The sequence below is a fragment of the Pristis pectinata genome, chromosome 20 (genome assembly GCF_009764475.1).
Source record: "Pristis pectinata isolate sPriPec2 chromosome 20, sPriPec2.1.pri, whole genome shotgun sequence".
NCBI lineage: Eukaryota > Metazoa > Chordata > Chondrichthyes > Rhinopristiformes > Pristidae > Pristis > Pristis pectinata.
The window spans coordinates 17,033,207-17,105,295 of NC_067424.1; the positions used below are offsets into that span (position 1 = coordinate 17,033,207).

The 72,089-nt window shown below is 38.6% G+C and overlaps 1 protein-coding gene across 3 annotated transcripts; it reads right to left on the minus strand.

Moving 5' to 3' along the window:
* Positions 1-18,401: 18,401 nt before the first annotated feature.
* strip1 (striatin interacting protein 1) lies at positions 18,402-58,039 on the minus strand. 3 transcript variants are annotated; one of them, XM_052034784.1, is made up of 21 exons: positions 57,866-58,039; positions 55,077-55,146; positions 53,695-53,769; positions 52,763-52,897; positions 50,947-51,067; positions 48,214-48,282; positions 47,216-47,322; positions 44,827-44,954; positions 44,128-44,310; positions 43,552-43,772; positions 42,054-42,119; positions 41,301-41,364; positions 39,481-39,552; positions 38,149-38,223; positions 35,814-35,911; positions 35,174-35,300; positions 31,616-31,716; positions 30,050-30,116; positions 27,421-27,525; positions 23,063-23,267; positions 18,402-20,877 (listed from the first exon to the last, which is right to left on the minus strand). In XM_052034784.1, the coding sequence occupies exons 1-21, from the start codon at positions 58,022-58,024 to the stop codon at positions 20,780-20,782; spliced, it is 2,346 nt and encodes a 781-aa protein (XP_051890744.1). In that variant the 5' UTR covers positions 58,025-58,039; the 3' UTR covers positions 18,402-20,779. The 3 variants fall into 3 exon arrangements, with proteins under 3 accessions (XP_051890744.1, XP_051890743.1, XP_051890745.1); XM_052034783.1 differs by having other exon boundaries at positions 18,402-21,269; XM_052034785.1 differs by lacking the exons at positions 18,402-20,877; positions 23,063-23,267; positions 27,421-27,525; positions 30,050-30,116; positions 31,616-31,716 and adding an exon at positions 31,733-34,129.
* Positions 58,040-72,089: the final 14,050 nt, after the last annotated feature.

Genomic DNA, 72,089 nt, shown 5'->3' on the forward strand with positions numbered 1-72,089 from the left:
CACACACATTTCCTTACTGTCTCCACACAGCCCCCTCCCTTTCTCTGCAACTTGAAGCATGTTAGTTTCTATCTTTTCGTGGCTCATATGAAAGTCATTCAGCTGAAATATTAATTCTGTTTCTGTCTCCACAGACGCTGCCTGGCCTGTTGCATATTGCTAGAGTTTACTGTTTTAATTCAGATTTCAGGCATCTGAAATTTGTTACTACGAGGGTAGTTGTAGACTTCCTAATGATGGTGAATTGGGCAGGAGCATAACAGGTGGTATTTAATGCAGAGAAGTGGGGAAAAGTACATTTCATCTGGCCTATAATGGAAAGATGTTGCATTGTAAATGGTATGACTTTGAAAAAAAATTAAATATGCAATGGACCTTAGTGTCCAGTTATACAAATCAATAAAGATTGATTTCATAGAAATTACAATTTGCAACTCAAATGAAGTATTGTGGGCAGTGGGAAAGATGTAGAGAGCATAGAAAAGTATCGCGATATACCAGGAAGTTACCAGATGTAAGGGAGTTCACTCTGAGATAAAACTGTTTAGATTATCACTGTTCTGCTTGTGAAGTTTGTAGGTGACCTGGTAGAGGTTTTCAAGATGATGAAAGATTTTGATAGCAAAAAGCTATTCACTCTGAGAAACAGTCAATAACCAGATATCATAGATTTAAAATCACTGCAACAGATTTTGCAAAGGGATTGGGAGATTTTGTTGTTTTCATTTAATAAGCTGTCAGAATTAACAAACTGCCTGAAGATTATTCTTTGTGTAATTTTAAAAGGGGAGAAAGTTGCAGGGTTATGGAAAAGCAGGAATGGTGCTGGACTAATTACAACCACCCTTTCAGTGAGCTAGCTTTGACATAATGGGCCAATCATGCTCCTTCAAGTATCATGACTGGCCAGTCTGACTGAATTCTGTTTAGAAGTAACTGAAAGAGCAATGTTAACGTAGTAGACATAACACCTCAAGATTTTCAAAACGACTTTGATGTGGCGCCTCATTGTAGTCTCATGATTAATGTCAGAACTTGGAACTTAATGAGATAAGAAACGGAATGGATAGCAAACTTGCTACAAAACAGGCAGTAAGCCATAAAAGGTATCCATACCGGTGGAAGGCATTCCATAAAATCAGTTCACATGTTACATGCATAATTTTGACTCAGCAATAATAAGTATAGCTTTAACATTTGTAGAGATCACTGTATTGGTATATGGTTAACAGATAAATGTAATAAATATAAGAAGACATTAATAACTTTGAAGAATGGATGTGTAAATAACAAATTAACTTCAATGTAGATAATTGTGAGATGATTTTTTTTGTACGAGACCACATAGTTCTTTGTATACAAGTGCCTAAAAGAGATAGATGTACAAAGTGATCTGGAGTACAGATTAATAAATAACTAAAAATAACAATTTCTGTTAATAAAGAGTTAAAAATGAAATTAACATGCTTGTCTTTATTTCTAGATGAATGGAATTCAAACATGGCAAGACTATTTTAAATTTTTGCACAGTTTTAGTCTCCAAATTATTTCAGTACAAGTAGAGGCTCACACTTTCATGCACTAATATTTCAATTTGGTTTCTATTTCATGTTTTACTTTAAAAGCCAGCAAGAATAATGGTAAATAAAATACAATATGGTACTTTCAAAGCAGTTCACACTCAATTGGGACAAACCTAGCAACAGTTTCCCATGTTTAAGTAAGATAACAAGAGAAAATAGAAACCCCAGCATTTGAAACCAAGGATGGTGGTTCACATGTAGTTGCGACTCATCACTGTGACATAATCATTATGCAATTCCAACATTTTCTGATCTTATTTCAAAGAGTGAGTTCCTATAATGATCCCCAGTAAACCAAGACCTGGACAGTGTTGGACAGAGTTACATTTGGTAGCAGACTCCTTTACTACCTTATAAAGGACTATGAAGTGGCTAGAAAATAAGGTAGAATTCCACAGCTATAAAGATAATGTCAACATTTAGCAAGTTGGCTAAATTTACGATGACATAAACTGACAGGTAGCTTTGATCCTCCACTTAATGAAAACTCAGCTTTTGAAAGCAACCTGACTTCAATAATGGACTAGAAACAAAGCCGCAAAAGACTTTGAAACACATTCGAAACAAAACCACTTCTTGTGTGCACACTACCCCATAAAAATCAGAGGCAGTACTGGCAGTGGGCAAAGGTCAAACAATCTCCATAATTTGGTTCCTTTAGGGTCAATATTAAATCTCCTGTTTTCTGCTTTTTATATTTTTTAACTACTTTCTTTTAATCAATGCCACCTTGCTCTCAATTTCACAACCACAACCTAAACTAAAACAACTTGAGCACATTTTCAGTCTTCAAAGACTCAGTTCCATTAAACCAGTTATTTTTAGATACTAGGCAGGCTGATGAAGGCCATGATTTTGCAGATTAATGGCTTGTTCATCCATTACATTTATTTGAGATACATTGGATTTTACTGGGAGCCTGGGATTCATAACCAGATCACAGATCATGCTCACTGCTGCCTCTGGTGGTGAGCTGGAATGATTCTGTTATTGCACTTGCTTTTTGCTTCATACCGGTCTGGAAAGCAATCTTTGCAAAACTCAGAAACCACATGACATGCAGAGTTAGATCCAACAGCCTTTTCATGAAATCACAATTGACTTTATGTGTGCATACGTACCAAAGTAACACCTGATGTGTTATATGATAAATCTTCAGGAGTGTTCTGCTCTTGCCTCGTATGCACAGTAACTTGTACAATGTCGATAATTTGTCTGCTATGACACACAGTTTTAACTAATTTATACAAGAATTCCTGCTGTGGATTCAGTGGGCCAAAGGGTCTGTTCTCATGCTGTAGGACTCTATAACCTGAGTTACAGTGCAATAAATAGAAATACTCCCTTTTTACAAGTGGTCTATCACATACTGTATAACACTTATTCATACCCTGCCGTTCCATACAATGCATAATATGCACACATATTCTGCTGTTAAAACTAGGGGACTTCACAATGTGCATAAACAACCCACTACCACACATGACATACATACTGACATGCATAGTGTGGCATAAAATAAATATCCACTGTCACACAAGAATTACTTTAAAATCATGGGGTGGAATAGTTGTCACTCTTCAGTGTCATTATTTTCTTCTTATTACTTAGAGCAATATTTGTGACCTCCCTGACCTTAAGTCAACATCAGTTTCTTCAGGATGCTCAACTTCACTATCCTCTTTCTGTATTGTAAACACTGATACAAAGTAATCACAATATGTCCCCGACGACCTCCTATTTTCATTCATCCATCTTCAGGGGCCGTTATTGCTCCTGTCCATCTTTGCTTTCCTAATGACTCATTTAGATATTTTGTCATCTTTTGCTGTTTATTGTATCTCTCACAGCCACCTTACAAACATACAAATTAGAAGCAAGAATAAGTCATTTTGGCCCCTCGAGCCTGCTCTGCCTTTTTAAAAAATCACGGTTGATCTGATTGCATCCTCATCGCTGCATTCCAGTCCACCCACAGCAACCTTTTGCTTCCTTGCTTGTCAAGTATATATCTACTTCTGCCTTGGAGAAAGAGAGTTCCAAAAATTCATGACTTGCAGAAGAAAAATTCACCTCATCTCTGTCTTATATGGGTAACCCAAAATTTTTAAACAATGGCCCCTAGTTCTATATTCTACCATGAGGAATCCATCCTGTCAAGAGCCCTCAGGATCTTACTTTTCAAGTCATCTCTCCCTCTTCTAAACCCCAGTGGATACAAGTGTCCGAACTTTCCCAGTGTCTGAACCCCAAGTGTCTGAACTTTCCCAGTGTCATAATCCCAGTGTCTGAACTTCCTTCATAAGATTACCAACCTACTCCATGTAGTAATTGGGTAAGACTTCTCTAAACTGCTTCTAATGCATTGATGTCCTTCCTTAAAGAAAGAGATCTGTTCTGTCCAAAGTGCTCCAATGCCCTATATAACTGAAACATAGCCTCACTACTTCTGCAATCAATTCCCCTTGTAATAAATTACATAATTTTGTTAACTTTCCCAATTGTTGCTGTATCTGCATACAAGCCTTTTATGAATCATGAACTAGGACATTCAGATCTCTCTGCATCACAGCCCTTTGCAATATTTCACAATTTCGAAACCCTACTTCTTTAAATTTTTTCTGCCAAAATGGATAATTTCACACTTTCCCAAATTATACTCCATTTGCCAGATTGTTGCCAACTCATTTAACGTATCCATATCCTTTGTAGCTTTCTTGTATCCTCTTCACAACTTATTTTCCTTCCTATCTTTGTATCATTAGCAAATAGATAGAGCCTTTTTTCTCAGTGCAGGGAAATCTATAACTAGAAGGCACAGGTTTAAGGTGAGAAGGGAAAAATTTAAATGAGTAAGTTTTTCATACAAAGGGTGGTGGTTATCTGGAACAAGCTGTCAGAGGAGGTGGTAGAAGCAGCTATAATTACAATATATAAAAGGCACTTGGATGGGTACTTGAATGGGCAATGCATAGAGGGATACAGACCTAATGCAGGCAAATGGGATAAGCTGAAACAGGCATCACAGTTGGCATGGATGAGGTGGGCCAAAAGGGCTCATTTCTGTGCTAGATGATTCTAAATTTAGCAACTATATCTTTGAAGCACTCATCAAAATCATTTATATAAATTGCAAGAGTTGAGGCCCCAGTATTGATTCCTGCACCACACAATTTGGTACATCCTGACAACCAGAAAAAAAATCCATTTATGCCTGACCTTGTTTTCCAGTTCGACAGCCAATCTTCTTTCTATGCCAACACGTTACTTCCTGCACCATGAGTTTTTTATTATCCACAATAACCCTTCATGTAGCCACCTTATCAAATGCTTGCTGGAATTTAAATATAGTACATACTTCTTTAATTTTAAGTTGTCCTTTACTTCTTTCATCATCCATGACATGTTTTTGGCAAGTAGTGCTCTAACCCCTTAAGGGCAGAAATCAGTTCCACATCACATTAAATGGTATTATGAGCACCTCCCACTGACCTAATTTCACATTACTGTCAGATTTGTCCAGTTTACCATTCTGTCTCATAGCATGGAAGATGCCTGAATGAAATCTTGCTGTTTCTCCCTTTCAAACAGTTAATTGAATTCGACCACAATGTGACTAGTATTAGTTAAATGTTCCTACGTTATTAGAATAAATCTAGTCAATTGTGCATTACAAAATATGGCCTGCCCCCTTATGGTCCAAGGATTTATTGTTGCAGAAAGTTATGCAGATATTCCAGAAATTCACTACCTTTCAGTCCACTTATTCCAATCTAAGCAAGTTAAAATTCCTCATTTAAATTATCTAGCCTTCGTACAGATATGACTGGACCTTAGGGGAAAGTGCTAATTACAACATTATTAGGCAGGAGCAACACACAAAACGTTGGGGGAACTCAGCAAGTCAGGCAGCATCTGTGGAGGGAAATGGACAGTTGACGTTTCAGGTCAAGACCCTTCATCTGGACTGAGGAAGGGTCTCAGCCTGAAACATTGACTGTCCATTTCCCTCCATAGATGCTGCCTGACTTGCTGAGTTCTTCCAGCGTTTTGTGTGTTGCTCCAGACTCCAGCATCTGCGGTCTCTTGCGCTTTCGTTATCAGGCAGGAGCTAGGGAGAGTAGATTGGGAGAAGCCATTAATGGGCAAATTGACATTTGATCTGTGGGAGTCGTTTAAAGGCCAGCTGGTCAGAAATCAGGACTAGCATGTCCCTGTGAGGAAAAAGGTAAGGATAGCAAGGTTTGGGAACCTTGGATTATGAGAGATGTTACAAATTTAGTCAAAAAGAAAAAAAGGAAGCATACGTAAGGTTTAGGAAGCTGGCAATCAGGAGGGATAAAGGGGGCCATGAAATATCCTTGGCAAGTAGCATTAAGGAAAGTCTCAAGGCATTTTATACATACATTAAAAACAAAAGAGTAACTAGAGAAAGGGTAAGACCATCCATGAAGGGTATTTATGCCAGAGGAAGTAAAGAGAGGTGTCGAGTGTGTACTTTGCATCGGTATTTGCCAAGGAGAAGGACGTGCAAGAGAGTGAGATTAGAGAGGGGCATGCTGATATTCTAGGGCACGTTGATTACAAGGAGGTGGCGGTTTGGATCTCTTGAAGCACATTAAGGTTGATAAGTACCCGGGTCCTGATGGGATTATTGAGAGAAGCAAGAGAGGAAATTGCTGGGACCTTGACAGGGAGCTTTGTATCCTCGTTAGCCACAGGCAAGGTCCCAGAAGACTGGAGAACAGCCAGTGTTATTCCTTTGTATATGAAGGGCAATAGGGACAAACCAGAAAATTATAGGCCAGTGAGCCTTACACCAGTGGTAGGGAAGTTATTTGAGAATATTAGGGACAAAATCTATTCACATCTGGAATAGCATAGACTAATTAGGGATAGTTAGCACGGCTTTGTGCGGGGGAAGTCATGTCTTACAAACTTGATTGAGTTTTTTGAGGAGGTGATGAAATGATTGATGAGGGCAGGGTAGTGGATGTTGTATACATGGACTTTCATAAAACTTTTAACAAGGTCCCTCATGGTAGACTGATCCAGAACATTAAGGTACATGGGATCCATGCAGACTTGGTAGATTGGATTCAAAATTGCCTTGGCTGTAGAGGACAGAGGGTAGTGGTAGAGGAGTGTTATTCTGACTGTAGGTCTGTGGCCAGTGGTGTTCCACAGGGATCAGTGCTGGGACCTCTGATATACATAAATTATTTGGACAAAAATGTAGGTGGGCTGATTAATAAATTTGCTGGTGACACAAATATTGGCAGAGTTGTGGATAGTGAGGAACGCTGTCAAAGGACTAAGCAGGATATAGACAAGTTGGAAATATTGATGCAGAATGGCAGATGGAGTTCAATCCGGAGGTTTTGCACTTTGGGAAGGTATACATAAATGGCAGGACCCCTGGGAGCATTGATGTTCAGTGGGATCTTGGGATGCAAGTCCATAGCTCCCTGAAAGTGGCAACACAACAAGCTAGTTTGGCAAAGAAGGCATACAGCATAGTTGCTTTCATCTGCTGGGGCACTGTTGCAATTGGTCAGGTCACATTTGGAGTATTATGTGTAGTTCTGGTCACTGCATTACAGGATAGATGAGGTTCACCAGAACTAGATCACCAGGTCACCTGGACCAGAGAGTATTAGATATAAGGAAAGGTTGGACAACTTGGATTGGTTTCTCTGGAGTGTCAGAGGCTGAGGGAAGCATGTAAAATTATGAAGCATAGATAGGGTAGATAGTCAAAGACTTTTTCCTCGGGGTAGAAATGTCAAATACTAGAAGGCACAGATTAATGGGAGGGGGAAAGTTTAAAGGAAAGTTAAAAGGCAAATGTTTTTTACACACAGAGAGTGGTAGGTACCTGGAAAGTGCTGCCATATGTGATGGAAGCAGATACGATAGCAATGTTTAAGAGGCATTTAGACTGGCACATTAACAGTCAGAAAATGGAGGGATATAAACCTCATCAGACACAAGTACAGTTTAAAATGGAATCATGGTCAGCACAGATATTGTGGGCTGATAGGCCTGTTCCTGTGCTGAATTATTCTATGACTCCAGGTTGAGTCTTCACCTGCAATTCATTCAATTTGTTCTTTGTTTCAGTTACATAATGAAAGCTCATTGATACCACACATTCTAAGCTGGTGCTCCTGTGTCAATATCTCATAAGCATTGGTTTATGTCCTTTAGCTTCCTCTATATTTGTAAGGTCTAAGAGAGCAAAGCAGCATCAGAAACAGACAACAACAGCAATAAAAGAAAAGGTACATATCACAGAAAGAGCAGCAACCGCAGGTTACATGCCTGGGTAATTGAAGCCACAGGCACCAGTGGTGAAACACAAGAGATGAGAATTTTAATGTGCCAGATGCTATGCATCATATGATATAATATACTGCACATGACAGCCATAGAACAATGCAATTTATTCACTGATTTAGTCCTGTATCCTCAGTTATTCAGAAATAAGGCTTCTGCTTTCAGATTTCACATTAAACATTCTTCTTCTCCCCTTCTACAACTGCATCACCTAGTGGACAAAGTTAAGCAATGTAGCAATAAATGCTCACTATTGAGAAGGTATTTTGTTTTAATCATCCCAACTTTTACAAATATTTACACATTTTCCAACAATGATTTGAACAAGCAGATGTTTGTAAAAAATCAGCTACATATATATCACTAGCTTTTCTATATCTTAAATGAAGAGGCTTTAGATGAAGCGTTGAGAACACTATTAGGGATTTTCACTGAGGTTAAAAAATATTTGCAATACTGGCAAATTTCATCTTAGATGAACTGAATTAAAGGGGCATTGTTACATGTGGCAGGTGTGTTTGCACAATGCTTTAAAATTCCACCCTCTGTCTCTCTGACACACACCTCAAGACCTGTGACAACTTTCAAGGATGTTCTTTGTGGATTTTAGTCTTAGTTATTAAATGACATTTTCTCCTTTCCCTTCTTATGTATTGATGCATATTGAGATAGAAGGGCACATCAATAGTTGTTATCCAATACTTCCTTATTTTCTCCATTAACACTGCTTATTTTCAACACATTTCTCTCAAATCCCATGTTTCTGTTACTATTTGAAACATGTATGGCTGCAGTTTATTCACTAGCTTTTTTCCCCCAACATCGCTATCCCTTTCTTCAATTGCTGTAGTATTGTAATTTACTAATATTGTTCCTTTTCCTCTTTTCCTTCTTGCTCTATCCTTTGTAAAAACAAAAATCACAGGTGTCAGCAATGGCTTCCTCGTCAAAACCTTTGAGTTTACATGTTACATCCATTGCAGACATGGTATATATTTTCATCTCACTACCTACTTAGCTAATTTTAAATCTTCGACTTCTGATTTGCTAGGGTAAAAAGTTTCTCTCTACTTGCTCTAACAAAATTCTTCATAATATGGAACACTTCTATCAGGTCTCAGTCTAACCCCTATTGTAAGGAGAACCACCCCAACTTCTTCAACCTCCATACATTTCATTCTAATACAACTCTTCTATACCCTCTTCAAGCTATTGACATCTATCCTATGAGCAATGCCCAGAGTTAAACAATATTCTAACCATGTTGAGTGCACTGGAAATTGGTACAGGTCCCTCCTGGATTACAACAGGGTTCTGTTCCAGTGTACTGTGAGTAACTTGAAGTTTGCAAGTCAGAAGTGCAGCCATGCACCGAGTTCCCACATGGCAGAAGAGTCAGCCAGCAAATCCATCTTGCCAGTCTCTCAGATGCTCATTCATATGTACGGGCTGTACATAAGTTGGGCATTCATAAGCTCAGGAGGAACAGCATCAACATGGGAGACAAGAACACAACACTATGGAAATATCACTGAGAGTGAGGTCATTGCTAAACAGGTGATGGGGAAGCCAGCTGAGTGCAAGCATGGATGTGGATAATCCATTTTAGATGTACAGTATATGTTGTTGGAGGGTGGAAAATAGTACGGCAACCAGGACTGCACCTGGTTCAAAAGAGGAATAAGTGTCGCAGTAAAAAAACAGACCCTTCAGCCCATCGAGTCTGTATTGACCATCAAGCACCCCAAGTCTTAATTATAAATTAAATATAAATGATTAATTATATTACATAATACACATAAATTTAAAATTTATAAAAATAATAAATATAAATCATAAAAAATTTCACACTATTCATACACCAATTGCAGTTTAATGTCTCCACACTCCCACCAACTCTGCTTGGATTCTAGCACTGACCAACAAATTGGGATAATTTGAAGGTGCCAATCAACTTACCAACCAGTGCATCTTTGGGATGTAGTAGAAACTGGAACGTGCAGAGGAAATCTACATGGTGACAGGGAGAAGAACAAACTCCACACACAGCACCCAAGGTCAGGATTGAACCTGGTCACTGAAGCTGAGGCAGCAGGTCTCCTAACTGTAACACTGTGCAGCTCTAAAGTCCGGAGGTAACTAAGACACGAACAGGGCTTCTGCAACAGATAAACTGAACTAGGTATACAGAAACACATTTTCTCTCTATTCATTCTATCTAAACTCTTTATGATTCTAAATATCTTTTCAAATCTTTTGTTTTCTCTGACCTACAGGGAAGTTTCTCCAGTCTAATTAACTGTAATCCCTGGAACCATCAGCATACATCTCTACATACATTCTCTAAAGCCTTCAGTGTTGTGCCCAGAAAAATACACCAGATGAGGCTAAACCAATGTTTAGTTGTTACGGACTCAGTGAAAGTCCCTTTAAGATAGAGAGTGTGTGTGTATGTGTGTGGGGCGTGCTTACGTCAATAGAAGATAAAGGACGTAATGACGTTGTTGAAGAAGTCAGAAGAAGAAGAAGAAGAGAGAGAGAGAAGGGAGAGAGACACCAGCCTGCTTGTTTTCTCTATCGATGGATGAGAAACAATAACTGTGTTTGCCACTGAAATCCATGTATGGAAGTTGGAAGTAATCCGGTGGAGTTCACTTTGTTGCTGACCTGTAGAAGGAAACAGGTATTTGTGTGTGGACGACCACGGTTCGGATGCTTTTCGGGGTGAGGAAGTCACTACCGAGTAAACACTGAAGTGTCGTTTGGGTTCCATCGTGGAACATTTGGATTTCGTATGTACTCTCTCTATGTTTCTCTACATCTACATCTTATTTTCAGACAACGGTGGTTGTTGAAGAAGCCCTTGCTCATGTTTCACCTTATGGCTTGCGGAACTGAACTTAAAGAACCTTTCCGGAACTGGGAGTTTTGGACTTTGCCACACACACACACGAAGAGTTTAGTTTTGGGGTTAACGTTCGAGGTTTAACATTTTTGAATTCTAACATACTAACATTTTTACTTTTATTTTACGTATTATCATAAGTAGTGATTAATAAAATAGTTTTTAACACTGAATCATGCTCAGTGTGTTTCTTTTGTTGCTGGTTTGTGACAAAATTGGGGGCTCGTCCGGGATCCAATCCAAAGATTAACGAGTGTCATCTGGGATCATTCCCCAGATTGACAAGATTTGTTCGGGATTCAATCCAAATTCTTTTTAATTGGCTTGTGTGTGTGGAAACCAGCAGCAATGGATATTAAGGCATTTTTGGAGTCACCAACCCAAAAAGGATTGGAGGTGGCGAAAAAGGATGATTTGATAAAGATTGCTACAAGGCTAAACCTTACAGAAGTAAAGCAGTCTATGAGAAAGGCAGATATTCAGAGACTGATAGCTGGCCATTATGTGGAAAAGAAGGTGTTTGAGAAGGAAGTGTTAAAACAGTTTCCTGGCAGTGAAATAGCAATTTCTGAGGCACAGGTGCAGCTGGCAAAGATAGAGGCTGAACGAGAGCAAACCCAGTTAAAGATAGAGGCTGAACGAGAACAAACCCAGTTAAAGATAGAGGCTGAACGAGAGCAAAAGAGATTAGAGGCCGAACGAGAACAAAATAAATTAGAAGCTGAACGAGAGGAAAAGAGATTAGAGGCCGAACAAAAGAAATTAGAGACTGAACAAAAGCTAACTCAGATGAAGATAGAGGCTGATCTAGCAATGAAGCAGATGGAATTGAAGAGGATGGAGCTGGATAACGAGGAGAAAAAGAGGCAGCATGAGTTACAAATGAAGCGTAGGAGTTCGGAATCTGATTCTGATGATGGTTTTTCAGCCAGCAGGGAGGTTCGATTAGTCCCTCCGTTTGAAGAAGATCAGGTTGATCAGTATTTCCAACATTTTGAAAAGGTTGCTGTGAGTTCAAACTGGCCAAGGAAAGGATGGGCTCTTATGGTACAGAGTGTGATTAAAGGTAAAGCTCAAAAAGCTTATTCTGCTTTGTCTGTTGAGGATGCAGCTGATTATACCAAGGTAAAACAAGCTATTTTGAAGGCCTATGAATTGGTCCCTGAGGCTTATAGACAAAAATTCAGAGACTTGAGGAAATCTGCAGATCAGACTTATATGGAATTTGCCAATGGAAAGAGAATATGTTTTGAACGATGGTGCCTGGCTAAAAATGTAGATGGGGATTATGATAAATTGACAGAATTGATACTGGTGGAAGACTTTAAAAGATGTGTTCCAGCTGAATTAACAACATATTTAAATGAAAAGGCAGTGGAAACTTTACAAGAAACTGCTAGGTTGGCAGATGATTATGCTTTAACCCATAAATCCAAATGGGGACAACCTAAAACCTTTCAAAAGAGTTACAAAGACAATCCAGGTAAACCAGAGATTAAATTGGGAGGTAATCAAAAAGGAAAGGATGAAAAGAAGCCAGGGCTGGAGAAACCTGTTGAGCGTACTTGTTATTACTGTAGGAAACCTGGCCACGTGATATCTAATTGTGCCCTTTTGAAGAAAAAGAAGGAAGCTGGGCCCAATGCTTGCTTTCAGGCAATTAAAAATCAAAAAGGTTTAGGAGATGCTGTTAAAGACCAGTCCTTGCAAGAGGGAAAAGCGGAAAAGTTGGAGGAGGTGAGAAAGGAATTCCGTTCGTATGTATCAGAGGGTTTTGTTTCACTGAATGATGAGTCACCCCAGGTGCCAGTGAAAATTCTTAGAGATACTGGGGCTAGTCAATCTCTCTTGCTGGACAGTGTTTTAAATTTTGGTGAAGAAAGTGACACTGCTGAAGTAAATCTAGTACGAGGCATTACAGGTGAGACCATGTCTGTCCCTTTTCACAGGGTGATTTTAAAGTCAAAGTTCGTAGAAGGACCAGTCGAGATAGGGATAAGACCTAGTTTGCCAGTGGAAGGAGTTTCTTTGTTATTGGGAAATGACCTTGCAGATGGAGAAAGTGATCCTGTGGTACGGTTAACAACCAAACCAAGGATTGATGAGTCTGAGGATGATTCAGATGTTTACCCATCATGTGCGGTGACTCGAGCTAGAGCTAGAGAATTAGCCAAGACAGACAGTCCGGTGCAGTCTGATGTAGTTCCTTGTGACAGTCCTAAACAGGAAGAAAATTTTGATGCCTTATCTGAGACTTTTCTGTCTTCACTGGAGGATCAACATCCTTACAGTGAGCCTGAATTTAAAGATTTGTCTTTGTCGAGGAAGGATTTTATGGTGGAACAGACAAAGGACCCTGAGTTGACAGAATTGAAAGAAAAAGCTCTCTCATGTGAGGAGATTGAAAAGGTGCCAACTGGATACTATGTCAAAAATGGAGTGTTAATGAGGAAATGGAGACCTCCTCATGTTCCTGTTACTGAGGAATGGGAAGTTATTCATCAGGTTGTTGTTCCAAAAGTTTATAGGGATGAGATTTTAAACCTGGCCCATAGTATGCCTTTGGGTGGTCATTTTGGTGTGAATAAAACTGTAGGGAAGATCTTGAAACAATTCTATTGGCCTGGTTTGAGAAAAGATGTGGTGATGTTTTGTCGAACCTGCCACACATGTCAGATGGTAGGTAAACCAAATCAAAAACCCCCTGTGGCTCCTTTGAAACCAATTCCTGCTTTTGGTGAACCCTTTTCGAAGGTGATTGTGGACTGTGTTGGCCCATTACCAAAGTCTAAGACTGGAAATCAGTATTTGTTAACCATCATGTGTGCCACTTCTAGATTTCCAGAGGCAATACCCCTTAGAAATATTAAGGCCAAGACGGTGTCAAAGGCTCTTGTAAAATGTTTTACCTTGTTTGGTTTGCCAAAAGAAATCCAATCTGATCAAGGTAGTAATTTTATGTCAAAAATTTTTCAACAAATAGTCTATGAGCTGGGAGCAAAGCAGATTGTATCATCTGCATATCACCCAGAATCTCAAGGAGATCTGGAGAGATTTCATTCTACTCTCAAAAATATGCTGAAGACTTATTGCTTTGAAAACACCAAGGATTGGGACGAAGGTATCCATTTACTTTTGTTTGCCGTTAGAGAATCGATCCAGGAGTCAATCGGATTTAGTCCGTTTGAGCTTGTGTTTGGACATAGGGTGAGAGGACCTTTGGAGTTGTTAAGAGAGCAATGGGTTAATGAGGAAGTTCACTTGAGTCTGTTGGACTATGTCCAAAAATTTAAAACTCGGTTGGAGAGAGTCTGCCAGCTAGCGAGAGAGAATCTGAAAACAAGCCAGATAAGAATGAAGACATATTTTGATAGACGTGCTCGGCCTAGGACATTCGCAGTGGGGCAAAAGGTGTTGGTATTTTTCCCTAGCCAAAATAATCCCTTGCAAGCTCGTTTTTCTGGACCCTATGTTATTGAATCTCGAGTGACTGATCTAACATATATAATCAAAACACCAGATAGACGCAAGAAAACACAACTCTGTCATGTAAACATGCTAAAACCTTATTATGAGAGGGATTCAGTTGTGGCCTTGGTGGATGGTGTAAAGGTTGTTTCTAGAATGCCTGATGTTGATGTTGAGGAAGGCCAATTTAGACCAAATATTGTTCCATCGAAACTAAAAAACCAAAATATCCTGGAGAACCTTGAAACGAAGTTGGACCATTTACAAGTTTCACAAAAACAACAGATGAGAGAATTAATTTTAAAATTTAAAAATCTGTTCCCAGATGTTCCAAACAGAACATCGATAATTACCCATGATGTTGATGTTGGGGATGCAAAACCAATCAAACAACACCCATATCGAATGAATGTGGAAAAAAGTAAACTTGTTGATCAGGAAATCAAATACATGTTGGAAAATGATATTATTAGACATTCTACTTCAAATTGGAGTTCGCCCTGTGTTATTGTACCTAAACCTGATGGAACTGTTAGATTTTGCACAGATTACAGGAAAGTGAATGCTGTAACAAAGTCAGATGCTTACCCTATTCCTAGGGTGGATGATTGCATAGACAGAGTGGGAAAGGCAAAATTTCTTACAAAGATTGACCTATTAAAAGGGTACTGGTGTGTTCCATTAACAGATAGAGGAAGGGAAATTTCAGCCTTTGTAACCCCTTCTGGATTGTATGAATACAATGTTTTGCCATTTGGAATGAAAAATGCTCCGGCAACATTTCAAAGAATGATTAATTCAGTGATTCATGGGTTAAAACATACAGATGCCTACATTGACGACTTAGTGACTGGGAATGATACTTGGGAGGATCACATCTCTGCGTTAGAAAGGTTGTTTGAAAGACTTTCCAAGGCTAACCTTACAGTTAACTTGGCTAAAAGTGAATTTGGCCATGCCACTGTGACGTATCTTGGTTATGTTGTAGGTCAAGGCAAGCAAGCTCCTGTTCAGGCAAAAGTTCAAGCAATATCTGAGTTCCCTATTCCCACAGGTACGAGGACTGTTAGAAGATTTTTGGGAATGGTTGGATATTATCGAAAATTTTGTAAAAATTTTGCTGATATTGCTCTTCCCCTAACTAATCTTCTGAAGAAGGGAGTAAAGTTTGTTTGGACAGATTCTTGTCAAGAAGCATTTAAGAAGCTGAAAGCCATTTTATGCTACCATCCTGTGCTCAAATCACCTGACTTTGAAAAGCCATTTTCATTAGCAGTAGATGCCATTGATGAAGCTGCAGGAGCTGTGTTGTTGCAGAAGGGTGACCTTGATGATATTGACCATCCTGTAGCTTACTTTTCAAAGAAATTTAATGAGCATCAAAAGAATTATTCCACCATAGAGAAAGAATTACTGTCGCTTGTTTTAGCCTTGCAACATTTCAGTGTACATGTTTGCACCGCTCAGAAACCATTGACTGTGTATACAGATCATAACCCATTGGTGTTTCTGAGCCGAGTCAAAAACAAGAACAGAAGGCTATTAAACTGGAGTTTAATTTTGCAAGAGTTTGATCTCATGATAACTCACATTAAAGGCAAAGATAATGTGATTGCTGATTGTCTTTCCCGATGTTAAATGGGAAAGATGTATCTGTACTAATCTGATAGTCTGTAGTTGTGTAGCATGATAATTATTAACATTACTAACTGTATGCGCGGTTAAAATTTTCTTGGGAAAATTTTTTTTTAGGTGGGAGGTGTTACGGACTCAGTGAAAGTCCCTTTAAGATAGAGAGTGTGTGTGTATGTGTGTGGGGCGTGCTTACGTCAATAGAAGATAAAGGACGTAATGACGTTGTTGAAGAAGTCAGAAGAAGAAGAAGAAGAGAGAGAGAGAAGGGAGAGAGACACCAGCCTGCTTGTTTTCTCTATCGATGGATGAGAAACAATAACTGTGTTTGCCACTGAAATCCATGTATGGAAGTTGGAAGTAATCCGGTGGAGTTCACTTTGTTGCTGACCTGTAGAAGGAAACAGGTATTTGTGTGTGGACGACCACGGTTCGGATGCTTTTCGGGGTGAGGAAGTCACTACCGAGTAAACACTGAAGTGTCGTTTGGGTTCCATCGTGGAACATTTGGATTTCGTATGTACTCTCTCTATGTTTCTCTACATCTACATCTTATTTTCAGACAACGGTGGTTGTTGAAGAAGCCCTTGCTCATGTTTCACCTTATGGCTTGCGGAACTGAACTTAAAGAACCTTTCCGGAACTGGGAGTTTTGGACTTTGCCACACACACACACGAAGAGTTTAGTTTTGGGGTTAACGTTCGAGGTTTAACATTTTTGAATTCTAACATACTAACATTTTTACTTTTATTTTACGTATTATCATAAGTAGTGATTAATAAAATAGTTTTTAACACTGAATCATGCTCAGTGTGTTTCTTTTGTTGCTGGTTTGTGACATAGTAATGAAGTGATATAGCTGGATTTTAGCTAAACTTAAAATCAGAGGTCACTGTAAAGGAATTAACAAACACTTGGGGTCTGATTGACCCACTTTTCATCATGCATCATGTTTATGAACATCGTTCTCTCTCAAGAAAACCTATAAAAGCAAGAACCTGCGTTTGGAACCTTGGCACAGTAGTGTAGCGGTTAAGGTAACACTATTACAGCGCCAGCGACCCAGGTTCAATTCCAGCCACTGTCTGTAATGAGTTTGTACGCTCTCCCTGTGTCTACGTGGGTTTCCTCTGGGTGCTCCGGTTTCCTTTCACATTCCAGAGACATATGGGTTAGGAAGTTGTGGGCATGCTGTTGGCAATGGAAGTGTGGCAACACTTGCGGGCTGCCCCCAGACCACTCTATGCAAAAGATGCATTTCACTGTGTGTTTCGATGTACATGTGACTAATAAAGATATCTTATCTTAAGTCTTGGCACATGACAAGAGGCAGACATTGGTTTCTTTAACAGTAGTAATTTAAATCTACCTTCACATAGGACTTAAACAGGGAATGCAGCTTGTGAGATTTAATTGTGGATAGCTTGGTGCAGATTATGTCTAAATGGCAATACACTTGAAGGATCAGAGCAGGAGAAATATTCCAGGGCTTCAGTAAATACTTGAAATGCATAACAGGAAATATAAACTGTACTTCCAAAGGAGGTTGTCTTAAAACTTTGTTCTTGGTGAGAATGAGGTTTTGTATGTAGCCTTTTATTTCCTGATTTCAGATGAGTATCCAGTTATTACATGGGATACAGAGAAGAATATTCTTTTATTGCAGATGCAAAGAAAGGATTTTCAGTCATTGGCAGGATACTGAGAAAGACTGTACTTTTCTACCATGTATAGAATTTAAGCACAGAGGATCATACCTACAAATCAAGGCAACGACAAAAGAAAAGCAGTGAACTTTTACCCCAACTTTTATGATTTTTAATATTAACGAGTAAACTTACTGTGTTTCAAGAGCTGGAGATCTCCAAGCCGCACACCATCCTGACTTGGAAATGTATTGTCAGTTCTTCATTGTTGCAGAGTCTAAATTCTGCACCCCCTATCCTATAGCATTGTGGGATTGCCTTCACCAGAAGGATCTCAGTGGTTCAAGATGTGGCTTCATCACCACCCTCTTAAGGATCATTAGGGGTGGATAGTAATGCTGGCCTTACAAACAGTGCCCACATCTGAATAATGAATTTTAACAGAATCAACAACAACACTGGTTATTGGAAATGCAAGGGAATGTTTTGGTGCATAAATTGGATTGAAAGGAATGATGTTGATAGTGGGATTAATTGCGACAAAGGAAATATTCTGGTTAGGTGAGCTGGATTGGCTAAAGGACATCTGGTTGAAATTATTACTGTTTTTATTACCTACTGCAGAAAATACTTATGCCATTGTTATCATGATACTTTACTGGATATCTGCAACGCTCCAGCATCTTTGGTCAGAATGATCCCCTGTACAATCCCAAACTCAATAATTCCGTCTGAATGTCTTAGCATCTCCACATCTCATTCTTCTGAGGGTTTCCACAAAACCAGTCTCTTTGGCCAGGCTTTATGTCACAACTTTCAATAACATCTTCTCTGGGTTGATGTTCATTTTATTCCCATATACCTCACAAAGTCAAGACCATATTTTTCAAAACATGAACAGCCTATGTGAAAAGACAAAGTAAACAGAAAAAGATACAACTCCAATAAAAGAATTCAAAAACAAAATTTACAGAAATTACCTACTTTACTAACAGACATAAAACCTTGTGTTAAATATCCACATCTATATTAATACAGCACCGTAACAAGGAATACAGTGTGATTGCATTTTGTAGCAATGCTTAGACAGAAATGTCCTAACTCCAAGGAACCTTTTGTTACTATGATTAATATGCTTTGAAGGTCATGCTTGCTGTCTAAATTAACAGAACCTCCGTGGTCCAGCAGTCCATATTATGCATTTAGAAGGGAAAAAAGAGGTACTACTGGTGTCCCAATGTACAGAAGAGTAGCCCAGGATTATTGAAGGATTGGTGTGAGGAGCTGATTGAAAAAACAATTTTCAACTGCAATTTAAATATGTAGGTATACGACTAGCAAAGCTAGAGGTGGAAATGTGCAAAGATTAATCAGGCCCTTATTGAATGCTGGAAATGTGGAAAATATGAAAAAAGTGACAGATGAATGTTTCTTTCAATAGATGACTGATGTGCTGCACATTTCTAGCATTTGCACTGTTAGTTTCACTACTCTTTGATAAATAACAATCAAGTTATCTTAAGAAAATTTTACATTGCAAAACTAGAATGTTCTTATTAATTGAAAGCCACTAAGAGGCAGACAGAGTGCATCAGGGCAGTAATGTTGATAAACCATTTTCATAGTTTAGTGTATCATCCACAATGCTCAAGTTGCTAAAGAACAGATAAGTAACATTTCACCAATTTCACATCCATTTCACATCTAAATAACTCAAAACATACATGGTTGATTGAGGGTACATTCTCCAATATGGGAAGTGGCACAATTTTCTTTCTTTGCCCTGTAAACGTTAATCATAGCCTGCAATGTCTTAACCTAAAGGTTGAGGAACCTTTACAGATTCAAAATACGAGTCATAGTCTTCAATGATTTTTCAACATTATTGTCATGAGTTACTGTATCACACATTTCTAGGGTACAAGAATGAACTTGAGTCCCAATCTCCAAAACTAGCTTTGTGATAAAATCAAGTGAACCTTTGCACCACACATTAAATAATATATTCAGCAAATTGACAGAACTAATATTCAAATTAAAATATACATTTCAAAACAGTGATGTTTAACCTTTTAAAATGTTTGTCATGTAGCAGTAGGTAACAATCTTCAGTATGCTTAATATTGGCAAAAGGCCATTAAGAATCAGTATATATTCCAAATAAGCATGGGTTCTTTGCACTTGGATTGGAAGTTGCATATCGGTTGAATTTAGTCTAATAGGATTCTAAACAATGAAAGTGAATTGGGAACCATTGGAATTTCATAAAATGCAAATTAATGGCAAATAATTCAATCCATCAAATTCCTACACACGAGAGTGAAAAAGATGGACTAAGCTCACTGCAATTCTCCAAAACAATTTTGGTTTACTGGAATTCCATAAATTTTGGTACATTGGAATTCAATATTGTGGGATCCTTCGACTTGCACTCTTTGAATGTGCAATCATAATTTGGTCATGACCAATTGAGAATAGCAAAAAGACACTAAATCACACAACCAAACTTCAGTTCACAATGACCAAAATTTGCACCAGGGTCAAAAAATCTGCCTTTACATACATAATGATTAAATAGGAACAATTCAAAAAGTACACCAGATCACAATGCTACTAGTCCCTCAGTTGATTACATCCCACTAAACAGCTCTTTATGTTTAACGAGGAACCAAGGTGAAAAGTTACAGCCCATAATACATCTGAAACTAAAACAGGTTAAAAAAAAATAAAATGAATCAAAAAATTGATATCTTGAATAAATGAATTATTCCACAGTTTTAAGGTCCCGGGAGAAAGTAAAAATTTGTGATGGTCATCAAAACTGAGAGATGTGAGGAAACAAAATTTAAAAAAATCAATCAAGGACAGTTATATCAAAAAGCATTGCATTTGCATTCTTTGCCACCAAAAAGCATATTTTGGTCCATTCAGAAACAAAAACAAAATCAATTAACAGTAAAGGTTCATTTGAGAACCACTATAGTAATTTGACTCAAAACTTGCCATAGTAGTGGTAGCTAATAATTGGTTTCCCTTTATTGGCACCTTCAGGGTGAAATTCTTGCTCAAGTTTAGCAACCAAAGTAGACAAGAACAAAGCCGTTTCTTTCTGCTTTTCTCATTGCATCTACTTTCTTATCAGCATTAGTGGGCATGATCTTCTTCCAGGACCTTAACCATGTAACGTGAGAAGTGATTAAGGTGCTCAATCATCAGCCTCATCACAAGCTAAATGATGCCTTACCCAATATCCACAAAAGCATTTCCCAGCAGGTCCTTGTGGTATGGCACTTAGCCTCAAAACTATAAATAATAGATAGAAAGAAACTTAGCTAGAATTCCTGTCATAAATTAAACAGTATAATCTCTCTCACAGCCTGAAAAACCTAGCAACTTATTTATACACTGTTACAAACAATAGACTAATGTACAAAATAGAGCTGGAAATTACTGCAAAAGCTCCTCCCAGCTGATTGGCTTTGAGAAAACTTCTCTTTCAAGCCAAAGATCATAGTTCATTTGGAATTCTTCCGGCAATACCAACTGCTGCCCCAGGACACTCTGTAAACAGTTATCCACTGGGGCAAAATCAGGGTTGCTTGGGTTTTTGTCATATCTGCGGCTGTTAAACCGTTCAATGTTGGCTCTCAATGCACATTCCTCGGCTTGAAAGTCCCACGGACGGGCATCAAGATCTAAAAATAATATTTGTAAACATCAGCAAATTGTATTTAAAACATTTTTAGTTTAAATTAGATTTCCAACAGGTTGTCTGGTATGTCACTGATTTAGCGTGTGATGATGGAAAATCTATTCCAGAATACCAATTCCATCATATTCCTCAATGGGCTTACAGATTAAAAAAAATGTTTACTTGAATACCTACCTAGATTCAATCTTTAGTATTTCATCCAAATAATGCATTACATCTTCATACAGCAATAAAAAGATAGCCCAGATTCTGCATTTATCTAATTGAGCTGGAAACCCAATAAAACCCCCAGTTTCTAACCATTGTACAGCCCTCAGCCAGCCAGTTTCACCATCCAATTGATCCTTTTCAAATAAAAACTCTGTCCCCAGTGAAGATCTTAGTTTAATCTACCTAGTCAGATTTGGCTCGGTTAACACAGATGCAAATCAAAAGAAGATTGGTTCAAGCTCCACTCCAGGAATTTGAACTCGTATTCCACACTAATATTTCCAATGCCAGGTTAAGACTACCAAGGAAAATATGAAAGTACCCTCCAACACCAGCTGCACACGTCCTCCCAGATGGGGGAAGCTGCAAGCTAGAGAGTTAATGCCAAAACAGTATTGATGAATTATTGCAGTGCCATCCAGGGATTGCACACACTACAACCATGGCCCACTAGCACTGGACAGAGCTTCAGATGGTGCATGGATCACCTATTAAGCAGGCACTATTATGTAATGGAATATTCTCAACTTGCCTGAATGAATACATTTGCAACAACAATAAAATAAAGTTAAAAAAGGAAGAAAGTTAATAAATAAAATGGGGTTAGTGGTTAGTTCTTGATGGTTGGGACAGACTTGGTGGGCCAAAGGGCCTGTTTCTGTGCTGGATGACACTATGACAATATTCTAGAAACTCAACACTATACAAGATTCACCAGTCTGACTTAGACATCCATTCCCTCCATCACGTGTACATCTTGGCTGCAGCGTGTACTTTTTTCCATTCCAATGCCGAAATCAGGTACAAAAGAATACTATTACATCACTTCCAATTTCCCCTTCACGATACACACTATCCAATTGCAACACACACCCTCTGTTTGTAGCTGGGTCAAAATCCCAGAATCCTGGTCTGACAGCCAGATGTAAGGAATACTCTCAAATCTGAAATGCAGCAGCTCAAGGTGACAACTCATTAATGTCTTCTCATTAGGAAGATCCAATAAATACTGGTTTGCCCACATCCAAAGAACGAAAATATTAAAATAAAGGCATCACTCTGTCGTTTTGCGGTGGGCAGAATTGGAGTATTTCTTGCAGGTGTAATGCTGAACAGAACTAAACTATATTTTGGAGTTTAGATGATCTTCTTGCAAATCTAAATAGCACAGGTAGTCTCCCAGTATTTCAAAAACTATTATTCATCACTTATCTGTAACCATCAAAACAGAACTGCTATTTAAGAGATCTAGAGATGCACTCATAGGTTAATATATTTACTTGCAACATTGGTGACTGCACTTCAAAGTAATTAACTTCACACGAAGCACTGAAATATTGTGATATAACAAGGCATCCTGAGGAATCAGACGTTCCTTTTTAGCTCATATGTTTAAAACAATTCTCATCACTTTAGTCTGCCTTTATAGCAAGCTGATTTTGCATCTGTTCAGATGAAACAAAAATTATAAGCAGGTATTTGATCACCGTAGAGAAAATGTTAAAAACATTAAAATTTATATTTCCAATCTTGTGTGTTACAAAAATATAAATATTGGTCACATACCATTTCCATAAGCCCAGTCATCATTCAATCGATGGCGCACCTTTTGGTAAATCGCAGACATCGTCTTCATGTTGCTCTTCCGCCACTGGCGCCCCAGGTATTTGGTTTGCACCTTAAGTAGCTTCAGGACGTACAACTGCATCATGGCTTGTTTTACCTTGAGTGCTCGTTTCAGGATTGGGGCTGATTTAAAAACGACCAGCATCTAGAAAAATAAAAATTGGTCTCTTTCACTGAAGATAGCAGCTCCTAAAATATTCCTCCCTGGATAATGGTATTTTACAAATAATATTTAGTAATCTTGCCAACTGCAATTTGGTAAGCAGATGAATTCTCTAACAGATTTTTGGAGACTAGCAGCTATATTATCTTAAGAAATGTAATAAAATTGAACGTCCATGTGTCCTGCACACTGCTCAGTAAAGAAATAACCTAGAAATCTGAAATTTTGCATGCAAGTTAGAATTACCATGAGGATATGTATTATATTCTTAGTTTTTTTTCTAAAACCTCCATAGGAGGCCCTCCATAGCTGAAAGGAAGCCAATTCTAATTTTCCCCATTGTAAATTGGTGAGATTTTGTTCAGATCTATTTTTGAGGTACATCAGAGATTTTCTTTGAAGTTGGTTGTTTTGAAATTGGGTATATTGTCTCAATTCAAAATTATATCCATCATCACCATGGTGAAAAAGAATGGGATATTGCAGAGCAAATCAAGAAGAATGTGTGTACCCTGTGCATAGCTCAATAAAGAAACAACCTAGAAATCTGAAATTTTTGCAATGCAGTTGAGTTTAGCATAAGGATGTGCACTGCAACTTTAGTTTTTCTAAAACCCCTTTAGGAGGCCCTCCATAGGCCAAAGGGGCCCTAATTTTTAAGATAAGATTTTAAGATCTTAAAATCTTATCTTAAAAAGATATCTATTAGTCATATATACATCGAAACACACAGTGAAATGCATCCTTTTGCATAGAGTGTTCTGGGGGCAGCCCGCAAGTGTCGCCACATTTCCAGTGCCAACATAGCACGCTCACAACTTCCTAACCTGTACACCTTTTGGAAAGTGGGAGGAAACCAGAGCACCCGGAGGAAACCCACGCAGACATGGGGAGAACGTACAAACTCCTTACAGACAGTGGCCGGAATTGAACCCGGGTCGCTGGTGCTGTAAAGCGTTATGCTAACCGCTACACCACCTCATTGAAAATTGATGACATTTTTAAAGATTTATTTTGGAGGTACTAAATATTTGGGTAGACCTGACCCAAGTACTTTTTATCTACCTGAACCACAAAAAGAAACTGAAAATTTGTGCAATTAGTTTCTGTGAGAGACCAGCTACAATTTAAACCAGTTAGGTGAATATATCCGAGAGAAAGAACCAAGTTTAGTGAGATGCCAAAGAAATGTCTGAGATACTATTCCAAGGGCTGTTTACAATGACCAAAGAATCCTTTTTTTAAATGTTTCTGGTGGAAAAGCTTTCCTCATTACTCTACTTTTGGCTGATTGCTCTGGCCATGGCATCATCAGGTATTACTTCAACACTTCAGACCGGGGGTTGGGGGGGGGGGCGGGGGGTGGTGGTGGTTGGCGAGGTGGAGAAAATCTCCCATTCGGATGTTAAACTCCCTTTAAATTTCACAAATGTGGACAGTGTTACTCCAAAATGTAACCCTGGTCGAGAGACAGCAAAGGAAAAAAAAATTCTAAAAGATTGTAAACTTATTGTCTGGGGTGAATGTACAATGGATCACAAAACAGCCATGGAATGATTAAATCCATGTTGCAAGATTTTGTTAAATGCAACCTGTAATTCCAGGAGATACTAAAGGAGATGAATTGAAAGCACGTGCTAAGGCATCATATATTTGGAAAAATGTTAAAGCATTACACTTGAAGACCTATATGCGAACACTTTTGCCAGGTGATTCATCTGCAAGAGAGTTTACTTCAAATTTATTCAGATAGGCAATGGGGAAATTAAACATGACTCAACAGGAATGATTTTGATGAAAAAACTTGGGCCAAACTGTTACATCACTTCATGGTCTGATGCAAGCTGATATTACTCAACACTATTTGAATTACCAATGGTTATGTGAAACAACAATTTTAGCATCAAAAAATGATGCCATGCAGGACATTAATCAAAACTGTCTCTCAAGCCATCCCGGACAACCTGTACAATATAAATCTATTGACAATGCAACAAATATTAATGAGGTTGTACATTTTCTTGTTGGAATTTTAAACTCTCTGTGCCCTCACATAATCTTGAACTAAAAGCAGGAGCTCCAATCATGCTACTTAGGAATTTGGATCCACCAATCCTCTGCAATAGCACAAGATCATCAGCTCAAAAATTACTACCACGTGTAACTGAGACTACAATAATGACTGATAATGCTGTTGGGGAAAATGTCCTCATCCCTCAGATACCAAATATCTCACCTGATCTACCTTTTCAATTCAAGCAACTTCAGTTCTCCATTCAACTCAGATTTGCTATGAGCATTAACAAAGCGCAAGGACAATCAGTAAAAGTTATTGGCCTTAATCTTGAAACTCGATGCTTTTCCCATTGTCAGCTATATGTTGATTGCTCCAAGTTTTGAGATAAAATAATCTATACATTTTTACACTGACTTCAAAAGAAAGAAACAGTGTGTTCTGAAGCACTTCAATACTGAAATCAAGTTTTTATACAGTGTGCATATGTATATACCTAAAGAGAAATATAAATGTAATTTTTGCATATTTATTTTCAGTGTTTCTATTTTAAATTGGTAACTTTAGTTAGGCTATATAATTTTAACCCCCTAATTATATTATTCATGGAATAATTATATATCTAAGATAGATTTTATTAAATTACAAGGAGTGCTATAAAACCTGATTGCATGGAAATCAATGCAAACATGATTGCTTACATAATAACCCAAGCAATACAGGATATAGCAGCTAGTAATAAAGGAGATGGTAGATCTTCATAGCTAAAGTCTGTTGAAACATTATATCATCCCATTTACCAGTCAAACTTCCTTAAGATACAAACTTTTGAATGAAGTATTGTAGATTACAGAAGTTCTAAAAGGAGCATAACATTTAGGCTGTGGGCAAGCAAAGGGAATGTCAGAATCCCAAGGAAGTCATTTTCCTTTTCTTTTAAGATTTTAGCTTTCACACTTGACACTGAACTGAAGCCATTTAAATCTCACAACGTTAATGTGAAAGAATAAGTATAAGCTGAAAGTGGTGGCAGATGGAATTTAATCCAGACAGGATGGAAGGAGTCAAATGGTGGTAGTGGAGAGATGATTTCCAGATTGCAGGCCTGTGTCCAGTGGTGTGCCACAGGAATCGGTACTGGGTCCCCTGCTGTTTGTCATCTATACTAACGATTTGGATGAAAATGTAGTTGGCATGATCAGTAAATTTCCGGATGACACCATAATTGGTGGTCTAGTGAACAATAAGGAAAGCTGTCTCAGGTTACAACAGGATCTAGATCAACAGAGAAAGTGGGCAAAGGAATGGCAGGTGGAATTCAACTCAGGCAAACGTGAACTGATGCATTTTGGGAAATTAAACCAGGGCAGGACATACACAGTAAATGGCAGGGGGGTACAAATACATTGGTCCCTGAAAGTGGTGCCAAAGATAGACATGGAGGTGAGAAAGGTGTATTGCATGCTCGTCTTTATCAGTTCGGGCACTGAGTACAAGAATGAAAGGTTGTAATTATAAGGAGAGATTGGATAAGCTGGGTTTATTCTCACTGGAACCTAGGAGGTGGAGGGCGTTGACATTATGGAGGTTTATACAATCATGAGGGGCATAGACAGGACAGTCAGAATCTTTTTCCCAGGACAGAGCAGAACGAGAAGGCACAGATTTAAAGTGAGGGGAAAAATTTAAAGATCTGAGGGGTAAGTTTTTCTACACAGAGGTGGTGAATATTGGTAAGAAGCTGCCAGAGGAGGTAGTAGATCAGCTATGATTACAACTTTTAAAGGGTGTTTGGATAGGTACTTGGATATGAAAGACAAAGGGATATGGGCTTTCTGTGGGAAAATGGGATCAGTGCAGGTAGGCATCACAGTCAGTATGAACGAGGTGGGCCAAAAGGGCTCACTTCTGTGCTGTATGCTTCTATGATTCTATAAGTACATCAGCACCCGAAATGATGAGTAAACTATAAATATCTGAACTGGTTATTCATTTCAAGCATTCATGGTTTTGGTCTTTTTATTTCCATGGATAATTAGTTTTAAAAATGAAATTATTGCTTTTATGATGAGAAAATTATAAATTACTCCTAATTATACAATTGACTTCCACAATACCTACCATGGTCCTGGAATGTTTCCATTTGGTCAATTTATTAAGGATTCGAAGGAGGTTTATACAGGAGAAGAGGTTCCGCCAGCAGAACTGGTTGTTATCACCTGCTTCCTAGGTGGGGCAAAAAGATACCAATATTAAGGACCTTCTGCCATCACAGAAATGAAGTTACATCTGTAACAGCACAGAACAGTAAAACAGTTGTTTTCTTAAACTCTGCTAGTTCTATAAAATACATTATTTCATAAAGACTTTGTCTATAATAATCAATCATCTCCTTGATACAACACTTCTCTGACAAACCAGTAAGGATCTAGTCATTTAAGAAAAGCATGCGGACAGGCACATGAACAGGCAAGGAATACAGGAATATAGACGAAGTTCAGGCAGACAGGATTAGTTTAAATTGGCATCATGGTCAGCACACACACAGTAGGTCACAGGGCCTGTTCTTGTGCTGTACTATTCGATGTTCTATGTACTCAATGATTCAGTTGATGTTATCAAATCAAGAAATGTTGGAATATTGCTGCTATATCTACTTAATGTGGAAAGGCACAGTGGTGATCTCATGGAAGCTCTAAATTTCTTACAGACTCGAAAGGCTGGATACAGAGAGCATAAGTAGACCTGGCTGAGGAATGCAGAGTTAGAGGTCACAGCCTCAGAATAAGTAATTAGAATGAGACAAGGAGAAATTTCTTCACTCAGAGGGTGGCAAATCTTTGGAATTCTCTGCTCCAGAAGGCTATGAAGCTCAGTCATTGAATTCACTCAAAGCAGAGATTTTTGTACATTAAGGGAATCAAGGGATGTGGGGATAGCACAAAAAAGTGGAGCTGATGAAATCAGAGTAATACAGCACAGAAACAGGTCCTTCAGCCCAACTTATCCATGCTGACCGAGAGGCCAATCTAGTCCCATTTGCCAGAGTTTGGCCCATAATTGCTCTAAATCTTTCCTATCTATGTACCTGTCCAACTGTCTTTTAAATATTGTTACAGTACCTTCCTCAACCACTTCCTCTGGCAGCTCATTCCATATACGCACCACCCTGTGTGGAAAAAGTTGCCCCTCAGGTCCCTTTTAAATCGTTCCACTCTCACCTTAAACCTATGCCCTCTAGTTTTTGATTCCCTTTCCCTGGGTAAACGACTACATGTATTCACTCCATCTATGCCCCTTATTATCTTGTACACTTCTACAAGATCATCCCTCAGTCTCCTACGTTCCAAAGGATATAGTCTAGCCTGCCCAACCTCTCCCTATAACTCAGGCCCTCAAGTCCTGGCAACTTTCTTGTAAATCTTATTTACACTCTTTCCAGCTTAACTATATTCAATACTCCAAGTGTGGCTTCACCAACTACACTTGGAGTAGATCAGCCATAATCTTGATGAATAATTGGACAGGCTCGAAGGGCCATGTGGACTTCTGCTTCTGAAGTTCTTATGTTAATTAAATATTGCATTGTTTGTGCAAAATTGGGCAAAAGGCTGATGGTTGTAACTCTGTCACTGCTGGTCATACTATTAGCAAGAACAATGGTAGAATGAATTTGAGCCTTACACTAAAAGTATTGCCACATAGTCAAAGTGATTTAACTTAGAAGAGTGCCAACAGAACAAGCAAGCATTACCATAAGCATTCCACAGAATCTCAGATTTCTAAATTACTACTTGACCATTAACAAGATTTTTCCAAGATTGTTTCAAACATCACCTATTTTAAGTAGCTTTTTCTTAAGTTTCCCCAACTACGAGCGTACTCCAATGTTATAACAACCATTTACTAGATGCATAAATTCCACAAATAAATTAATCAATGACATAATTGACCATATTAATTCCCACTATTTAAGGGTCAATAACTTTACTGGATTATGCAAAATTTGCAAAAGTTCACTATAAATGGATTCTGCTGAATTTTCAATCCCATTTGTCTATAGGATGCACTGGCCAGTGACATGAAGGTGGTTTTAAATGATGGAGTAAAATCAGGGGCAGAAGTGTAAAATCAAAGGTATGTGCAAGTTTGGTAAAGAAAATGAGGATTTTTGCGACTTCACTCCAGAGGCAATGTAGCTCTGCAGAAATTTTGTTGATGCTCTCCTGCAGCTAACAGCCTTAATAAAATAAAACTGATACATTCTAACAGATTCACATTCAGTCATATATTCATTGCCTGGGGGACAGCTAAGTGAACTTGCTTTATATCCCATGCATGTTTAAATGAACAAAATCCGTTATCTCATTACATATTACCAGCATTTATCACTGTCTTAAAAAGTGTTAGGGTCACTCAAAAGTATTCTTGTATTATTAAGGCTTAGTTTTCCCTGAAAGCTATTTCATCTTGTGCTTCCTTGTTCAAAGGAGGCATTTGATTTTCGTCTACATTATACTCTGTATCGATGACCTTGAAAAGGAAAAGAACTGCAAATGCTGGAAATAAAAAATAAAAGCAAAAAGTACTGGATTTACTCAGCAGGTCGTGACACTTCTACAGTGAAGCAAACTTAAGTAATGTTCTCATCAGAACTGCATTTGCTTCTCCTGGAACCTTAGTTTATCTGTAAACACCCTAATCACTCTCAGAAGACCATGATAAACCACATTAGACTTTGCTTACTTACCAAGCTCTCTGCTGTCAGTTCAGGTAGTTCATGTACAACACAGTAGGGAAAATCCAATACAGAAATGCTATAGAAACATGGGCATAAATGTGGGAAGTTAATGATAAACAAGTTTAAGATCAAATTTCAATAAACACCCTTGTACTGATGACTTTGTGGTACATATGTACTGTCTGCCATGTTTCAGGAGCCCTTTTAAAACTCTTGCCCATAAAGCTCAATGTGGATTCAAGTTCCACTTCTTAAGACTTGAGTAGATATTCTCAACTAGCGCCTCAATGAATGCCAAGAGCACACTGAACTGACAGGGATGCCTTCCTTTGGTGACTTTAAACCATAAACATTGACCCTCTCAGATGGTCTGAATAGAGTAAGGGGATTTCCCAGTATTCAATCCACTATTTATCCATCAACTAAGTAAATTTTTTGGAGTTCCTTTCACTGCTTTGTAGAATCTTCTGTGCAAAATCTATCTACATCATAATAGGGTATTACACTAAAGATACTTCATTGTTTTTGAAGCACTTAGGGACATTTCAATGTTATAAAAATGGTACAGAAATTCAAATTTTTCTTCACAATTGTCAGACGAAGGCCATAAACCACAAAAATATAAAAAGTATAGATATAATCAACCACTGAAAAGATTGAGAATGCACATTTAACCAATGTTAGGTCATCTAATCAGAAATATACCACTGTCCTGCACCCCTCTACGAATAACAGTTATAGCATTTTGTTAAGATCCATGCTGCCAAAGTTGTTGAAAATACAAAATAATGGAATAATAAAGCCCCATGTTTTTGTTTGTTTTCGGTTTGTTTTAAGTGGTGCTATTTAAAATTAAGTAAAAAGATTAGGAACTTTATTTACAGAAATTTCAGCCTGGAGGAGAGGTAGAACACCCAATGACAATTTTTCTCTTGAGATCTGATCCCTTCGTGCCAACATTCCAATGATGATTGTTCAATTTCATAGCAAGAATCAGGAATGATTATTCCACCACAAGGAACATTATAGCAGTCAGATATTTGTCAAATGTGCACATTTTCAGTAGGACTGATGAATTGCAACTCATTCCTAAAGCCTGGCAACTCTCTCCTCCCTCGTGAATGAATGAGTTCCCTGATTATCACCTTAACACAATTGTCTTTCTCTGTACAAACTAGCAATTAAAGTGATAAAACTTCACCCTCTCCTTAATACTATTATGCTATGCAAAATGCTGAGCTAGGATAACCTACAATTTATCATTGTGCATGAAAACAGATTTACAAAGGAAATTTTTATGAGAAATGTTTGGTTGGCATTTCAATCTAGAGTGCCACTCAATCATAGAATACAAGTTCTGCCACATTAACCTCCACATGAGTTACCTATTTTGACCAAGATTAGAGAGGAGGATCTGGTTAAAAAACTGAAAAAGCCAACAATGAAATTTTAGACGAGCAGAAATACTCGATCCCAGCAACTCACTAAGCAACTTGTTGGATAATGATTCAACTTTTGGAGTGATTAGATTACAATCCCAGGCGTAAACACTGCAAGGGCGTTCAGAGGCCTTACCTGTTCTTAGCTGTAATGTAGGACATGATATTCTGATTGAAGAACTTCAAAATGAGTGGAATGCAGTTCGCAAAAACCAGATGCTGTGCCATGTACTCAAACTGCAGAAACACAATACAACATAGAATCAGGTTTATCCACATCTTCTCAATACAGCCAAAAGAAAAAAAGTCTCATATTCATTCTAACAGCTTTCTGCTTAGTTGGCTGGTAAGTGCACTATCTTACTTTGTACCAAATTCTGAAACCAAGCCAATACCTGATCTGCATGATAAGACAATTTTCAGCATCAAAGATGTTTTAGAAATGAAAGTGATTGCTGAAATAGTTGACCCCAACTGTGGCGATGTTTAGGAAAACAGTGATGGTTGTCAGATTCTGTCATGCTGATACTTGGCATCAATGCCAAATTTATGTCTAATGGGTGGCCTTTTGGAGTAACTAGCTAAGAGTTCCCTCTTGTCAGCATGGGTTTTATTGATTTACCAAAGGCTTTGTCAACCATGGTTAGTTTTATCAGGATCAAAAACTACCTATAATTGAAATCAGCCTTGTGCACTTAAAATGGGAAGTGAGGAAACAATCTCTTTGCATTTGGAATTGGTTTATTATTGTCACTTGTACCAAGGTACAGTGAAAAACTTGTCTTGCATACTGTTCATACGGATCAATTCATTATACAGTGCATTGTAGTAGTACAAAGTAAAACAATACAGAATGAAGAATAAAGTGTCACAGCTACAGAGAAAGTGCAGTGCAGGTTGGCAATAAGGTGCAAGGTCATAACAAGGTGGATTGTGAGGTCAAGAATCCATTTTATCATACTCGGGAACCATTCAATAGTCTTATAACAGCGGGATAAAGCTGTCCTTGAGCCTGGTGGTACATGCTTTCAGGCTTTTGTATCATCTGCCCGATAAGAGAGAGGAGAAGAGAGACTGTCCGGGATGGATGGGGTCTTTGATTATGCTGACTGCTTTACCAAGTTAGCGAGAAGTATAGATAGAGTCCATGGAGGGGAGGCTGGTTTCCGTGATGTGCTGAGCTGTGTCCACAACTCTCTGCAGTTTCTTGCAGTCATGGGCAGAACAACTGCCATACCAAGCCGTGATGCATCCAGATGGGATGCTTTCTATAGTGCATTGATAAAAGCTGGTGAGTGTCAAAGGGGACATGTGAAATTTCTTTAGTCTTCTGAGGAAGTAAAGGTGCTGGTAGCTTTCTTGGCCATGGTGTCTACATGTTTGGGCCAGGCCAGACTACTGGCGATGTTTACTCCTAGGAACTTGAAGCTCTCAACCCTCTCAACGTCAGCTCCGTTGATGTACACAGGAGCACGTGCACCACCCTCCTTCCTGAAGTCAATGACCAGCTCTTCTGTTTTGCTGACATTGAGGGAAAGGTTGTTGTCATGACACCATGTCACTAAGCTCCCTATCCCCTTCCTGTACTCTTGACTTATCATTATTTGAGATACGGCCCATTACAGTGGTATCACCTGCAAACTTGTAGGAGTTGGAGCAGAATCTGGCCACACAGTCACGAGTTGCATGGGCCTGTTGGAATGAATAGCCCGTATCTGCACTTTACATTTCTAAGATTCATTAAACTAAAAAATACTGCACCTTGACTGTATATTAAAGCCATTCAAGGAGTTTCCTCCTTGTCTGCTGGCCCAAAAGTTTAAAAGCTGTGGTTGAATTTTCAGTTTGCAAGCTTGGGAAATGGAGGCAAGGAAGATGGGGTGGAGTAAACAGGAAGTAAGGAGAAACCAGGAGTAGTTTCAAAATTTATGTTGCAGAATGCCTCAAGGAGTGATGACCAGGGAGGAGGGTGGAATAATTCCCTGACTCCATGTCCATTTATTTGCCCCACCAGCAGTATCTACACTCTTGCTTTTATAAATCAGTCCTCCTTTACACAAATAAAAAAATCTTTGACTAGGTTTTTGTTTTATCCTCTCCTTTTGGATCCGTTTCTTTTCTCTCTCACCTTTAAGGAAGCTTTTCTACGTTAATGGTGCTTTCTAAATGAAAAATACAGATTATAATCCATACAGCATTTACATAAACTATTCAGGGGTAGAGTGCAGCAGAACAGATAGTAATATTGAAAAATTCCATTACATCAATAGACATTGACAACGGCAAAGGAAATCACACGTATACCGTCTGCTTAGTAGAACAAAGAACAGGAAGGGAGTCCAAATATATGTTATAAATATACAAATAAAAGAATAGTTACAGAAAGGATAGCATTAATTAATGTTGAAAAGAGTTGAAACAATGGCAAATGATTGATTTGAAAGGGTGGAAGAGGAGGTCAATTAATTAGCAAGAAGACAGTAGTACTAAAAAAAGTACTGAAGCACGATACAGCAAAGGCAACCTCTTTAACAAAAAAGGCGTGAGGTTTTTTTTATTTGTTCACGAGACATGTATGGCCCCGTAAAAGAACACATGTTGTCCATTCATAGTTGTTCTGACAGCAACAGGTCAATGTGTTTTCTGGGAGCTGTTGAACAACAACACAGCAGACAATTAATTACCAAATTTTGATTTTCAATATCACAATGTAACATGATGGAAGACAAATCTGCCACTTCTTGGTTCAGGAATGTAATTAGTGAGTACAATAGTGATTTTAGTGATTGCAACCACTATCAGCCTTAATGTTAGCATGCAAGTTAAGTAAAGTAGCAGCTAAAATTGGCTGGGGTGATTGCTTATGACTGATGAAGTATCATACACAAGCGTTGATCAATTTCAAGTATTGACAAACCGTACATTTTCCTTCAAATATCTAACATTCGCTAGCTTTTCTTTGTTTCTGGTCTTCCTAAATTTTTATTTATCCAAATCCAATCAGAAAGAAATAGTTCGGACTTATCACATGTGAGCAGTCTCCAAAGCAAAAGATAATACTGAATTGTACAAGTGATTAATTATGATGCAATTAAAATATAGTATTGGGCATCAATATGAACAACAGGGGAAGCTGTAGAAGAGATTCATTCTGATCTTAGAGAGATTTTAGTTATGACAAGGGCAGAGAGACCGAGACATAAGATTTATTATTATAATGTTAGCAGGAAATTTGTTAGATACTCATAATTGAGACTTCACTCAGACAAATTGGAAAAATTCATCTCAAAATGGTGAATCAGGGCTTAGGAGAGATCAGTCAGATGATCACAGAATACTGGGCCAGATATTTCAGCAACAGAATAAATAAATTCATAATATTTTCTTTAAAAAGTGCATGAATATTTAATTCTGAAGATTTCTGCTTCATAGATCAGTGAGTTTAGTTGGGAAATCAAAGGTATCCCAGGTTCAACTGCAGATTCAATTGAATTGAGCAACATACTATTGTCCCCACAGCTGACATCCCTAATTAAGATTTACATGAATAATGTCCTTTTGCATGAAATACAAGAGCCAAATCTTTGTCAGAGACACTAACAATATAGAAAACACTATTTGCCAAACAAACTTGTGACCTTAATCGCCATTAAATATTAATGGGTTAACTGGTTCATATAACAACATTACTTACCTGATAGATGTGGTTGATTTTGAAGTGCTTAAGTAGTAGTAATAGGACAGCAGAAATTGCTTTCACAATGACCTCTTTGTGCCTGTTGACATCTACTCCCAGCTTCATACTCTGTAGCACCGTGGTACTGTTAGGATAAAGTGCGCATCACTGCATTACTGTACGATGGGGTGACACAGTCACTGAGGCAACAGAAGATGAAGAGGCAGAAATAAAGCTGCTGGGATAAGAGGAGTGGGGATGAGAAATAGTTATTGGCCTTTGGGAGCTAAAGGGGAGAAAGCACAGGCCTTAAAGAAAGCTAATGTGGATGAAGAGTTAAAGACTTTACAAATGGCAAGACAGTACTGACTTTATAGAGAACTAATGGGGAGAAAGAAGGCTTACCTGATGGAGAACAGGATTAAGTGTAGCTGATTACAGGAAAAGAAAATCTCATCGCTTCTGAGAACAACAGCAACTTACCAAGATAACTTTAAAAAGTTGCAAAATATTAAATGAATACAATCTTATTAAAATTATTTTCAGTGAGTGCCAGACTTTATATGGGGAATTAAGGTAATTCATCTCCTGAATGCAATGAAGTAACTAATATGGGAGATCAAGGATCCTATTCCAAAAAAAGGAAGAAGAAACATACGGCATTTCTTCTGGTAGGACATCAGCAAGAATGTTGATTGAGTCAGTCTTTGCTTTTGAGGTTGGAGCTGCAGCCAGAAGGATCTTCAGTAAGGCAATCTGTAAGAAGAGTTGAAGGCAGAAGTTGAAGGAAATTATCTTCCTAATAAGATTTGCATCAAAAATCCACCTGTAACCTTTATAATGGTTAGCCTTCCCAAAAAGTAGACTAAACAAAAATGGCAGGACAAAGCACCAAAATTTTCTCGCAGTTAAGTGTAGACAATGACAAATGAATCCTGTACACAATACTATGGCTTAACAGCTTGCAAAAATGGAGAATAACATCCCTAGAGTGCAACCAGTCAGTGCTGTAACATTGGCACAGACCCCACAACCAGGAGGTTTTCTTTAACTCCTTTTGGGAAGTCAGAAATTTAAAGAAATAATTCTTGAAAGTTCTCCCGCCATTTATTATCTCTGTGTAGCTAGCATTATAGTATTGCAAATTCCATTTCATGAACTAGATATGGTGGTGGTGCAACTTGGGTAAAGGAGCAGCTAAAATTGACCAGGGCAACTGTTCAGTCCTGATGAAGGATTGTACGCAAGTGCTTATCAATTTTCAAGAAATGACAATCACGTACTTTTTTTTAAAATCATATTTCTAACACATCACTAGTCTTTGTTTGTTTAAACCTGGTCCAACTTTCTTAAATTTATCCAAATCCTATCAGAAAGAAATAGTTCAAACTTTCCACATCTAGACAGCTTTTTTTGCTCCCATCTTCTGGTGTTTCAGCTGAGCACGACGCTCCATTTCTACAGCCGTAATGGTGGAGACTGGATTACCACCAAATGTTGTGTGATACAGTTCCTCTTGACAAGGAAATGGTACACAGCAACCAATGGAAGTAAAAAAGCAATCAAAATATTGAGAGAACATAAATAATTAATAAAGTTTTAGAACAGAAGTATAAAAAAATGAACATAAGAAATCTCTGTAAAAATGAAGCTACAATTCCAAAAATAAAACAGCCAATTGATATTTCTGAAGGACCCTCCACAAAGAAAAATAACAGTGATGTGGCCATAGAGAAACCAGGAGAACCTATCTAGAAGAGAAAAGGGAGAGATGGGGTGGCTATACTTAAAAGTTAACAACAGCAGTAGTGCAATTTGAGTCAACCACAGCAAATAAAAGTGGGATCAACTACATATCCCTACTCATGATACAATTTGCTCTAAAACAAACATGACAAAGACTAGTATAATAGATTACTTGATTATACAAAAGCAAAGCAATGTGCATGTTGGCAATCTTAAGTAGAAACAGAAAATGCTGTAAATACTTTGGCAGATCAGTCATATCTATGGAGAGAGCGCTAATGTTTCAGATCAACAATCTTTCATCTCTTTCAAGAAATTTCTGTCTTATTTTAGGAAACAGGATTCTCGAACACTCATTCTGAGATGAAGAATAATTGCCAAAGACACAGTAGAGCAATGAGAAACATTTAAAACAGTGTTTGAAGAACCTAGTAAAATCTATTCCATCAAAAAAACAGAACATACTAAAAACTAATGAAATCTTGTGAATGAACAGTGTCTTAAGGGAAAAAAGAATCAAAGCAAAATTAAATCATTAAACATAATATAAAATATTCATATATTAAAAAGGGAAAGCTAGGATGGGAATAGGAGAAGACAAAATGAGACAAAAAAATGATATAGCAATAATGAAAATGCAGAAATACCATAATTTTGCCCTAGTATTGAACAGGGTGACCAATGAAGTTGACGTTACTTTAAAAATAAAATGACACTACATGAAGGAAAGAGGAAGTAAATTAACAACCTCAGAAGACTGAAACTCCTAGACCAGGCAGATTGCATTTATAAATTTTATAATCTAAGGAACAGATAGCATCAAAATTATTACAACATATAACAATTCATCAATAAAAGTATAATGCCAGAGAATTAGCAGATAGCTATCTGTATAGCTATCATTTAAGAAAATGACATATTACATGCCAATGGGAACCATAGACCATTCAACTGAGCGTCTGTATGATGAAAGATAATAGAATTTACATTAAAGGAGAGAATACAAAAATATCTAGAGCAGAAAACATATGTAGTCACGGAGTAGTTGCATCAAATTGTATTGATGCATTTAAAGAGAAGCTAGATAAGGATACAAGGGAGAAACAAAGCCTTACAGGGAAAAAGGCAGTGAAGGAAATGGAGGAACATGAGTAGGACATGAACACCAGCAAGGACTAGCTGGCTCATTTTTGTGCCAAGTATTCTGCGTAATCCTGTGCCTAAGAAATATATAATTTCACACTAACCATGTATTGAGGCAAACTGGGTAATATACCCTGATACAGAACTTCAGCTGGTGTCAGGTCAAATTCTTCATCTCCCTAAAAACAAATAAACAATCTCATAAATAACATGCCAATTAATCCTGAAATTGAGCAGTGTCTAGGAAACGCTGGAGGGAGCATACCGTACTGGAAGTGGGTGATTATGGACGCCACAGCTTGTTACAGGGAAGTTTCGTGGACTAAACAGTACTAAAGAATCAAAACATTTTTCACAAGTATTGATATACATTAGGTTATAAGATTCACTTAATAGATTGAACAGTACTACAGAACACCAGGTTTTGTAGCAACCACATAATATACACTGCGAGGACTCATGAACTGAACAAATACTACTTCGTAAATAGAAGCTTAATGGCAAATTGCAGAGAGAATAATCCATTAGCTCAGGTGTAAGAGTCCCCACTAATTTGGACAGGTACATGGATAGGAAAGGTTTTGAAGGTTAAGGGTCAAGCCAAAGCAAATGGGACTAGCTTGGATGGGGCATCTTGGTCAGCATGGACCAGTTGAGTCGAAGGGCCTGTTTCCATACTGTATAATTCTATAACTCCATAACTTATTAGGGGCCATGCTTTATAATGAAATATACGAGTAATCTTAATGTTGAATAATATAAGCAAAATCATTGAACCAGATTTGGTTCATTCATACCTCAAATCCAATTATTCACTTTTATTCCACAACTCTTGATACTTGACTAAGAACTTTTCATTTTAAACCTGAAAGCTTCAATTGTCCATGGGCCATCTTAGTCTTCTGGAGGAAAGTTTAGATCTCCACCAGAGCAGAAAAGTGCTCCAAATTTTAAGATTACTTCCCTTCGTTCTCGATTCACTCACAAAAGGAGAGAGGTCCCAGAAAACCTATCAAACAGTTATTGTTTGGTAAAGTTTTAATTCTCCTTGTTGAAAAAATTGTTCTCATTAATTGGTCCATGGCCAAAAGTTCTTCAAAAATAGATGCAATAATCTGATTTGGGGAGCATAGTAAAAAGCATTTATTCCCCCCCAAGAGATTCATTATGATTGTGCTAATCAAACCATCACTTTTAGGTGAATATTAGTATTATTCTCTCAATGGACCTCTCCTGTTCACAAAAGGATGCAAGCACAATTTTTCAAGATGGAGACTAGACAAATAAAAATAGAAAAAACTTATATACTCAGCAGGTCATGCAACCTGACCTGGTGAGTATTTCTAGAATTTTTAGATTTTATTTCAGATTTCCACCAAGTACAGTTTTTGCAGTTCTATTTGAAAATAACCAGACTTTAAAAATACCACCCATACCGCAGAAAGTGGCTTTTTCAAATATTCCTCCTCTTTCTTGATCTGGACTTCGGCAATTGCAATGTACTTGTGCTGTAGAGTAAATAAATGATGAGTGCATACATTGTTAGATAAAATCTGCACATCTGTTTGAAAGAAACAATACTGTATGTGCAATAAATACTTGACCACTGAATTTTTTTTTGGTTATCAATGTCAAAGACTACAGTCTTGGACAATGAAATGTTTTCCATATGAAGCATTCAGTGTGAATCATGTGCCTGCAAGGTACTGCATAGTAAATGTAGAGCGAAAGAACCTGTAGGATTAGCCAACAACTCTGTCAGCTCCAATCTCAGATGCTCCTTCTGTACCAATGGTAATGAACATATCAGCTATCCAGTGACCTATGATAGCAGCTTCTGAAGAAAGGTCATCAATATGAAATGTTAACTCTCTCAATGCAAATTTCATCTGTACAGATGAGCCTTCTCATTATTTTATCTTTTTATTTTGGATGTCTACTGCCTGCATTATATTTACCTTGTGAACCTATATCAATATGAATAAGTATAATATGGCTTGTTTAACATGTGCTATACACGAGCACAATTTTTCAAGATAGTGATAAGCCATTTGTAAAACAATAGACATTTTGTAACAGGGAATTTTTTTTCAAAAATTAGTTTCAATTTCATAACACATTACCAGTTGCATTAAAAAGGAGGCAATATATTATCATTGTCAATTATTATAGAGATGTTCTGAAGAAAGGTTATTGGCTATTTTTTTCTCTCAGGCATGCTGCCTGATCTGCCGAGTATTTCCAGCATTTTCTATTTTTATTTATGATTTCCAGCAGCTGCAGTTTTTTTGCTCTTACTAACACTACTGCTGCTGGATTGAGATTTTAACTTGAGCTTTTCTTTTCCCCATTCCTTGTTAAGTTCTCTAATTTCTTCCCCCAGACTTGGCTTTATTCTTTTTTTTTAAAAAAGGTAACTAGTGTTGGTGGGAAGGTCAAGATTTATTACTCAAATCCAGCTGCAGTTTGAGAAGGTGGCAGTAATTCTAGAATTTTGACTCGGCTATAGTAAAGAAGCCACAGATATATATCTGCCTGAATATTATGTACATGGAGGTTATGGCATCCTCTGCATATCTGCTCTTGCCCTACCGGGTGTAGCATGGGTGAGGGAGACTCAGCTGAACAATCCTGCTGAATTGACACAGTACATCCTGTAGGTGGTACACCTGCAGCTATGCTGGACCAGTAAGTCAAGTGTTGATAGGCTAACGACCAGGCACACTACTTTGTCCTGGTTAATACTACATATTGGGTGCATGCTTACAACTGTAACTGCCCAGTCACAAATAGAATACTCTGAGTTGTAGAGGATTTACTTGGAAACAAGATGCAGTATTCATCACAGAACCTGCACTAGTAGTCAATGTACTTTTGTGCCTGTTCTAGCTGAATTCCTGCTATATATGACAGTTGACTGTCACATTTGCTCATCCACATCCAAATAGATGCTTTGTCAAAATGACTTCTCTGGTTTAATTCTTCGTCATGTCTGATGCAATCACATCCAAGTCAGACAAAGTAAGTAGTGTTTATCCTTACTGAGCGAGTTTAGCAATAATCAGAAAGGCAACTGCTATCCCGTGTGATGAATCCCAAAAGGGGAAAGAGAAAAATACTAAAACATCTGGATGTAGTTTCCTCTGTTCGTTTATTTTCCATATCAAAATGGAAAACAAGTTCTACAAAGATATTTAAGATTATTTAGAGGATATGACCCTCACTAGACAGGTTAAAGTGGATCTCCTTCACCTACCTGTTTAAGGGTTTTGATACTTTCATGGATGGGCCGTGGTAATCCAACAACAGTATCAGTGTCACTGCAAAGAAAATTATGGAATAAATTTTTCAGATTCAGCCCCAAATGCAATCTTCCTGGGTCTACAGAAGTATTCTTCTCACTCACAAATCCATTTTTGATGAAGAATATGAATTTGAGATGCTAATGGAACATTACCAATATTTCTATTCTTAAAGGAGCTACAGAGGATATTTTATTAAGGATATGTTTTATTCCTTAGCATGTATTTGTTAAAACATTAACCAAGTCAGTTTCCTAACAAAGCTCATGAATTGTAAATAAAGTACACTGACACAGTAAGGAATTTCTTTATAGATTGGGTTGAAGGTTAGACTTATTTCTGAGGCAGACTATATGAAATTTTGTATCTATTTTATAACAGAAAAATGCTTCTTACCAACTGACTGACACAAAGTCCTTCATTTCACAAGCTTTATTATTAACAAAGCATATTTTAAATTCTTTGGACCTAACAAATTCTTAAGGTGAAATAAATGAATACTTTTCATTTGCAGGCATGGACAGTGAGGTTTGGAATGGCTCACTGATCAATCAGAGACAGATTTCCAGGAACATTGCCAGAAATAACAGTGAGACAAAGTGACCCAAGTCCCAAGGACAGTAGCAACAGTAACTCACAAATATATTATTTTAAAAACTTACCATAGCCACTGAAAATCAGAACTATTACTAACAGAAAATACTCACCTTCCTAAAGTATAACCGATGAATTTACTTCTGCTGGATTCTAAAAAAGTTTCAATGTCTTTTTCTCTGTGAGAGAAAACAAAATTGTTTATCATCATGGGGAAGATCTAACAAAATACGCTGAGAAACTGGGAATAAACAATTCAAGGTTCCACTGAAGGAAATCTGAATCGAAACAGAAAATGCTGAAAACACTCAGCAGGTGAGGGAGAGGAATGGATACAACAAAGGGAACATCTCTGATAGGTTGAAGCCAGAGTTAGCCTAGTGATAAGCTGTTGAAGTTATCTGGTTGAGGAAACTATATTGTGAGCACCTACTGCAGTACACTAGATTGAAAGTAACACAAGTGAATCGCTGCTTCACCTGGAAGTATTGTTTGGGTCACTAGGTGATAGAACACAAGAAAATAGTAGGCCAACCAGGCCTCTCAAACCTGCCCTGCCATTCAATATGACCATGGCTGATCTATGCTCCCCTCAACTCCTCTTCTGTGCCAGTTCCCTATAATCCTAAATTCCTCCGACTTTATAATACTTATCTATCTCCACCTTAAATATCTAATGATCTGGCCTCCACCACCCTGGGAGCAGAGAATTCCAAAAGATTCACTACCTCCAAGAGAAGAAATTTCAGTTTTACATGACCCACACTTGATTTTGGAACTATGCCTACTTGTTTGTGACTCTCCATCTAAAGAAAACATCTCAACCGCTACCCTGTCAAGCCTCCTTAGGATCTTGTGTCTTTCAAAGGAAGGGATAAAATGCTAAGGGATGCATTTTCTCTGAACGGGAGAAACCAAATGCAGATTGGGTGACTGCTTTGTGAAGCAACTGTGTTCCGTTCACAAGGATAATGCTGAGCTTCTCATCGCCTGCCACTTCAGCCCTCCATCCCACTCTGCCTTCTGTCTGTGGCCTCCTGCGCTATTGTAATGTTCTCTTGTTTCTCATTCCTCAGACTCTGCCCGACTTTGCTGAATATTTCCAGCATTTTATGTTTATGTTATCAAAAATTAAAATGGGAATTCTTTCCTTTGGTAAGTATTCAAAATTTTATCATTTGGAATTTTCATCTCCAATTCCCAATGCACCAGTCAGCTACAGACTAGCTTCTCCACGAAGCAAAAGGATGGCCTTTGGTTGCTGCTCCATTCTCAACACAGGCGTGCAGGTATCAAGGATAGGAGTATTCTTTTTACAAGTGAATAACCTGGTAACAAGCAGCCTAGAGTTTCAACATTGATCACCCGCATTCACTTTAATAGAGCGAAATTAATGATAAGAAAGTCACAGTCTGGCCAAGTGCAGAAGTGGAAACTCCTGACCTTAGTGTCCATGGCAGGCTGAGGACGAACTGTTGTAACCAGTATCTCTAAATGCAAGTTTTTCTTTAACAAATACATGGACTTTTGCAGGGGAACTTATAGTGATCCAGCCCAAAAATAAATAAATAGACAGACCCATTTAGCAAATGTCTACCAGATGTTCCTCACCTCACTTTAGGTGCCCAAGGCAATCCCTTTGGAAGTGATAAACGCTCACAGGTTGGGTGAGGAATTGGTGGTGGCAAAACCTCTTCCCTTTCCAAAGGAAATGTTTCTGTCTCAAGTGAGTTATCATTATCATCATTCTCATCATCATCCTCACGGGGATCTTCGGTTTTGTATGGGTCCTTCTCATTATAAGCATCCAAATTATCTTGCTTCATAAGTGCCTGCATTTGGAAATACAGGAACTTTTAGCAATAGAGAAAATCATTTTCACCAAAACAAAACCAAATAAAACAAATACTGAAAGGAAATCACAGAACATTGTTTTTTTTAAAATGGGAAGTGGCTAGAAAATGTGAGTGGCTGAAGCAATCCTACCACAAAGAAACTTCTTATAATCAAATTTAAGAACACATAATAGCAAACAATTTAGCTTGTCTACATACTTTACTATGTTGAAGAAATACAGAAACAGATCAGCGCATTAAACTGTGAATCTAAGAGTTAAACTGAAACTATGCTAATTTATTGTTACATCAATAATTTCATTGTACATTGGTGAATGTACATCAACCTTACCTTGTGCTCTCTGCGGGCTCGCTTCTGCTGCTGTTCTATTAGGTCTGAGGCAGATGCTGGTGGTGAGGCAGCTCTCATATTACGGATAACTTTGATGCTGTCTTCAGGAAGTGGTGGGAGACCAAGTGCTTCACGTTTCTTCACTTTAAGAACCTGCAAGTCTTCAAAGCCTCCTAATGACAGCTGTTTAAAAAGTAAAATAAAAAGAGATCTCAAAAATGTTAACCCAACTCAATACAGATCCAACTAATTGTTCAGTTGACTTTGACAGTTGAACTAATGTAATTCTTGGAGCATTTTAACAATCCATAAATCTTAATCCGATTCACAGTTCAACAAATCAATGGCGGGCCTCAAACTGCATTCATTATATGTATGAACAGGATATTCAACTTTGGAAGGCACTATAGTTAACCTTGGTCCAATATCCACCTGTCAGATATTTTCCAGTAAGAGAGTTAAATTAATAGCCCATGGTGCTGAGGTCCATTTAACACCCTGAGATTTCATAAAACTAACTCAACACAAACCAAGGAAAACGCCATGATCATTCCATGACTTTACATAGAGTCTTTGCCTCTTAACCACTGAGAAAATTGGCAACCTATACTTAATAAGTGGAAGATGAAACAACCTCATTACTGATATGCATGTTTCAAAATAGCTTCTTCCATGTCATAGCATTCATGTTAAACTTACCAATACAGTTTTCCAAAGCAGCAACAGAACCTTCTTCATAGGGAAATGGGGAGCATGGCCACTGCAGAACTTGGTTACCATTCCAAACAGCATAACTGAAAATGGCTCATTGTTGTACAAGGATACACCTATAAAGAAAAAAGCCACATTTTGTACATGCAAGTGAATAAATTTATGGGAAATTTTTTGTTAAATCCTGGACAGGGTTATGTGGGGTAAACAACAAATCTTTAATCATAATCCAAATATTCTGGGGAAGATTTTTTAAAATAACTCAAGTGAATTTCACATTTTATCCCTGCTGAGCCTCACTTGAATGTATAGTAACACTTTGATATAATACCAGGAAGTGCCTCATTGTTTAGTAACTTATCCTGAGAGGTCATCAGCCTATTTCGGTGATTCAGGGAAAGTAAGAACCCAGGGTTTTTCAGAAATAAACTTAGTAATTTTGTTCCACTAGAAAAAAAAAGATAGCAGGGAATATATCAAAAAGTACAATGAAAGAGACGAGGGTTTAGAAAGGTAGGAGAGGGTTAGAAAGAGAAAAAAAGCAAAGAGTTGGAATTCCAGAACTCCAAAAAGTTGGAGCAATTAAAAGTGGAGATCCACATAACAGCCATAATTGAAGAAGTGTGGAAATCTAGATGTTGGACTGGAGGAGTTTCACAGTGTTTGTGAGAAGGGAGCGTGCCACAATCTTTTTAAGAGTTCAAAGCAGGAATGAGGATGTTAAAGTCTGAAAGTCACAGAAAGCCAGCATGGATGAAAAAGGTTTGGAGCAATTTAAGGTATGGGCAGAAATTTTTTGGATGAGCACATTTAAATGGGCAGAAGATTTCAGATCAACCAGGAATGTACTACAATACCCAAGACTAGAAATAACAAAACCACAGATGGGGACTTCAGGCAACTGGTATCATGGAAGTGGAATTTGGCTGTCATGGAAATGTAACAGGTATGTGGTCAAACATATGCCTGTTAAATGCAATACCTAAGATTAGATCTTGCTTAGCTCCAGACAATCCCTGGATAGGAATGATTGTCAGGAAGCCAAGTTTGTGTCAGAGACAAAATTCAATTTGTTCAGAGGAAGATTAATCAATTTCATCAGAAAAAACTGCAAGGATTTCTAATGATATCCTAGTCAGTGTTCCTCCTTTAGCAAAAACAAAGAACTTGATTAACTAGTGTATTTCTACCATATTGCTGTATGAAAAATAGCCTATAGGTTTACAGAGATAAATTAATTGAGATGGAAACAATGGTCCTGTGGTATTATTTTAATGAGAAGTGGGAAAATGCCACCCTGAGTCAGCTTTCACATGTCCATTCCATACTTGTCATTCACTATCTTGCCTGAAGTGCATTTCTGTATGATCTACAATTTCCTCCAGCTAACTATAGAGTCTCCATCTCAAGTGTTAGACTATTTTTATCAAAACTAAAAACCCATTATAGGCTTGATATCCAGTTCAAACATACATATATATAATTCGTTATCTTCATAAAGTTCTCTTCTGCCATTGCATCATCCATCTGTTGGGGAGCAATAGGATTAGCATGTCTATAAATACACAAACCTAAGAGCGAATGAAGCTTTGAGCAAAAGTTAACAAAATATTGATGTTTTGTTCAAAAGCACTAGAATACCAAGGTGTGTAAGTTGTACTTCAGATAAAAAATTTATACAATGAGTAAAACATACTGGCCATGGAAGAACACGCTGTTGTTTGCATCAGAATAAGGAGGTTTAAAGAGTTAAGTTACAAAGAAGAGTTTGAATAAACTTGACTTGTCTAACCCTGAGTTTAGGAGGTTAAAGAATGATCTAATTAAGGTGTTTGAAATGATAAAAGGATTTGGGTTTGTATTAAAAATAGGTACTAATACCTACAAAAGGAATTCAGGGCGATATTTTATTTAACCCACAGGCATGAGCAGAATGTAAAAACTTTCTAATTCAGAGTAGTTGCAATGAAATAATATAGATGCAATTAGGAAGATTAGATAACTATGATGGAGAAGGAATAAGAGAATATGCTAACAGGTAGAGATGAAAATATGTGAGGAGGCTGGTGTGAAACAGAAGTGCTACCATTGACCAGCTAGGCTCTGCTTCTTTGATGTAAAGATATGATATTGCAGGCTGCTATATATAACATACACTATAAATTATGCTCCCACAGGGAAAAGTGAGTTGAAAATGACACAATAAACAGGAATGGCACCTTGGTATTTCTCTCCCATCCTAAATGATTAAGATGGAATTGAGAGGCACATGAAAGCAATCAATGAGGAAAATATGAATATACTAGTTTCTTTTTTAAAAATGTATTTCTTTCCTGCTTAGAATTTTCCATTAATCAGACAGAATTTACTTCCAAACCTAGGTCTGCTCTGAAGGTCTCCCTCATTGCCCTCCATTCTGGATTATCCTCATCCGTTTCTTGACGGATTGTTTCCACCATCAGGTACATAATGTTCAGCAACACTCTGGGAAATAGAAATATGGAGCAAATTAGGAAACACCATCACAAAAAGTATGGACTATTTAACATTTACTGAACTCTTGATAAAGAAAAGCCAGGTAAACGCAGCAGCTGACCATATACAAGAGCACACTACATAAGTGCCTTTATTGACTATTCTTTTCAATCTTGACCCAACACCTATTTTTGATGGTGGCCTTCCAATAGTCATAACCCTTCGCATTTTGGTCTTTGACTTGGCAACCACACAAGCTGGAGCCAATTGCACTGGTACAGGTATAAACATCTCAATCACCTTAGCAGTTTATGCCTTCAGTTCAGAATTTGGAAACACCTACATCAGGCAAATCAAGAACCTGGACACAAAGTTGGTTATTAGTCAAGGGCATTCAAAAATTCTGGTTAAACATATACAGGGTACACAAGTATTAGACATGATGCAAATACTTGTATTCTACTCAGGCCACATCCTGACTGCATGTCAGTTCGGGTCATCAAGAAATTAGGAAGACAGGGCAATGGAAGTAGCAGAAAATAATCGCCAGTCTGCTCCTTAGTGGTAAAGAGCTGAACAAGATGAAACAATAGAAAAGCTTAGTCTTTTCACTAGGCAAAAGGATCAAAGGGGATATTTCCCACAAGGATAAAATATGGTGAATGAAAGGAAAAAGGTAAAATTCAGAACATTTATTCAAACTAAATCATGACAATAGGATGGTGAGATGGGGGTCAGTATTGCTCAAATTTTGATGCCAAGAAATCCTGCATACAAAAGTAGGCCTAGGGATGATTAGGATAAGGAGGCAAAATCCAAATGCACGCTACAATGGGCTGGAGTTCTTGCCAAATGAACGAAATACAAAAAATCATCTGCATCTATTTCATGATGTCTTACCTGAGATCTGTACTGTCAGCCAGAGAAATTGCTGGCTTCCTTACTGCATTACTACATGCAGCACTGTTGCTGGAAGATAAAAGCATAAGGTTAATAATATGAACACAGTCCTGCACACAAATATTCCTAAGCAAATCAAACAAATTTTCCACAATTATGAAGCATTCAAAGCTGTTGACAGCATTTGGTGGGGGGATGAAATAGTGCAACTGCAAAGCACTACTGAAATATCACTGTCCAGATAGCCTAAACAAAAGGCACCACAGTGCACATCAGGTGACCTTGGATTCAATCGCCAATATATATTGAACCACAAGGAGAACTGAGCCACCAAAGTTAGATTCATTTCAGAGATATTAAATTTGCCTTGTAGTTTTAAAATCAAACCACCTCAACTATAACTATTAAATGAGATTCTATTGTTATTGGTGTTGATAATTGAAACATTGATTCCTGCCTCATTTTTGAATCCTTCATATCGTAACAAATTACATTCTCTATAACCAAGAACTCTGCAGCTTTGGATGCCATTCATCACACAATTTGCCTCCAACCTTTTGGACTAAGCAGGTGGATGTGACTAGCCTTATTTGTTTCCAGCAGTTTCTCTTCCAACTTCAACATAGGTAGATCCCAAGGAACTATCTTCAAAGCCATCCTCTTCCTCATCCACATGCTGTCTTTTGGAAGACATCTAAAAGTTGTGGGATTGATTACCACGTACATGATAATACTCAGCTTAAACTCTCCACTGTCTCTTGCAACCCAATACCATGACTATGGTATCAGACTCCTTGTTCAATATCCAGACTTTGATAGCACCAGTTTTCTCTATTAAATGTGAAGACTATATTAGCTCCACTTGTTAATGATTGCATACCACATTCACCCCCATCCCAGAATGAATCATCCTTCCCACACTCAGCATCATGACTGAGCCTGTGATAAGCTTCAAACCCCACCTCCTGTCTCCCATAACGTTGCTTGACTTTGTTCCTGACTCACAATCACCTGCTGCAAAAATTCTTCTTCATAATAGTCATATATTTACTCAGAGGTTATTCTTGTCAGCTCCTTAACCTCATAGGTGAGCAAGACCTTAACCACAGAATTTTATGCAACCTTAAGGTGAATGAGTGAATGTTAAACTAGGCCGAGAACAGTGATAGTGGAGGGGATGGTGGGGAGGAAGGAGCTGGGTGTTGCTAACATATATATGAGGAACCTAACCCCAAAGATTGAAATGATAGCTTCCAAATAGAATGTACCTAGGGAAGAGGACGTCAGATTCAACATCGAGATTGGGAAATGTAAATATTACTGGAGTTCTCTGGCGATGAAGAGTGGTGTAAAGCAAGGGTGATCCATCTGGGCTGAGCAACAGGGAGGATGATGTGGCTGACCATATGGAAGACTGACAGCATGGTGCTCCACTGCCACAGTAATAAGGGATATAATTTGTCTAGAGTATGACTATTTCATTGCTATGGCAGGAACAGAACTCTGATTGGAGAGATTTAATTGTGACCAATTTTTTATGTTGAAGGACCTGAAAGAAAGGTGGCAGAGATAGGACAGTGGTTTGCAAGGACAGGTTGCAAGCTGGGCTTTTTAAGAACTGTTTAGACAACGGTGGTTTATTCTGTGGAAACATTATGGCAGTATATCAGTTGAAGGAACCATTGATGCCAGGCAGAATGGTAGCCAGAATGAAATCTTGGATGCTCAGCAAGGAGCTGAGGAAATAACACTGGAGGCTCATGAACAATATCAACATCAAGAACCACCAGTGGAAAAACGACAGAAGTTATAGAAAATATTTGCAAACATCACAGCTATCCGGCTTTTATCCGAAAAACAGATGGCTGGCTGCTGAAAATGAGAGAAGCTTTTTGCCTTGCCTATTGCAATTTTCATTCAGTCCTGTAAATAGATGGGCAACATTTCCAACTGAAATGTGCAAATGCTCAAAGCTGGAACCTACAGTTTTTAGGATACAGCATCCTTCCTATCTGAAATTCTGTAGAACCTCTGCTATGTAAACACTGAGCCATTATATCAGTTATTGAACAGACTAACCCATAGTCTTTACAGACACAAAGAAGACCAATCATAAAACGTCGAAGACAGTTTTTGATTTGATATGGCCTTGAGAACCAGGTTATCCCTTCTTAGGCACTATTTTCAGGTCACTCAAGCTCGCATTCCACTGATTGCCTCAGCATGGGAAGTGGCTGATCTTCTACCCCTCCAGAGTGTTGGACAAAATGTCACATTCACTCCTCCAGCATTTAAAGTCTAATATGGTTCTCTCCCCCAATGCATGCTTTGGGTATCCAGTAAGACCATTCCACCAACCTTGGGCTCATTGTGAGGTCAAATTTTTTCCTAAGTTCTATGCTGAATGAGCTTAAAATTTTATGTTTAATGCAAGCCTCACTTTCAATCTGTCAACGGCACTAAGGAATCACATTTTCCCCATTCAGTTTTAAATCACCCAGCACAGAAGAGGACATTCCACTGAATTGATCTAGTTTGGCTACTGGATAGAGCTGACCTATTAATTACATTACCCCACTTTTTTCCTCATTGCTCATGTTAAATCTTAAAGCTGCTTAACTCAAGCAACCAGTAAGAGAGCAATTTGCCAATTTCACTATATCATAAACACTTAGTGTAACAGCCACCTGACCATGAACCCCTTGTGCGTGTACATGTATTTTTGGCACTCACTCAATTTCCATGCTGAGTAGCTCCACCAATGCAGTAAAGGTGCCAACTTCAAGCAATAGGAATACATTATATCTCATCCACTGCTGGACTTCTCCTTCAGAGTTGCATTCACCAAAGGTACCTGCAACCCAACATAAAGAATCACAACATGCCTGCTTTAATTTTGTTTTCCTTAAGTAAATATCAAATCATACTTATATAGCAATTTAACACTGATAATGTTCCAAGCATTTCAGATAGCAATATTTTGGAGGGTAAGGGCAGGGTGGGGAGGGGTAGTATTCTGTAGTCTTTCTCCAATTAAACAATCTGTACTCTCCCTAATAATGAGGGAGAATTTCCCCAACTTATACACCATCAATCAAATTTTGCCACTCACTTAACCCAACATATTCCTTTGCAGATTCTGCATCCTCCTCACAACTTACTTTCCAATACGTCTTTGCATCATTAGAAAGCTTAGCTGCAATACACTCACTCCATTCATCTAAATCATTAACATACATTATACATAATTATGGTCCACCACTGATGTCTGTGACACCCAATTAGATCATGGAATAATAGTTACAGCAAGCAAATAGGCCCCTTGGCCTACTAAGTCCATGCCAATGTTACGAACCAGCAACAAAAGAAACACACCGAGTCACGTATCAGTGTTATAAACTACTTTATTAATAACTGCTTATGATAATAAGAAAAATAAAAGTAAAAATGTTACAATGTTATAAGTAAAAATGTTAAATCTTAAAGATTTTCCCCAAAAACTAAACTCGTAGTGTGCATGTGGCAAATTCCCAAACTCCAAGTCCAGGAATAGTTCTTAAAGTTCAGTTCAGCAAGCCATAAGGTGAAAAGTGAGCAAAGGCTTCTTCAACAACCACCATTGACTGAAGACAAAACGTAGATGTAGAGAGAAAATAGAGTAATTACAAAATCCAAATGTTCCACTCTGGAACCCAAACGACACCTCAGTGTTTACTCAAATTGTGGCTGTCCACACAAATACCTGTTTCCCTCTAAAGGTTAATGACAAAGTGGACTCCACCAGATTACTCCAAAAATCCATACGTGGATTGTAGTGATAGACACAGTTACTGTTTTTCATCCATCGATAGAGACAAGCAGGCTGCTGTCTCTCTCTCTCTTTCAGACTGACTCCAACTGACTGCTTCAAAAACGTCATTACATCCTTTATCTTCTGTTGTTGTAACCACGCCAACACACACCACTATGGTCTATCTTAAAGGGACATTCACCAATTATAACACCAACCATCAAGCACCTGTATCTACACTAATCTTACCCTAATCCATTTGATCCCCCCCACATAGATGTACCTTAGCAACCTAAAAATGACCTATTTTTCCCAAGTCTCCTTTCTGTTAACCAATCCTCTATCCATGCTACTATATTATTCCAACGCCATGTGCATTTAGCTTGTACAGTAATCTTTTAATGGCACTTATCAAATACCTTTTGGAAAGCCAAATTCACTAGATCTACTGGTTCTCCTTTATCCACGCTGTTAAGTCTATCTTCAAAGAATTGTTATAAATTTGTCAATTACAACAAATTTAAATTGAAGGTTAAAGGACAATTTCAACAAAAGTTTCAAAGTATTAAGGGAAACAGATAAAGAAAATAGAACAAAACTACTTCCACTGGTTTGGGACACTAAGAGAGGGAGCATGTCTGAAAATTAAAGCCAGCCTTTCAAGAGTGAAGGTTGACGGGAGAGAATGATAAATTGTTCCAAATTTCACAAGAAACAGCAAAAATTCACTGAAAATATCAGATCAATGAAAGATATTACCTTGAGCCATATACAGTATGGCACGAGCCACCTTCAGTCTCTTCTCTCGGGCAGTTACCTCCAAGCCATCCAGCAATCGCATGGCATGAGCCTGATGCTCTGAGATATCCACTTCTGTCCATTTCTTGTCTTTCACTGCACAGCAAATCATTGGCAAACATTTGTTATTCATAATAGGCAATGATAATAGGCAAGTCTATCAGTGTAGTATATCATCTGATCTCTTAAAAAAAAATTAAACCCTATGAACCCAGTATTCACAATTGGACCAGCCACATAATATAAGCAAGTTACTGTTCCTAAAACTTGACATTTTATTCATTTGTGCCAAAAGTAGAAATGGACACACTATGAGTAAAATATCACAACGAATTGCAGAATTTCAGAAAGTCGATCTGAAACGGCATCAGAGGGACAAACTTCAACTCTTCCATGCTGCAAAAGGTAGAAACCCATTCTCCCAATTTGAACTCGGGCATCAAGAAAATGCACTTTGTAATATAGTTACAGGGATGAAACAAAGTTATCTGATTTTGTTCTGCGAACAGAAGGATAGCAAATAGCCAATACAAGTATTTGAGAACATTTAGACAGTGGAGACCAGAGATGACGAGAAAGTAAACTAATGAAAAGAATTATGGACTAGAAAAAGCCATATGTCAGTGTCATAATAAAAGATTTAGACTCAAAATTAACAAGACATGCCAGATCATCAATGGGAAAATTCATATGTGAAATGGACTATAAAATAAATATATTCCCAGAATGGTAGTAAGGAAATAATGCCATTATTTGAGTCAAAAATCATTAAACATCATCAGGATTGCTATGACATAGCTACTGATCAAGTCTTTGAGATGTAATTTAATATCAATTTCTACAGCGTAAACAAAAAAAAAGCCATTATTGAAGAGTAAACGGCTTGTCATTACCATGAGTCTTGAATTCATCCTCAAAGCATTTTCTGTTCAGGTGAAGCTCAGGACCCTCCGTATAGCTGTACAGTTCTAAAAGATAAGATAAGATCTTTATTAGTCACATGTACGTCGAAACACACAGTGAAATGCATCTTTTGTGTAGTGATTTTTGGGGGGCAGCCCACAAGTGTCGCCACACTTCCGGCGCCAACGTAGCATGCCCATAACTTCCTAACCTGTATGCCTCTGGAATATGGGAGGAAACCGGAGCACCTGGAGGAAACCCACACAGACACGGGGAGAACGTACAAACTCCTTACAGACAATTGCCGGATTTGAACCCGGGTCTCTGGCGCTGTAAAGCGTTATGCTAACCACTATGCTACTGTGCCTGCCTAGTAGAATAACAGAAATATTTTGGAGTGTTAACTAAGAATTGCCCTTGTATCATTGATGTGATCAACAGTCAATCATATAAAATCCATTAAAATGGCTGCAGATATAGAGCGGTGGGGGGTGGAAAGAGATGTTGGAAAGAGGAAGGGACGGCTTGTCTCTATATCCACCGGCTTCTTCTTTCCTGCACACTAATGTATCTCGAGAATTTAATCCACTTCACTTTTTCACCACATTTCTCCCACCCTCATTGTTCTTCCCAAACTACTTCTGGAAAAACAAAGCAGATATTTGCTCTCATTACTTCCTTTATACCTCATTTTTCCATTAATATTTGTGTCACTCAGTCATCTCCTTTTGTTAATCTACCCACTCTCTCTTCTTGCACATGATCATTTCCTCACATCTCTTTCCTCGTTATAGGCTGCTCGTCTCATATTAACTCATTTTGAGAAAACATTAAGTTAATCTTTTCTGTTTCTAGATTTTAATCCACTATCAGAGCAAAATTGAATAGGAGATGGAGAAATAGCACACGACAGGAAGAGGAAATGTAGTTTGAGGATCATGCTTTACTGAGAACCCAATGGAACTTGCACGTTGGAACTCCTTTCCCTTCACACTACTTCTGACCAAGACAAAGAAACAAACAACAATGCAAGGAGAATCTATTCTCTATTCACCAGATTGACTAATATTTTTTTTTAAATATCACACTTCCAGTCAACACTCCATTGTATGTTTCCATGTCCAACTGCAAATGTGAAGTGTAAATTTCTAATGCCAGGCAACTCCAACTACAGAACGACAGAAACAATTCTTCCAATTCTGTCTGAGATATAAAGCCAAAGAGTCCAGAGGTCAGAGCTGGCTGTCTCATTCAATGCAGCATTTATTTATCCATCACTATTTCCACCTACCAACATCTCACTTTATTATTTTTGATCTGAAAAAAATTCTCTTTTTTCCATAATGACTTCTTTAAAAATTACTTTTCTTACCCGAAAGCTCAGCTGCCCATTTGTCACTATCGGAGTATTCAAACTCCAGGTCAGGTGACTCAGAGAAACCCTGGAGTTTGGAAGGAGGAAATCAAAAATCCCATTAAAATATCAGAACAGACAGTCTATGCAGAGAAATTCTACAATGTTTAAATAAAACATCAGAACTTAAACTATTGAAACTGCTCATAATTTACATATATGTTTCAAAACTTTGGAAGAAAAAGCCATTTCTAAATTTGCAGATGACACCAAATGCAAGGCTGAGCCAATAGAGATCTTTTTTAAAATTAATTTTTCACAATGTGGGCATATCTGGCACATTTAAACCCATCCCTGGATGTTCCTTGAGAAGTTGGAGATAACCATCTCTTCTCGAACAGCTTCAGTCCTTCTGGCGAAGATATTCCAACAACGCTATTATGTGGGGAGTTTCAGGATTCAGACCCGGCAATAATGAAAGATAAGTGATATATTTCCAAGTCAAGATGGTGTGCAGTATGGAGGGGATCCTGAAGGTGGCAGCGTACCCATATATCTATTTTCCTTGACAACTTGGTATTGGTTTACTATTGTCACTTGTACCGAGGTACAGTGAAAAACTTGTCTTGCAAACTGATCGTACAGGTCAGTTCATTATACAGTGCAGTTACATTGAGTTAGTACAGAGTGCATAGATGTAGTACAGGTAAAAACAATAACAGTACAGAGTAAAGTGTCACAGCTACAGAGAAAGTGCAGTGCAGTAAGATGCAACGTCACAACACGGTAGATTGTGAGGTCATAGTCCATCTCATTGTGTAAGGGAATCGTTCAATAGTCTTATCACAGTGGGGTAGAAGCTGTCCTTAAGTCTGGTGGTATGTGCCCTCAGGCTCCTGTATCTTCCACCTGATGGGAGGGGAGGGGAGGGGAGGGGAGGGGAGGGGGAATGATGGGGATGGGTGGGTGGGTGGGGTCTTTGACTATGCTGGCTGCTTCACCAAGGCAACAAGAGGTAAAGACAGAATCATGAGTCACGAAGTCATGAGTTTGAGAGCTATTGTCAAAGTAGTGCATTTTGTAGATGGTGCACACTGCACCCACAGTGTATCAGTGGTGCAGAGAATGAATGCTGAAGGTGGTGAATTGAATGCCAATCAAGCATTATACTTCGTCCTGGATGTTTTTGAGTGTTGCTGGAGTTGATCTCATTCAAGCAAGTGAAGAATATTTCATCATACTCCTGTCTTGTGCCTTACAGATAGTGGAAGCAATATAGTGGTATTAGGAAGTGAATCATTTGCTCCTGGATACCCTGTGCCAGAGATACTCTTGCGATCACAGTATTTATATGACTGACCAAGTTGAGCTTCTGACTGTGATTCCAAGGATGTTATTGGCAGAGAAGATCACCAAGTATCAGGTGTAAGTGATAGAACTGGGAAATATTCATTGCCCTGCATCATGGGGTGCAAAATGCCACTTATCAACCCATGCCTGAATATTGTCTAGATTTTTGGTGTATCCATGCATGGATTGTTTTCGTTTTCTGATGACTTTTGAACTCCGTGATTATCAGTGAACATCCTCACTTCTGATTAGATAACAGAAGGAAGATTATAAACAGCTCAAAGGATTTGAGCCAAGAACACCGGCTTGAAAAACTCCTGAAGCAATGTCCTGGGGCTAGGATGATTGCCCTCCAGCAACCATAACCATCTGTGTTGAGTCTAACGATGAGCGTTTTCCCTGCTGCCAAGGGAAAGAGTTCTGACCTGAAACTCTTTCTTTTTCCAAAGATGCCGTCTGACCTGTTTCCAGCATTTTCTGTTTTTGTTTTAAAGATTTCCAGCATCTGCAGTTCTTTTCATTTTGAGAAGCTCAAGTCCATAATTGGGAGTACACAGAGGCACAGAGCAGCAGAAGCACACAATCTCACAAACCACCCAACCACTACATCAACTGTGGAAGAGTCCGCATCTCCCATACTGATCTCATCGGCCACCTCAGAATCCACAAAACCAGGGTGGGTGTCTAATCCTGGGAAGAGCATGACCAATAGACTGGTTGCTTTGAATGTTCTGTTCATTTACTGTGCAATTATTTGTCAATAATACCAGGCTTGAGCAAGTTCTTGCCATAGAATACCAGGGAGAGACGCCAGGGGGCTGAATGGAGTGGTCAGGGGAGAACTGGTCCAGGACAGGTGATGGGGTGCAAGAAAGTGCTGGAGAGACAGAATGGCCTTCAAGTAAGAAATACCAAACATTGCGAATACATGCCCAGAACAGCAAAACACAGAGAAAATCACAAGCCGAGGCAAAAGGAAGACAAAGTAGGAGTGCAGCAAGCTGGTGTTGTGCCTGCCTGCACCACCCCTACCCCCCTGACCCCACCCACCCACCCACCAAACCCACTCCGACACCACCACCCCTGCCCCACTTCTAACCCCTACCCCACCACCCCAACCAATACCCTCCCCCACCACTCCCACCCCCTCCCCCACTACCCCACCCCCGCCCCACCACCACCCCTAGCCCTGCCCCACCACCACCACCACCCCTCCTAACCCTACCCCACTACCCCTACCCCTGCCCTACCCTGCCCCACCACCACCCCCCCACTCCCCACCCCTACCCCACCACCACCACCACCACCCTCCTATCCCTGCCCCACCACCCTCCTACTCCTACCCCACCACCACCCCCTCCTACTCCTACCCCTACCCCACCACCACCACCACCCCCCCCTCCTACCCCTTCCTCTGTATCTCTGCCCTGGGCCCATTGCCAGCTGACGCTTCTCACCTCCGAATCTTTCCTCTGGTTCCTGAAAAACTCGCGGCCTTTGGGCAAGGCCCTGGGTTTGCCAAAGCTGTTGTTGGCCGGGGGTGTGGTAGCGGGCACGGGTGCCGTCCCTAATCCAGGTCCGGGCCCGACAGGCAGCGGCCCGCCGCCCGTCTCCATCGCCGGCTGCCCACTTCTCGCGAGATCCGTAGAAACATTCTGACATCATCAAAACAATTTCCCTTCGCAACATGGCCTCCGTGCCGTCCGGTCATCCACACCCAACATGGCCGTCCTGATGACCCGCATTACCTTCCCAACATGGCCGCCCGAATGCCCTGCTATTTTCACCCGGCAGGGCAGTACTGGGGACTGCACTGCCTTAATAATGGCTCTTGTCGATCAGCCGCTGATAAAATATGTAGAGAGGGCTGTGAGATAAAACTATTTATATTCAGTCCTGTTTAAACTCAATACAGATGCAAGATCATTGACCCGAATCATTAATTCTGTTTCTCCACAGATGCTGCCTGACCAATTGAATATCTCCAAAATTTTGTTGCCATTTCAAATTTCCAGCACCTGCATTTTTATTTTGCATTGTGTTATAAAAATTGCACTGTTAGACATTACCAGGCTAACTGCTGATAGATAAAAATGGAAAATATTGGAAATATTTAGCAGCTCAGGCAGGATCTTCGAAGAGAGAAATGTTTTAGGTTGATATTTTATCAGATCTCTAGTTCTTCCAATAAATGTTGACCAATGCCATATTGATGGGCACACATCTCTACTGCAGCAGGAAAAATAATATGATGGATCTACTGCAAGTTAAATACTACTCATTTCTCAAACTCATTTTTGGCTTTTTGAGTCCTGATACTGATTTGAAATATCACAATTCCCTTCCTCCCACAGATGCTGCTTAACCTACTGGGTTCCTCGAGCAGATTGTTTGTTGGCCTTTCCTAGGTTCATTGTGCATGGCTCTATGAACAAATCCCAACAGATCTTGCCAGGTCCCAGCAGCAATGAAGAATGTGGAGAGCAGCAGAGCCATTCCTAGATTTCCAAAAGAGATGCATTCCTGGAAGAGGTTTACTTACATGAAATTTTGTACCTTGAAAAGGTTGCCAACATTGTATCTCAAAAATAAGGTACATGTTGACATTGCTCTTCCCTCATTCAGCTGTCTCCCTTCTCCTCACTCCAATTTTCCTTCACCTCTTATACTGTATTCAAATACATTTATTGCCTTGCTGTTCACCGTCGTTAATATCCACTGACTCTAGGAACTATGTATTCTCCATATCGACCCTCTTGTTTATTATCCAGTCCCTCCATTACACCACAAGTTATTGTGCTAATACTTGAACTCTGCAATTTATTTTCTAAAGCTCTGTTCTTCCATTTCTCCCTCCTTTCATATTCTCTGTCAAACCCCATATTGTACAATGTGTTTAACATTTAGACAGCTCTGGCCAAGATTGTATGATAAAACAAGTTAATAGTTATACACTATTACAGCACCAGCAACCTGGGTTCAATTCCGGCCTCTGTCTGTAAGAAGTTTGTGACTGTGTGGGTTTCCTCCAGGTGCTCCGGTTTCCTCCCATGTTCCAAAGACGTACAGGTTAGGAGTTGGGGGCATGCTACGTTGGCGCCAGAAGCATGGCGACATTTGTGGGCTACCCCCAGAACATTCTACACAAAGATGTATTTCACTGTGTGTTTCGACGTACACATGACTAATAAAGAAATCTTACCTTAAATTGGCCAGACTGTTTGACCAACCACTTGCCAGCTATTTTCTAGGTATGGTGGAATATATTTTGCTGCTCCCAATGAATACCTGATCGAGATCAGCAGTGGACTTGAGTGTAATTCACTGTGACATAATCGGCATGCACCAAAATCCACATGGCCAATATTCACATATGTTGGTGACGTCAGTCTGAAAGGCATTCCTTCTACTATGCAACTGAGACAGCAATAGCAAAAAAATTATCAAGGCGAGCAGGTTAAATCTCAGAGCTCAGCATAAAATAAAGGACAACTTCTTAGAAAAATCATTACTTTTTACAATGCAAATGTTTAACTAGTCTCATGAGATTTACAATGAGAAGTGCACGATATAATGAGCATATTCTTAAATGTGCTCCATGGCACTTAAAAATCAACAATAAAGTGCTGCCACTCAATCAAGGATAAAAAAGTCTCCAATTTACATTTTCCTAGAGGGAAGTAGATATAAAGATTGAAGCTGGGGTTCCCAGACCCAAAGTACGGAAAAGAGCAGCCCGAGGCTCCCCAATCATCTCATTTGCTTTAAGCATCCTGTTTCTTTTTGGTATTGCCACCTTAGAAGTTTGTTATTTCTGTGGTTATATATAAATAAAACAGATTTTCTTCAATGTTAGCACTAAATTACTGCTTCCCTGGTTTTATCACATCATTGTTTGGTTATTTTTTACTTTTTCTACTCTATTCCTGCCTCCCTCTAAATAAGCAATAACTCATCTCAGAAATTCTGAATATCTTAGCCAATTCAAACCCACACCAGGGATTGTTCTGAAGACAATCCTGTCATAACCCTGACACCAAATCAAATTTACATGCTTGTTTCTGCTGTTTCTTCAACCCACTCTCAGCCACAATCGTTTTTGCATTTACAGGAATGTTTACATAAATCAAGGTACAATTATTTGTCATCAGTGTGGAAGAACATGGTTAAAGTTAATAAAAAAATGCAGAATTTATCTGCGATTTTCTCATCATCAGGACATTAATGATTAAGGGTGATTTGATTGAAGCTTTTAAGGTACCAAAATAAACTTGTGGGGTTGAACCCATTCCTGCAGGCTGGGGAGGCCTGGTTAAAAAATAGAGACAGATTTTCAGGGCTGAAGTACAGAACAGCAGAAATTTGGAACTTTTTTGAAAATGGCAGTTAATACTAAGTCAATTGTTAATTTTAAAATCTAAAATTTATAAGATATTTGTGAACCAAAGATTTAAATGCATGTGGGGAAAATAGCAGATATGCAGACTTATGTTATAGATCATTGAATGTTGGAATGGGCATAAGAGATAAAATGACATACATTAAATATGTTCAGATTCTTACGCTGTGTGTCACATTGATTTATTGATTAGATTATACGTTAATATTTAACAATCTGTACGGTAATAAACAGCAATCCATCGCGGCTAACTTCATTCTTTTTGATCATCTTCGTATTACAAATGAACATGGAAGCACACAGAGTTAAAACTGTTCACTGCAAAACTTTATTTCATTAGTTATGCACAATACAAGATTCAAAGTAAAAGGGAAAATAACAATGTTTTCTAATGAAAAAAATACTAATTGTTTGTAACTCACAGCTTTACTTAGATAGGGGTAACTCAACACATCGGGGAGGTAGGACTTCCACGTCCTTCCCGCAGTCCAGTTGTTGTTGTCTGGGATGGTGGGAAGGGAACCCATCTAAATGACAGGAGCATCGATAAATGACGTGGATATGGGAACCAATTGGGGGAATTAATTGATCAACGCATAGGGAGGGCTCCGAGTGATTCCGAGAAGAGTGACCTTCTCCGCTGAGTTAGTCACCTAACCTTCTGACTAGAAGCACAGGTAAGTACTAACTGATACCGAGCGGCCAGGTCCATTGCTCTTTGTTCCTATTTTTATCACGATATCTCAGCGAATTCCAGAGACGTGAAATAAAAGGGAATGGAAGGAGATTCACATGGGGCATAAACACCGGTTGATCTAATTGGCCTGCCCCTTGCTTTCCGGTATTCTGTCTCATCCATTCACTTCCTCTATCACCTACAAACTGTGGTATTTTTATGTAGAAGAAACAAGCTCGATGGACTTGTATGCTACAATTTTATGGGGTCAGGGTCAGACCATAAATGTGCTCAGAATTCTGTAGAAATTTTAAATGATAACATGTAAGTTTATAAAGTCTCAATAAATTTGGGATAGATTTAAACATCGATTAGCGCTTTGGATTGTTAGGTATGATTGGGGCAGCTCTTAATTTCTTTTTAGCATTTCTTAAGATTTAATATCTTTCGTTTGAGCTGCAGATTTAATTCATTTTGAGGAAAACTAGCTATGTAAGTTTAAGACCCGTCTGCAAACCGTAGTAAACTATAGTGTTTGAAAATAACGGCAATAATAAGTGAGGATCCCGTTAGAAGTAAAAGATTAAGAAACATTATGATGATGGTTTTTATAGCCGTTTCTCATTCGGATCAGCTTTGAATGTGCTTGCATTATGACAACATGTTTAGTTGCTTTAAAATTTTGCTGGTTTTTCAATAGTATAAATGCTTTCTGTTATTCTTTGAGAGATTTTTGAGTGAAAGATCCATCAAATGCAATGTTAATACAGTTACAGTTATAATAATTACAATTTCTTAGATTTCATTAAATCAAACATTAGCCACAAAGTAACAGAAAACCCCAATGCACCGACCTTATTCCTACTAGAAAGAGTCCAATAAAACTGCTATCATCTGTATGAAGGCCTAGTTCATTTCAGACCCAGACCTTTGTAAAATTCTCACTGCACTTTGCAAGGAGCAAGTGGAAGTGGGGATTTTGAGTATCAAAATTCCAGTGTTCCTTTCATCAGTAGGAATAGGATGAACGGTTTCCTATGAAAAGGCATGTCATGGCCACCAAACAGCAGAAGTGGGGCTCAGTTGGAGGTACCAGATAAAATATTGGCTTGGCTGGACCATGAGTTTATAAATACATCAGAAGTTCAGCTGAAACCCATTTTAGCCAGCCTCCATCAAATTTGTATCAATGGAATGGGAGAAATTGCAAGGAAATTCACCTCACTGATCTTTGGAAGGATTAGATTACATAAAAAAGTGTTATTGCTAAGAATTGCTATATTGTTTCTTACTGTTGATGCAAGAAGGTTCAAAGGATTGTGCCTTAAGCATTCTAATACCTCAGCATGCCAGTCCATGCGGTGAATTCCAGTGGTTAGGATTTCTTTGTATATCATTCTCAAACTCATTCATTCACAATGGACTGAATAGCCTAATTCTGCTGTAATGAAGAGGGATTGAAACGTCTTAGTGTTGAGAAGGACTTCGCTACTCTTGCACACACATCACCACAGAAAATTAGTGTGCATGGACAGCAAGCAACTGGAAAGGCAAAAAATTAGAACAAAAAAAAGTCTATTTTAGATTGACTTCTGATTTGTTGTATGAGAAGAGATTAGGCAGACTGGGTTTATGTTCTCTTGAGTTTAGAAGATTGCCACTTGATCTCATTTAAATATATAACATTCTCATGGGGTTTAACAGAGTAGATTTGCAGTTGATGGTTTCTCTGGCTGGAAAGTCTGGAACTGCTCAAAGTAAGGGGTGGGGCAAGGAGTAAGGTGTGACTTATATGAGGTTTACAGAACTTTGAAAGGATTCAACAAGTCAATAAAGGAATTTCCAAATGATGAGGTTTAAAGTGGGAGGAAACGGATTTAAAGGGGATAAGATGGGTAATATTTTTACTGAGTGGCTGATATCTTGAACGTGCTGCCAGAGTAGGCGGTGGAATCAGATGCACTTACTATGTTTAAGAGGCATTTGGACAGGCAAGGTATTGAAGAATATAGTCTTAATACAGGCAAATGGAGTTGGCATAGACGTAGTGCACAAAGGTCGGTACAGACGTGCTGGGCCAAAGAGCCCATTTCTGTGCTGTACGAATCCTCTATGAGAACTTAGGACGAGGGAACATAACCAGAACCCAGGGCATTTACTAGGAGATGGAAAATGGTTCTTCTGAGGAAAGATGATAGAATTATGTAAAACACTATTTAAAAAGAAAAGCAGTGCATTTAAAATGAATAATTTTAAATCTGAAAGCAGTAGTTTTTTTCTGGCCACGGGCAATTAAGGAATATGAGGTCAAGACAGGAAAATGGATTTGGCATACTAATCAGCCATGATCTAATTAAAAAGTACAGGCTTAAGAGCCTGGCTAACTTGCATCTGTTCCTTCCTTTCTATTGAAGGACAAAGGCTTCCATTTCTAAAGGACATTTGTGAACCAATGTGAATGACTCTTTTTGCTGAAAAAAGCTTTTCATTTTCAGATTACTGAATTCAAATTTCCAAACTTTAACAGTTCTTTGCAAGAATATTAAACAAGGCCTCTGGATTGCTGGTCTGGTAACGTAGCTACGAGGCGACTGTAACAATTTGATTAATTTGCACTTGCTTCCTTTGATTTTGTGGAATCTTTGTTATTTTTCCATCCTGCATTGTCAGCTGATTTAATACTTTCAGCAATGCATTTTTAAAAATAATTAATTGATATCCCAAACTAATTTTATCACAAAGAACTTGGCAAAAATGGTTTTTGCAATGAATAGAATATTAATTTTACCAAGGTGTATTTTTAAGATTTCATAGTCAATCAGAAATTATGGAATAATATAACACAGAAGAAATTTGTTTGCTTCTATGTTGATGCAATTAAAATGCAGTCCTGTAGGCATACTTTCTCCAAATCTCTGCAACTTTTTCAATTGAAACTTTATCTAATTCTCTTTTAAAGCTACTATTTGAATCACTTTCCACCACCCTTTCTGGCAGTGGAAACCTAAACAATTCCTGGCATAAAAAATTGTTTTTCCTGTCCTTCATCGTTTTTCCAATTACCTCAAAGCCATGCTATTTGGTTATCGATCCATTAGAAACAGTATCCTAGAAATGTGACTAAGGAAAGTCTATTTGCATCCTCCTTATGTGAAATTGCATATAACATCACATTTTGGGTATGTTTTGCAGTATTTTCACAAGTTTCCTGGTGAATTCCTGCCCATTAGGAAATTGGACACACTTCCTTTATCGTATCACCGATTTTGCCCATTATATTTCACACATGTAATGTGTCATCAATAGCCTCAGACCATATTATTTATTCAACAGCAGTAAAAGGATAAAATTTTGTGATTTATGGCTTCCATACTTAACACAGTAACCTGAAAGTAGTCATTCTGCGTGACTTAAAATGAATCCCTGGAATATCACTTATATGGATTCAGTAATCCTGTGGCATGGACTAATAATCCAGGGACATATCAAGAAACTGCCAGAATAAGAATGGTATTAAGAAGTTTTACATGATCATGCTGGTAGGAAATTTAAATTACTTTCATTAACGCACGCATCTGACAATGTGTAAAATTGTTCACCTATCACCTGTGCCAAGACAAGCAGGTCAAATCTAATCAGGTTAATTACCATACCTTCAGTCAATCATAACTTCCACGGAGGCTGTGGGAAACCGATTAGCCCTAGCATGTCACATCAGGTGTTCCCTGGAGCACTCTGCAGGACCCAACCACCCTCAGCTGCTTCTTCATTGACCTGCCTTCCATGATATGGTCAGGTTTGTATATTCGCTGATGATTGTATGTAACCAAAATCCACTCAGAAACTTCAAATAGGGACTTACTTTAGTGGGGGCAGTGAATTTCTGGACCAAGTGATGTGCTGGGGCTGATGGGTCTTCCACAACCTCCATGATCTTTTGTTATGTGATATCCAACTTAAAGAAGTGGAGAGTTTCCCCTTGATTGCCATTGTTCAATTTTACCAGGCCTCCTTGATGCCACATCTTGTTCAATATTGCCCCATACTATGGGTAATCTATTCCTCTTTTTTTTCCTTTAGAATTAAGCTCCAGTCTATTTTTGGACCAAGGTAGCAATGAGGCCTAGAGTCAAGTGGTCCTGAAAGAATCTAAAAAAGAGCATAAGTGAATAGGTTACTGGAACATAGGTGCTATTTTGCACTTTCTGCCATCAATTTGCTGATGTTTGATGTTAGTCTTATGGGATGGTAATTAACCTGATTACTCCAAAAGGAACATTGCAAAAGAAATTATCTCGTCTGTGCACCCCTTAGAAAGTGGATCTGGATTGCAGAGGTAAACCAAGACAGTAGCACTTGACTGAATTTTACAAGTGGTGCAAAACACCCCAGAAGTAAACATAGTATGCAATTGAATCACTAGGTATTGTGTGCTGAGCAATTCCTTACATAGTTGTTGTGACAGCATAATTTCAGCAGAGGGTGATCTTTACCAATACATGTTAAATACCACAAATGAAAATACCAAACCAAAATATTTATATAAGACCTGAAAAATGATCATTAGATTGCATAAAACATCCCAAATTACTGCAGTTCTCTAAATTACCTTTAAAAATTGTAGTAACAATTAGTCTTTGTGAATTCTATACAAAGTATTGATTAGAAGTTAGTCCAAAAGAGCACTTTGAATCTTTTGACATCCAAGCCTGATCAATCCAACGCACTTATTCCAGCAGTTTAAAATAATTTTTTGTGATTTGCCTCTTAACAATGTTCAAAACACCACTGCATTTTTCTGATAATTTAATTGTGCTATTAAGCAAAACAAATCATTGAACAACATAAGAGTTATTTGGGCAGATGATCCAAACCTTGTCCATGAACAACATAGAACATAAAACAGTACAGTACAATAACAGGCCCTGCAGACACCAAGTCTGCGCTAGCGATGATGCCAATCTAACTAATCCCATCTGTCTGCACATTGTCCATATTCCTTTATTCCCTGCCTGTTTATGTGTCTGTCATAAAGCCTCTTAAACATTGCTATTAAAAGAACAGAACAGTACAGCACAGGACAGGCCCTTCTGCCCACTATGTTGTGCTGAACTAATTAAACCAATGACTCCTAATTAATCTAATCCTTCTTCCCCACGCATTGACCATATTCCCTCCCTTCCCTGCATTTTCATTTGCCTAAGAGTCTCTTAAACGCTCCTTTGCCATCTGCCTCTACCACCACCCCTGGCAGTGTATTCCAGGCCTCAACCACTCCCCATGTAAAAATAAAACCTTGCCTTGCACATCTCCTTTGTACTTTCCCCCTGTCACCTTAAATACATGCCCTCTACATTTCAGTCCTGGGAAAAAGATACTGGCTTACGCTTCACATAATTTTATGAGCTTCTATCAAATCTCCCCTCAGCCTCTGCTGCTCTACAGAAAACAGCCCCAGCTTATCCAATCTTTCCTCAGAACACATGTCCTCCAAACCAGGCAGCATCCTGGTAAACCTCCTCTGCACCCTTTCCAAAGTCTCCACATCCTTCCTACAATGAGCTGACCAGAATTGAACGCAGTACTCTAAATGTGGCCTAACCAGAGTTTTATAAAGCTATAAGATAACTTCCTGGCTGTTGAACTCATTGCCTTGACTAATGAGGGCAACCATGCCATATGCCTTCTTTACTACCCTATCAACCTATGTGGCCACTTTTAGGGAGCCATGTACGTGGACCCCAAGATCCCTCTGTTCATCAGTGCTGTTAAAGATCCTGCCATTAACTGTGTACTCTCCCTTTATGTTGGATCTCCCAGATTGCAGCACCTCACACTTGCCTGGATTAAACTCCATCTGCCACTTTTCTCCCCATATCTGCAACTGGTCTATATCCCGCTGTATCCTTTGACAATCTTCTATGCAATCCACAATGCCACCAACCTTTGTGTCATCTACAGACTTACTCACCCACCCTACCACACTTTCATCCAAATCATTTTTTATATATGACAAACAACAGAGGTCCCAGTACGGATCCCTGCGGAACACCACTCATCACAGACCTCCATCCAGAATAAGACCCATCCACCACTACCCTCTGTCTTCTATGGGCAAGCCAATTTTGGATTCAATCAGCCAAGTCACTGTGGATTCCATACATCCTGATTTTCTGGCTGAGCCTACAATGTGGGACCTTGTCAAATGCCTTCCTAAAATCCATGTATACAACATCCACGGCTCTACCTTCATCAATCACCTTCATCACCTCCTCGAAAAACACAATCAGATTAGTCAGACGTGACGTGCCCAGCACCCAGGCATGCTGACTGTCCCTAATTAGACCATGCTTTTCCAAATGCTCATAAATCCTATCCCTAATGATCCTCTCCATTAGTTTCTCTACCACTAACATGAGACTCACCAGTCTATATTTTCCAGGATTATCCATATTTACCTTCTTAAACAAAGGAACAACATTAGCCATCCTCTAGTCCTCCAGCACCATACCTGTGGCTAGCAGAGATACAAAGAGCTTGGTCAAGGCCCCTGCAATCTCATCTCTCGCCTTTCTCAATAAACTGAGGTATATCCCATCAGGCCCTGGGGACTTGTCCACCTTAATATTTTTCAAGAGACCAAACATCACCTCTTTCCTCATCTCAAAATGCCCTAGCATCTTGACATGCTCCACTCTGATCTCACTATCCTCCACATCCTTCTCGGTAAATATTAATGCAAAGTATTCATTTAGGATCTCACCCACATCCTCTGCCTCCAAGCACAAGTTCCCTGTATCCTTGAATGGTCCTCTCCTCTCCTAGTGCTCCAGAGAAAACAATCCCAAGTTTGTCTAACCCCTCCTTATAGCTAATGCTCTCTACTCCAGGCAATATCCTGCTGCACCTCTTCTGCACTCTATTCAAATCCTCCACATCCTTCCTATAGTGCGGTGACCAGAACTGCACACGTTACTCCAAATGTGGGCTAACCAAAGGTTTGTACAGCTGCAACATGTCTTGCCAGCTTTTATACTCGATGCCCTGACTGATGAAGACTATGCCATACACCCTCTTTACCACCCTATCCACTTGTGTTGCCACTTTCAGTAAGCTATGGACTTGCACCCCAAGATCCCTCCATACATCAGTTCTCCTAAGGGTCCTGCCATTTACTATATATTATCTGTGTGGGGAGAGGAATTGTCAAAGTTTCAGGTTGAGACCATACATCAGAATTGTCGACCCAAAACGTTGACGAGTCCTCTCTCCCACAGATGGTGCTCAACCCGCTAAGTTCCTCTAGCAGTTTGTTTTTTGCTCCAGATTCCATCGTCTGCAGTCTTTTGTGATTTCATCCAGGGTCATTGGTGCCTCAGCTGAACATGTTCTAGATCAGTAATCAAACTCAAAGTAAGTCTCTGTTGTCCCTTGATTGAATGAGGGAACAGACTTAGCTGTTTTTTTTTGCATCCATCTCATTACTGGCAATAGATAACGAATTGTTTAAGTTGTAGTTGGTTCTGCAACTCCCACCACTTCCATCCTTGGCATTCCCCAAAATCCCAGACTGAGCCATAAACCCCTTTTATTCCCATGGTTTCATTCAAGCAGAAGCTTCCCAGTTCCAATCTGCTGTTATCCATCCAATAACCACCCCCAACAATTTGGCCAACCCTGTCTGACTCTGTCCTATGTGCTGCATCTGGTGAAATTGCAAAGCAGGCAGTTGCCAAAGTGAGCCAGTGTTTCAAGTAACTGGTCCATAAAGTTCAAGGACCCAAGTTGCCCACTGCTGTTCCTATGGTTTGTCTTAGATCCCAGCAATGTCCCATTTTAAGTTAATATTTACAGGCCGAGCCATACAGCATCCATAGGATTTTGCTTTTCTTATCCATTAATATCAGTAACAAAGAAGTAAATTATTTAACTATTGGTTATCATTCAGGTTGGTGGGTTACACAATCTGACCCCTTAACTTTGGTTTTCTTTCCGTGATTCTAGGTTAATTATTAATTTTAAATGGTTAATTTTAAATCTGATATTGATCATATTTTTGTAACCAAAATATTAATGGATAGGAGCAAAAGTAGGCATGTGGAATTAGATCACAGATTTCCCATGTTCAATGTTAGAAGAAGTTCAAGGAGCTAAATGGCCTATTGCTGGTACTAATGATCTGACTTGTATCTCGTATGAGTGTTTCCAGCAATGTCCTCCTATTTAAGATTTCCAAAATCCAGAGGATTTTGCTTTTGTTACTGTTTTTAGCCGGAGTTCAGTCCCTGTGAACCTGCCTGAACCAAGGTCTCCTCAGTTTTATTGTTTGCCTTAAAAATGAAGTAAAAATATTGCAATGTATTATGTAAAAAGAAATATGCTGTAATTTTACAGTGCTCATGGGACTTCTCAATGATCTTTAACCAATGTTTACACTTCAATAGTGCTTTACTGGTATTTACAGATGAACGTAGCAGCCATTTTGTATGCAGCAAGATCCCACAAACACCAGTGTGTTGCTCTGTTTTAATATGTTGGTTGGAAAATAAATTTTGGAACATTTGACGTAATTTTTTGGTGTTCTTGGAGAGAGATGAGATCATTTACATCCACCTGAGAGGCAAACAGGCCTTCAGTTTAAGAATTCATCTGAAAGACAGACTTCCATCATCCTAGATCTTGTGTCTCGAGAGCAGTGCTTGAACCCACAGATGCTGACTGCCAGGTCACAGCTATGGCTGGACAGAAAAAATGAAGACCAGTATTATTTTGTATAAGTATGGGACATAGTGGTATTTTGGTTAAGTTACTGGAATAGTATTCAAGATAATCCCGGGGCAAGAGTTCACAATCCAAAATAACTATTCTAAATAAAACCTGGAATAAAAAATTAGTTTCACTAATGGCAACTATGTAATGATTGTATTACAGTTTAAAAAAAACCCATATGGTTTGCTCATATCCTTCCAGGAAGAACATCTGCCCTCCTCATCCATCTGGACTATGTGAAACTCCAAGACTCACCAATAGTTTAACTACCCCCTGAAGTGTCGGGGGGGGGGGGGTGGGGGAGGTGGTGGTGGGGGGGGGGGGAGTTGGGGGTAAATGCTGACTTTCCCAATGATGTCCATGCAAGCATGAATTAGACTTGTAAGAAAATGTTAGCAACGTCAGTATTCATGTTGAAGAAAATGTTGGATTATTACATATGTGAATCATACAGTACTATCATTCAGCTTTTGCAATGGTACAGAAAAAGCAGTCAACTATTATACACCCTGTTTGATTTTCCTGTCTACAGAATGGTGGAGAGGGTTTGAAAGTTCAAATGACCTACTTCTACTCTTAAGCAATTAATAATTCTTCCCATTTTGGGAACTGCTTAAATTTGAAAACTTTCAGCAAATGAAAAGAAAATAAATGCAGGCAAACTAGTACAAGATAATTAGTTTTTGAGAGAAGTCGAGTTTAACCTGGTTGAGAATAGGATTAAAGGTTTGGAATCCAATTAAGATTTGTTGTATAAATGAAACTCCCTGGAAGAAGGTTCAGTTCTCTGTACCATTAACAGCTGATGGGACACTATCTGGGATGTTTTTCATACCCAACCTCACTGACCTCTTACTATCTGAGCTCTCTTTCAGCTACTTTTAATTTCCCAGATCTTTATCACCAGCTGGGAGTTTGTTATTTTGTGAGACTTTTGATAGCAGCAGCTGAATGCTCTCCACAATGAATACCAGTCAAGTGTTCTGAGCATTCCTTTGTATGCCATTCAGCACACAGCAAAACACCTAAAAATAGATCAACATTTACAGCAATACCGAGGTATAGCTTTTGAAAGTGCAATGCAATGGGATTTTGCTTCAATCTCTCAGAGGGGTAAAAGTCCGACCAAAAAAAAATCATTGAATGTTTCAAATCTAATTTCAAGCCAGATATTTAAAGGTTTAGAGGTGAAAAGTTGTATCATCTGTGGAGAATATAACTCATGGTATTGGCGGCAGGGAGATGAAAAACTGTCAGGAAGAAAGGAGGATCAAGGTAACAGAGAAGTGAAACATTAGGATAACAGCAATTCCTTTAGGGACAAAGAGAATGGTACTGCAGATATTTTTAAAGCTTACTTGCAGTATTGTTGAGCCTTCAAAGCTTAGCTCTTGCCCTAACTAGATATCTGAGGGAAAAAACTCATTAAAGAAGAAATGTTGCGTGAACAGATTAATGGATTGCTAACATACTAGGAGAAAGAACTTTGCTATGTGCGGACAAAAGCAAGAGAGAATGTTTCAGCAACTGGCCTATTCTTATTAACCCTTTGATTTCTTAGTCCAAACTCAGAAGAATCCCAAACAATTTGGTCAAAAAAAGACAATAATGCAACTTGGATTTTTCTCTAAATATTCTGCCCTCTCAGATTTTCACTGTTCTGCAAATTTCTAAGATGTTAAAAACTTGCCATGGTTTTGAGATGATGTGGCTAATAGATACAGATTTAAATGATCTAATGTCTTGTTTATCTTATTAATGCACAGAGTAATATCAAATAGCCAAACAACGCAACACAATTGTTATATTTACTGTACCAAAAGAAAGTTTCTTTATC

Excerpts from the sequence above, each read along its gene's own strand:
- strip1 (XM_052034783.1), bottom strand. The coding sequence starts at position 58,024 with ATGGAGACGGGCGGCGGGCCGCTGCCTGTCGGGCCCGGACCTGGATTA. Across the intron at positions 52,898-53,694 it reads GGATGAATTCAAGACTCATG|TGAAAGACAAGAAATGGACA; the intron begins GTAATGACAAGC and ends TTTGCTGTGCAG. Across the intron at positions 23,268-27,420 it reads GGAAACATTCCAGGACCATG|ATGCTGGTCGTTTTTAAATC; the intron begins GTAGGTATTGTG and ends TTATTTTTCTAG.